General features: G+C 43.9%; 3 protein-coding genes across 4 annotated transcripts in view; 1 reads left to right on the forward strand and 2 right to left on the reverse strand.

Annotated features, from left to right (window-relative positions):
* Nucleotides 1-7,055: 7,055 nt before the first annotated feature.
* On the reverse strand, nt 7,056-40,334 carry SLAMF8 (SLAM family member 8). Of its 2 annotated transcripts, XM_060758123.2 has the most exons (7): nt 39,892-40,328; nt 24,432-24,770; nt 19,485-19,781; nt 17,227-17,343; nt 16,557-16,648; nt 15,616-15,739; nt 7,056-13,631 (listed from the first exon to the last, which is right to left on the reverse strand). In XM_060758123.2, the coding sequence occupies exons 1-6, from the start codon at nt 39,965-39,967 to the stop codon at nt 15,623-15,625; spliced, it is 1,038 nt and encodes a 345-aa protein (XP_060614106.2). In that variant the 5' UTR covers nt 39,968-40,328; the 3' UTR covers nt 7,056-13,631; nt 15,616-15,622. The 2 variants fall into 2 exon arrangements, with proteins under 2 accessions (XP_060614106.2, XP_060614108.2); XM_060758125.2 differs by lacking the exon at nt 7,056-13,631 and having other exon boundaries at nt 15,626-15,739; nt 16,568-16,648; nt 39,892-40,334.
* On the forward strand, nt 17,552-19,350 carry LOC137097740 (dynein heavy chain-like). Its single transcript, XM_067472649.1, is given in 6 exon segments — nt 17,552-17,766; nt 17,768-18,173; nt 18,175-18,612; nt 18,614-18,797; nt 18,897-18,968; nt 19,004-19,350. Coding segments are annotated over 6 exon segments (1,662 nt in total).
* A 25,294-nt stretch (nt 40,335-65,628) lies between the features above and the next one.
* Nucleotides 65,629-72,089, reverse strand: part of KIRREL1 (kirre like nephrin family adhesion molecule 1) — a 164,149-nt gene continuing 157,688 nt past the window's right edge. Inside the window, exons 14-15 of the mRNA XM_067472383.1 lie at nt 69,426-69,503; nt 65,629-66,884 (exon numbers count right to left, since the gene is read on the reverse strand). Of these exons, the coding sequence (XP_067328484.1) occupies nt 66,399-66,884; nt 69,426-69,503 (564 nt within the window). The 3' untranslated portion in view covers nt 65,629-66,398. The remainder of the gene's footprint in view (nt 66,885-69,425; nt 69,504-72,089) is intronic.

Genomic DNA, 72,089 nt, shown 5'->3' on the forward strand with positions numbered 1-72,089 from the left:
TGCCAAGAAGCAGGAATATTGCATTCAAATCACCCCTGACAGATGGCCATCCAGCCTCTGCTTAAAAGCTTCCAAAGAAGGAGACTCCACCACACTCCGGGGCAGAGAGTTCCACTGCTGAACGGCTCTCACAGTCAGGAAGTTCTTCCTCATGTTCAGATGGAATCTCCTCTCTTGTAGTTTGAAGCCATTGTTTTGTGTCCTAGTCTGCAAGGAAGCAGAAAACAAGCTTGCTCCCTCCTCCTCCCTGTGGCTTCCTCTCACATATTTATACATGGCTATCATATCTCCTCTCAGCCTTCTCTTCTTCAGGCTAAACATGCCCAGTTCCCTAAGCCGCTCCTCATAGGGCTTGTTCTCCAGACCCTTGATCATTTTAGTCGCCCTCCTTGGTTGCCATTCGTTGCCATTCATTAACGAAGTTGTCTAATATTTCTCTTCTTAATAATACAGTTATTTTGTCCATTATCAACATATCTATAATATATATTTTCCCATTCTTCTAAAGGAGGTATCTCTGGGGTTTTCCCCAATATCTAGCATATACTATTCTAGCTGCCACTGTTGTGTAAAACAACATTTTTCCAAATTTTCTTTCCAATTCTTCCACGGGCATATTCAAAAGGTACATTTGAGGTGTCATTTTGAAATTTGTGTTTAACATTTTTTCAAGATATACGTGGATCTGTTTCCAGTAATTTTTTACTTTGCTACAAGTCCACCATGTGTGGTAGAATGTACCTTTTTCTTTCCCACATTTCCAACATTTGTTGGAACAGGGTTGTTGTAGGTTTTTTCGGGCTGTATGGCCATGGTCTGGAGGCATTCTCTCCTGACGTTTTGCCTGCATTTTGGCAAGCATCCTCAGAGGTAGTGAGGTCTGTTGGAACTAGGCAAAAGGGTTTATATATCTGTGGAATGACCAGGGTGAGACAAAGGACTCTTGTCTGCTGGAGCTAGGTGTGAATGTTTCAACTGACCACCTTGATTAGCATACAATGGCCTGACTGCGCCTGGGGCAAACTTTTGTTGAGAGGTGATTAGATGTCCCTGCCTGTTTCCTCTCTGTTGTTGAGCTGTTGCAATTTTAGAGTTTTTTAATACTGGTAGCCAGATTTTGTTCATTTTCATGGTTTCCTCCTCTCTGTTGAAATTGTCCACATGCTTGTGGATTTCAATGGCTTCTCTGTGTTGTCTGACATGGTGGTTGTGAGAGTGGTCCAGCATTTCTGTCTTCTCAAATAAAATGCTGTGTCCAGGTTGGTTCATCAGGTGCTCTGCTATGGCTGATTTCTCTGGTTGAAGTAGTCTGCACTGTCACCCCAGCTTCTGCCAACCTAGCAGTTCAAAAACATGCAAATGTGAGTACATCAATAGGTACCACTCCAGCGGGACAGTAACGGCGCTCCTTGCAGTCATGCTGGCCACATGACCTTGGAGGTGTTTATGGATAACGCCAGCTCTTCGGCTTAGAAATGGAGATGAGCACCAATCCCCAGAGTCGGACATGACGGGACTTAATGTCAGGGGAAAATCTTTACATTTACTTATAAATCCCAGCAACTACAATTCCCAAATGTCAAGGTCTATTTCCCCCCAAAACCCATCATCATTCAAGTTTGAATGTATTTGATATTTGTGCCAAATTTGGTCCAGTGAATGAAAATACATCCTGCATATCAGATATTTACATTACAATTCGTAACTGTAACAAAACGACAGTTACGAAGTAGCAACAAAAACAATGTTATGGTTGGGGGTCACCACTCCATGAGGAACTGGATCAAGGGGTCGTGGCATGAGTAAGGTTGAGGACCACTGCCCTACAGTATAAACCAGGGGTCCTCAAACTTTTTAAACAGAGGGCCAGGTCACAGGCTCTCAAGTTGTTGGAGGGCCAGATTATAATTTGAAAAGAAAAAATGAATGAATTCCTATGCACACTACATATATCTTCTTTGCCAGAGCGCAGTCTGTTCAGTGCCTTCCAGGTCGCCCAGTCCTCTGTGTGCCCAGGGGGGAGTCTCTCATTTGGTATCAGCCATTGGCTGAGGTTCTGGGTTTGAGCCTGCCACTTTTGGACTCTCGCTTCCTGAGGTGTTCCAGCGAGTGTTCAACATCTACACAAATGACCAGCCACTGCCAGAAGGGACAGAGAGTTTCATCTATGCTGATGATCGTGCCATTACCGCTCAAGCAGGGAGCTTTGAGACGGTAGAACAGAAGCTCTCCGAAGCTCTAGGTGCTCTTACTGCCTACTACAGGGAAAACCAGCTGATCCCTAATCCATCCAAAACACAGACATGTGCCTTTCATCTCAAGAACAGAGAAGCATCCTAAGCTCTGAAGATCACCTGGGAAGGAATCCCACTGGAGCATTGCAGTGCACCCCAATACCTGGGAGTCACACTGGACCGTGCTCTTACCTACAAGAAGCACTGCCTGAACATCAAGCAAAAAGTGGGTGCCAGAAACAACATCATACGAAAGCTGACTGGCACAACCTGAGGATCACAACCAGACACAGTGAAGACATCTGCCCTTGCGCTGTGCTACTCTGCTGCTGAGTATGCATGCCCAGTGTGGAACACATCTCACCACACTAAAACAGTAGATGTGGCTCTTAATGAGACATGCCGCATTATCACGGGGGGTCTGCGCCCCACACCACTGGAGAAATTACACTGCTTAGCCGGTATCGCACCGCCTGACATCCGCCGGGAAGTAGCAGCCAATAGTGAAAGGACCAAGGCAGAGACATCTCCAGCTCATCCCCTGTTTGGGTATCAGCCAGCATGTCAATGACTTAAATCTAGAAATAGTTTTCTAAGATCTACAGAGACACCCCCTTGTAAACCGGCCTGAGTCCCTCGTTGGAGGTGAGAAGACTGGTATATAAAAGTTTTAAATAAATAAATGAATAAATAAATCTCACCCACTATATTACTTTGTATAGTTCTCTTTAATAATAGTTTACTTTCAAATAAAAAAACACAGTTTTAACTTCCGAACAATAGCTTCTGCACTCTGACAGACTTCGACACTCAAGCTCCCTCAAGGCTCAACTCTCACTTCGAACAGGCTCGAGGCTCAACTGACATTTCCAACTGTCATCCTCTCCCCATTATTACTGGCATAAAAATCACCCGAAATATTATAGGAGTGAAACTGGGAAATAAGTCACTTAAATACTTAGGAGTAGAAATTCCAAAAAATTTAAACATTATCCAATCAAACTTCCACCACTTTTGGAAAACCACAAGTAAATTACTTAACACCTTGGGGGAAGACTTTTCAGGACATCCCTTCTAGACTTAAAATGTATAAAATGAAGATTCTACCCACATTCCTACATTTATTTCAATGTCTGCCAGTAAACATCTCTGCAAAACTCTTTAAGAAGTGGGACAGCGCCATCAAAAAATGGGTCGCAGGAGGGAATAAAAACAGAATCTCTAAAGTTATATTCTGAACATCGAAGATGTTCTATGGCACCCGAAGATGTTCTATGGCACATCGAAGATATTCTATGGCACCCAAGAAATGGAGGGATGGGGAGCCCCATCCTTGGAGTTGTATTATAAGGCATGCCATATTGCTTGAGTTATTTATTGATAGAATCATAGAATCAAAGAGTTGGAAGAGACCTTATGGGCCATCCCGTCACTTCAAGGATGCCATCCATCCATCTTGCCCTTGGTCGGCCCCTCTTCCTTTTGCCTTCCACTTTCCCCAGCATCATTCCCTTCTCTAGGCTTTCCTGTCTCCTCATGATGTGGCCAAAGGACTTCAACTGTGTCTCTAGTCTCCTTCCCTCCATGAGCAGCCGGGCTTTCTTTCCTGGAGGATGGACTGGTTGGATCTTCTCGCAGTCCAAGGCACTCTCAGAACTTTCCTCCAACACCACAGCTCAAAAGCATCGATCTTCCTTCGCTCAGCCTTCCCGAAGGTCCAGCTCTCACATCCGTAGGTGACTACAGGGAATACCATGGCTTTGACTAGGCAATGGATCTTGGTTGCCAGTCTGATGTCTCTGCTCTTTACTATTTTATCGAGATTGGACATTGCTCTCCTCCCAAGAAGGAAGCGTCTTCTGACTTCCTGGCCACAGTCTGCATCTGCACTCATCTTTGCGCATAGAAATACAAAGTCTGTCACGGCCTCCACATTTTCTCCCTCTATTTCCCAGTTGTCAATCATTCTTGTTGCCATAATCTTGGTTTTTTTGATGTTTAGCTGCAACCCAGCTTTTGCGCTTTCTTCTTTCACCTTGATTAGAAGGCTCAGACAATCGATAGGAAGAATATATTATATATAGTTCACAAAAAAAAGTACACAACTGTAGAATGAGGCGAACCACCCTGTGAGAACCTGGAAGCAACCGACTGACCTATCCTATCCCCGTACCCTTTCCCATTCCCCTCCCTACCTCCCCACTTTACCCCACCCTTGGTTGTAGTTCCCCTTCCCCGCCTTGCCATCCCCCCCCCAATATCCCACCACGTCCATCCTGAGATTTTATTGCAACTTTGTAAAACAAAATTAATATATATATATATATATATATATATATATATATATATTTAAAAAAATAATAATCTCAAAGTTTTTAGAGATCAGCATCAAAACTGGCCCTTGAGCCCTTGGACAGAGGCTGCTCCCCCCTTCCATAAATCTCACCCACTATATTACTTTGGATAGCTCTCTTTAATAATAGTTTGCTTTCAAATAAAAAAAGCACAGTTTTAACTTCCTAACAATAGCTTCTGCACTCTGACAGACTTCTGCACTCAAGCTCAAGGCTCGATTCTAACTTCGAGGCTCAACTGACCTTTCCAACTGTCATCCTTCAGACCTGAGCATTCTAAACGGTCACTCCTCTCCCCATTATGATTGGCATTGGCCATTGAACCTTGAGCAAATTTAATTAGACAGGACCATGAGCTAACAATGAGATGTGGCGGCAAAAAAAGCCAATGGGATTTTGGCCTGCATCAAGAGGAGCATAGTGTCTAGTAGGCTTGGGCGGTTTCGTTCGTTAATTTCGTAATTCGTTATTAATTCGTATTTAAATTAGCTTACGATCCAATATTGAGCCATGCAGGAATAGTGTGAGGAGTAATTAAGAATCGAAACAATTTTTCCAATTTTCGTAATTATTTCGTAATTATTTTCGTAATATAATATAACAACATATAATATATAATACAATATATTATAATAATATAATATACAATAATATAATATAATAATATATAATATAATATATATTATATAATATAATAATATATAATATTATATTATAATAATAAAATATATAATAATATATAATACAATATAATATATAATATACAGTAACATAATATAATAATATAAAATATAATATAATATATAATATAATAATATAATAATAATATAATATATAATAATATAATATACAATAATATAATAATATAATATAATATAATATAACACCAACAGTCAACAACAGAGGGAGAGGGAAGCTTCAGAAGTTCCCCCTGTCCCATTTGGAGGTTTTTTTTAGCATATTGCGCAATTGCGTCTGCCATTAACGAATCAATTCGAAATTTACGAAATTTCATAAATTTCGAACTTTTTAAAGAAAAAATTCGGAATTCTTTAAGAAAACGAAACGCAACAGACCCCCTAAAAATGAAACGAGTTTTTTTCGGTTGTTACCCAAGCCTAGTGTCTAGATCTAGGGAAGTAATGCTACCCCTCTATTCCGCTTTGGTTAGACCACACCTGGAATATTGTGTCCAATTCTGGGCACCACAATTCAAGAGAGATATTGACAAGCTGGAATGTGTCCAGAGGAGGGCGACTAAAATGATCAAGGGCCTGGAGAACAAGCCCTATGAGGAGCGGCTTAAGGAGCTTGGCATGTTTAGCCTGAAGAAAAGAAGGCTGAGAGGAGATACGATAGCCATGTATAAATATGTGAGAGGAAGCCACAGGGAGGAGGGAGCAAGCTTGTTAGCAATAAAGATCAAACTTGGCACACTGAGTCTCCATCATGCACTCTACATACTGGTGCAGTTTGGAGGAGGATACACCATGGACGATGGGACTTGCAATACCTGCACTCCCTTCCTACGACCATTACAACTGCCAACAATGATGGGTCAGGACCACAATTTACACAGAGAGCCTGCATGACCCAAGACTGCTGCAACCCTCATGCAATGACTGATCAAGACCAAACTTGAGCCTCCATGACCCACTCTCTATCCTGGTGCAGTTTGGAGGAGGATGGACCACAGATGATGGGACTCGCAGTACATTCACTAACTTCCTGAGACCACTGTGAGCCATATAAATAACTGATAAAGACCAACCTTGATACACAATTCCTTTCTCTAATAACCCGGGCAGCGCCGGGTCCCCAAGCTAGTTAATAATAAAACCCCATTGTTGGAAGATTAGAGGCCCATCTACATTAGTTCTTTGCTCTTCATCCTTCCAAACTGGAGAGTTTGCTTGAAGTTGTTGAAGGACTTACCAAGATGCTAAGGCTTACCATTCAATGCTAAGGCTTCCTGCCAAAATGGAACTGTAGAGGAGAGTCTACTGAAGAAGCCAGTAACTGCCACATACCAGTACTGCCATCTGTTGAGGAGTTACGAAGGTGGAGGCATTACTTTTCATTCAACCCTCGTATAAACAGTATTTAAAAATTCCCAAGGAGATTGAATCCCAACTTCCATGGCTTTTGTGGTGGCTACTGCCCTGTATTTGTTCTAGAAAGAGGACATTAAGGCAACTTTCAGGGACTGATATTTTCAAGGGGCTGGGCTAGATGACCTCTTGGAGTCCCCCCCCCCCCCACTCTATGACACTCGGCTGCATTGAGAGGCTGGAATGCTTTGGAACAGAGATCTGGCCTCTCGTTCTTCCTCTTTCTCCACTTTATATCTTCCGCTTTTCATTCAGCCCTTGTACTTCAATCCCAGGCAGTTTGGGGGCTTTCCTTCTCTCTGTGCAGAACACAACAAACACCAACCAAAGCAAATCAAGAACAAAGAAAGCCGAAATTATTTTGGATTCCCCGGGTTTTCCACAATGTTTATTTTGAATGACGCAAGGAAAAGTTAGCAATAAAGTTAATTCCCATTTCTCAAGGTGTTTTTTTGTGCGTGTGAGGCCGCATTGTTGCTGCCACCTTCCTTTAGTCCTGGTGGGTGGGGATGATGGGAGATGTAGTACAGACACAACGGCTTTCTCCATCTTCTATACACACAATAAAAGTGAAAATATGTATGTGTGGCTATAGTTCCCACTCCTCCACAAGGACCACACTGCCCACCACCCAAGGAATACTTTAATTTCATTCTAGATTTTATGTATTTCCTCCACCAAAGACATCCCAGTGTTCCTTTCTCTCTCCATTGGTGTAAAATTTGCATGACCCCTCCGCCCGCTGCCTCTCCCTTAACCCTTTCCTATTCTTTTCTATGCCACACAGCAGAGAAATTGATCAACAACTGAACATACCAGAGAGGTTTGGGGAGAATTCACCATGATTTAGAGGAGTTGTAGGTCCTGGGATATATAGTTCTCCTGCAATCAATACTCTACCGATAATTGACCTGGAATTAACTTGGCACACAGAACCCCCATGACCAACAAAACATACCGCAGGTCTTGGGAGGTATTTATAGGAGTGTGGGGAAAATGAACCTTGATTTGTGGGAGTTGTAGTTCACCTACATCCAGAGCGCACTATTAATCCAAACAATGATGGATATGGACCAAACTTGGCATGCAGACCCGATATGCCGACATTTGAATACTGGTGGGTTTTAAAGGGAATTGGCCTGGGAATTTTGGAGTTGTAAGTACTGGGATGTATAGTTCACCTGCAATCAATGAGCACTCTGAACTCCATCAAAGATGGAATTGGACCAAACTTGTCACAGAGAGCCCCCACGACTAGGAAAAAATACTGGAGGTCTTTGGGGAAAATTAACCTTGATTTGTGGGAGTTGTAGTTCACCTACATCCAGAGAGCACCGTGAACCTAAACAAGGATGGATCTGGAACAAACTTGGAATGCAGACCCAATATGCTGACATTTGAATACTGGTGGGTTTTGAAGGAAATTGGCCTGGGCATTTTGGAGTTGTAAGTACTGGGATGTATAGTTCACCTGCAATCAATGAGCACTCTGAACTCCACCAAAGATGGAATTGGACCAAACTTGGCACACAGAGCCCTCACGACTTGGAAAAAATACTGGAGGTCTTTGGGGAAAATTCACCTTGATTTGTGGGAGTTGTAGTTCACCTACACCCAAAGCGCATTATGAACCTAAGCAATGATAGATCTGGACCAAACTTGGCCTGCATCCCCGATATGCCCAGATTTGAATACTGGTGGATTTTGAAGGAAATTGATCTGGGCATTTTGGAGTTATAGGTACTTGGATGTATAGTTCATCTGCAATCAATGAGCACTCTGAACTCCACCAAAGATGGAGTTGGACTAAACTTGTCACCCAGAGCCCCCACGACTAGGAAAAAGTACTGGAGGTCTTTGCAGAAAGTTCACCTTGATTTGGTGGAGTTGTAGTTCACCTACATCCAGCGAGCACTGTGAACCCAAACACCGATGGATCTGAACCAAACTTGGTATGCAGACCCGATATGCCAAGATTTGAATACTGGTGGGCCTGGGCATTTTGGAGTTGTAGGTACTGGGATGTATAGTTCACCTGCAATCAATGAGCACTCTGAATTCCACCAACGTTGGAATTGGACCCAACTTGGAACACAGAGCCCCATGACCAGCAAAAAATAATGGAGGTCTTTGGGGGAAATTAACCTTGATTTGTGGGAGTTGTAGTTCACCTACATCCAGAGAGCACTATGAACCCAAACAAGGATGGATCTGGACCAAACTTGGAACGCAGACCCAATATGCTGACATTTGAATACTGGTGGGCCTGGGCATTTTGGAGTTGTAGGTACTGGGATGTATAGTTCACCTGCAATCAATGAATTGATCTTCCTTTTTGGGAGTTGTAGTTCACCCACAACCAGAGAAACATCCTCAGCCAATATACATTTTCAGACTCACATCAGAATGACATACAAGAGATTCTGAAAACATCTCTAATCGAAACACCTTTTGAGTTCGTCCCAGACTGGATCAAAGAAGAAATTCAAAGATTAATCAGAAATATTTGAGAAAAAAATGTGGAAACAAATAAGAAATAGGCATTGCCGGAGAACTTCAGAGTCTTGCATTGTGCTGAGCTCTTGACGCATGAGGAGAAAATCCCTTTCGCAGGAATATGAATCTCTGAAATTGAGTTTCGATCCACTTCTTTGGAATCACAATACACAAGGTGGCGATGCTTGACGTTGTTCAAAACTAAATGCACATATTTAGCATTTAGCTGCCTGCACTCCTTCTATTTTTATCAGTTTTATACTAATTTATGCAATGCTTTTGATATGAAATAAACGAATAAGGTTGCTGTGAGCTTTCCGGGATGTCTGGCCATGCTCCAGTAGCATTCTCTCCTGACGTTTCGCCCACATCTATGGCAGGCACCCTCAGAGGTTGTGAGTTCTGTTGGAAACTAAATGGAGGAGTCCCCGGTGGTGCAGTGGGCTAAAACACTGAGCTGCGGAACTTGTTTCAGGTTCGAATCCAGGGAGAAGGGTGAGCTTCCGTTGTCAGCCCCAGCTTCTGCCAACCTAGCAGTTCAAAAAAATGCAAATGTGAGTAGATCAATGAGTACTGCTCCGGCAGGAAAGTAAGGGCGTTCCATGCAGTCATGCTGGCCACATGACCTTGGAGGTGTCTACGGACAACGCCGGCTCTTCGGCTTAGAAATGGAGATGAGCACCAGAGTCCCCGAGTCGGACACGACTGGACTTAATGTCAAAGGAAAACCTAAGTAAGTGGGGTTTATGTATCTGTAGAATGTCCAGGGTGGGGGAAAGGACTTTTGTCTACTAGAGGAACGTGTGAATGTTGCAATTTTCCAATGGAGATGATGAGAGCAGTCACCACTGTGTCTCTAAGAGCCGCCAAGAAAAAGTTCTAATTCGAAAGACTGTCATAATAATATTGGGAGCCGAGCTCCATCTGCTGGCCCTCTTGGTGAATAGTTCTCGAAGGACTTTACCCCAAAATACATGGAAAATAAGTCTATTTATTTAACAGTGTAGACCCCATCTCAAGGATGGAGATGGTGGTCAGAACATGGTCCAAAGCTGCCTTGAGTTTCATTTGGGGAAAAAGATAGGATGGAAATGAAATGATCACACCTGTAAATAAAGACGAGGGTTGAATGAAAAGTAAAGCCTCCACCTTTGTTACTTGGGTTTGGATGGGAATATTTTAATAAATCAAATGTGGAAATAATCCTTAGAATGTCCTCTTTAACTACCACTAGTCACTTTCCCACATAATCACCAGACAATTGGATACGTTTCTGCCAACAATGAACAAGTTTTCTGAAGCCGTTGTGGAAGAAGTCGACACTCTGTTTCCGCAACCAGCGTCAGCATCCTGGATACCCATCGTGCACAGATCTTCCGATAGCCAAGCAAAGCAATACTATTCACTTTTTCACATAACAACCAGACAATCGGATACGTTTCTGCCAACGATGAACAAGTTTTCTGAAGCCGTCACGGAAGAAGTCGACACTCTGTTTCTGCCACCAGCGTCAGCATCCTGGATACCCATCGTGCACAGATCTTCCAATAGCCAAGCAAAGCAATAATGTGACCCACTATTCACTTTTCCACATAACCACCTGACAATCGGATACATTTCTGCCAACAATGAACAAGTTTTCTGAAGCCTTCACGGAAGAAGTCGACACTCTGTTTCTGCCACCAGCGTCAGCATCCTGGATACCCATCGTGCACAGATCTTCCAATAGCCAAGCAAAGCAATAATGTGACCCACTATTCACTTTTCCGCATAACCACCTGACAATCGGATACATTTCTGCCAACAATGAACAAGTTTTCTGAAGACGTCACGGAAGAAGTCGACACTCAGTTTCCGCAAACAGCGTCTCACAGTTTTCTCAATGTTTTCATCAGATTCATAATGATGTCCCCGCAGATCTTCTTTCAATATCAGGAACAGATGGAAGTCAGACGCTGCTGAATCTGGACTGTATGGAAGATGTTGTACAGTCGTGAGATCCTGTCTCAAGTCTGTGCGATTTAATTTCAAGCATCAGCATCCTGGGTACCCATCGTGCACAGATCTTCTGATAGCCAAGCAAAGCAATAAAGTGACCCACACATAATCACCAGACAATTAGAAACATTTCTGCCAACGATGAACAGGTTTTCTGAAGCTATCATGAAAGAAGTCGACACTCTGTTTCTGCAGCCAGCATCTCACAGTTTTCTCATCCTGGGTACCCATTGTGCACAGATCTTCTGATAGCCAAGCAAAGCAATAATGTGACCCACACATAATCACCAGAAAATTGGATACATTTCTGCCAACGATGAATAGGTTTTCTGAAGCCGTCACGGAAGAAGTCGACACTCTGTTTCCGCAACCAGTGTCTCACAGATTTCTCAACGTCCTCATCAGAAGCATAATGATGTCCCCACATATCTTCTTTCATTATCGGAACAGATGGTAGTCAGACGCTGCTGAATCTGGACTGTATGAAAGATGTTGTATGGTCATGAGATCCTGTCTCAAGTCTGTGCGCTTTCATTTCAGGCATCAACATCCTGGGTACCCAGCGTGCACAGATCTTCCAATAGCCAAGCAAAGCAATAATGTGACCCACACATAATCACCAGACAATTGGATACATTTCTGCCAACGATGAACAAGTTTTTTGAAGCCGTCATGGAAGAAGTCGACACTTTGTTTCAGCAACCAGCGTCTCACAGTTCTCTCAACATCTTCATCATAAGCATAATGATATCCCTGCAGATCTTCTTTAATTATTGGAAACAGATGGAAGTCTGACAGTGCTAAATCTGGACTGAATGGAGGATGTCGTACGGTGGTGAAATCCAGTCTCTGAAGTTTCAAGTCTGTGCGCTTTCATTTCAGGTGTCAGCATCCTGGGTACCCATCGTGCACAGATCTTCCAATAGCCAAGCAATAATGTGACCCACATATAATCACCAGACAATTGGATACATTTCTTCCAACGATGAACAAGTTTTCTGAAGTTGTCACGGAAGAAGTCGACACTTTGTTTCTGCAACAAGCGTCTCACAGTTTTCTCATCCTGGGTACCCAGTGTGCACAGATCTTCTGATAGCCAAGCAAAGTAATAATGTGACCTTCACATAATCACCAGACAACTGGATACATTTCTGCCAACAATAAACAAGTTTTCTGAAGCCGTCACAGAAGAAGTCAACACTCTGTTTCCACAACCAGCGTCTCACAGTTCTCTCAACGTCTTCATAATAAGCCTAATGATGTCCCCGCAGATCCTCTTTCGTTATCGGGAACAGATGGAAGTCAGACGGTGCTAAATCTGGATGGTATGGAAGTTGTACGGTGGTGAGATTCAGTCTTTGAAGGTTCAAGTCTGTGTGCTTTCATTTCAGGTATCAGTATCCTGGGTACCCAACGTGCACAGATTTTCCGATAGCCAAGCAAAGCAATAATGTGACCCACACAGTCTTGTGAAATGCCGATTATGCTTGAAATTACTCTCTGTGTGATACAACGATTGTCCTGAATCAATCTGCCAACCTTTTGCTTGTGAAACTCGGTGGTTGCTGTCACAGGACGTCCAACTCTTTGTTTGTCATGCAAGTCAGATGTTCCCACCTCAACATCTTTAAACTGACTTGCCCAACGATGCACAGTATTCACATCAACACAATCACCATAAACAGCTTGCATTCTCTGATAAATCTCCTTTGGGGTGACACCTTCTGCTGTCAAGAATTCAATGACTGCACGTTGCTTAAGTCACATTGACCGACCGTCTGCTCAGGGTCCCATATTTCGCACTTTAACAACACAACTGTTCAATGCTATGGCTTCCCGTCAAAATGGAACTGTAGAGGAGAGTGTACTGAACAAGCCAGTACCTGTCGCATACCAGTACTGCCATCTGTTGAGTTACTAAGGTGGAGGCATTACTTTTCATTCAACCTTCGTATTTGTTCCTTATTGGTCCTTCTGCTATACACAAATGCCCCCCCCTCTGTCTTTTCTTCCTCTTCTTCCAGGAGAAGTTTCCCATGTATGATGGATCAATCCACAAAGACTCCATTAATGATTGAGAGATCCATTAGAACTCCACCAGTTGTTCTACTCCTTGGAGTTCATGTTTGAAATGTTCTCAAAGGCTGGGTCTTTTGTTTGGAGAGCTCTTTGCTTCCATACTTTATGAAAGCCAACACGTTCTACTTTTCCAAGTGTGGGTCATTGGAGCCAAGACTTGGAAAGAAGTCTTTGAGAAGGAAGTTACGTTCCTCCATGGTTGGTTGGGGTCAAGAGAGAGAAATATGGCCTTTTCCCTTCTGAATGGCTTCATAGGAACATCCAAAGTGATGCAAATTTGGCACATAGTTTGCTTCAGTCCGAGCGATGGAGGACGAGGAGGTGGGACTCATGCTTGGTAAATCCCACTTTGCAGGTTTCTGTTGGGAAACAAAATTATTGCAATTAATAAATAATAATAATAATAATAATAATAATAATAATAATATGTATATTTTGCCCTATCTCCCGATAGGACTCTGAGCAAATTACAGAATATACAAACACAGGTAAACATTCAATGCCTTGATACAATGAAACAGAAATACACAGACAAAGGCAAAGGCTTCCCATTTCATCTCCGGCTTCTGGAGGTGGTACTCATCTCTGGCTCTAGGGAAGGTGCTCATTTCCTTTTCCAAGCCAAGGAGCCTGCATCATCCATAGACACCTCCTGGTTGTGTGGCTGGCATGACTGCATGGAGTGCTTGTTTGCCTTCCCGCAGAAGCGGTATCTATTGATCTATTCATATTTGCATGTTTTCAAACTGCTAGGTTGCTACTGGGCCCCCTGGTTGTGCAGCGGATTAAACTGTTGAGCTGTTGACCTTGCTGACCAAAAGATCAGTGGTTTGAATCCAGGGAGCAGGGTGAGCTCACACCGTTAGCCCCAGCTTCTGCTAACATAGCAGTTCGAAAACATGCAAATGTGAGTAGGTCAATAGGTACCGCTCCGGCAGGAAGGTAACAGCACTCTATGCAGTCATGTAGGCCACATGACCTTGGAGGTGTCTACGGAGTGTTGCAGTTACTTTGAATTCTTCATGCCAAGGAAATCTAATGTTTTGCCTCTCCTCCCTAGATATCATCACCGGGCAGGTCCAAAGCCCTCCTCTACTCATATTTGCATGTTTTCGAACTGCTAGGTTGCTACTGGTGCAGCAGGTTACACCGCTAAGCTGCTGAATTTGCTGACCAAAAGGTTGGTGGTTTGAATCCGGGGAGCAGGGTGACCGCCCTCTGTTAGCCCCAGCTCCTGCCAACCTAGCAGTTTGTGCGTAGATCAACAGGTACTGCTTTGATGGGAACGTAACGGCACTCCATGCAGTCATGCTGACGACATGACCTTGGAGGTGTCTACGGACAACACCGGCTCTTCAGCTTGGAAATGGAGTTGAGCACCAAGTCCCAGAGTTGGACATGACTAGACTTAATGTCAGGGGAAAACCTTTACCTTTACTTAGCATCATAATGAGCTCAAGGTGAATATTTGATTTATTTATCATGTCAGAAGCGAATTGAGAATATTAATTTATCATGTCAGGGGGAACATTTACCTTTACCTAGGTTGGCAGGAGCTGGGGCTAACAGCGGGTGCTCACCCCATTCCATGGATTCAAACTGCCAACCTTCAGGTTAGCAAGTTCAGCAGCTCAACGGTTTAACCCACTGCAGTCAATGTGCTAAATAAGGAATTAAGCCTAGGTGGTAGTTTGCAATTGGATAACTTTTGCTGCAGTGCCAAAGGGTCTTGTCTATGGGTTGTTGTAGGTTTTTTCGGGCTATATGGCCATGGTCTAGAGGCATTCTCTCCTGACGTTTCGCCTGCATCTATGGCAAGCATCCTCAGAGGTAGTGAGGTCTGTTGGAACTAGGAAAAAGGGTTTATATATCTGTGGAATGACCAGGGTGAGACAAAGGACTCTTGTCTGCTGGAGCTAGGTGTGACTGTTTCAACTGACCACCTTGATTAGCATTGGATGGCCTGACAGTGCCTAGAGCAAACGTTTGTTGAGAGGTGATTAGATGTCCTTGTTTGTTTCCTCTCTGTTGTTGTGCTGTAGTAATTTTAGAGGTTTTTTAATACTGGTAGCCAGTATTAGGTCTTGTCCATATAATGTGTGTCTGAGAGACACTGGGAGCAGCAGCCTCTTGAAAGTACCAAGACCTGCGTGTTTGGTATGGCTGACCGTCTCATGATCATGACGAAATAAATCTTGCTTTTGTACTTCCCCTGAGACTGGGTGTTTGTCTTTCTGCCTCCTGCGACCGGACCCAATGCAGGGACCCTGAATAGGGGGTCCCCAACAGAGGAAGTGTGAATCTGGTCACATTTCAACCTCCCCCGTGTCCCACTGTTCTTACCAGGGGTCTATGTGACATCCTCTGTCGGCGTGTCTGGGCTCTTTTGGATCTGGTCATAAATGGTGGTCAGGAGCCGTTCCTTTTGGGGGCTTTTCTCCACGTTACTTTCCTGGAGACCTAGGGGCTGAAAAGAAAGAAGTGAGCAGGGAGGAAGAGAGACCAAAGATGCAAAAAATTGGGGAAGTTTTCACATTCTGCATGGTGAATTAATGAGGCTATCAGTCTCACTGGGATTCTTGATTAGCATTGAATGATGTGGCAGCACCAACAAAGGATTCCCCCAGGCAGACCTTGAAACTGCACTCTCACAGTTAATAATAATAATAATAATAATAATAATAATAATAATAATAATAATAAGGATTTAAAGATCGTACTGCAAAGACTCTGGCACAAGCCAGTCAAGCTAGTCCCTGTGGTGATCAGCACACTGTGTGCAGTGCCTAAAGACCTTGGCCTGCACTTAAACACAATCGGCACTGACAAAATTACCACCTTTCAGCTGCAAAAGGATCTACACGCATTATTCGCCGATACATCACACAGTCCTAGACACTTGGGAAGTGTCCGACGTGTGATCCAATACAAAAGTCAGCATAGTGATCTTGTTCGCTGTGAACTTATCTTGTTGTGTTTCAAACAACAACAACAACAACAACAACAAGGTATGAGCCAGAAACACAAGGCTCCCTGCTCAGACTACACAGAGAAGCCACTGATATCCAAAAGCTTGTGGACAATGTCAACAAAAATAAGAAAACCATGAAAATGAACAAAATCTGGTAACCAGTATTTTAAAAACCTCCAAAATCAGGGCAGTAAATAAAGAGTGACATTAAAAAATAGGAATTCCAGACATGAAACAATCGTGGCCAGCTAACACCCCAAAGAGACATAATCTAGAGCCGAGGCCCACCTTGGAGGCCTCTGGGCCGTCTCACCTTATTGTTACCTTCTGGGGGGCTCCTCCGGAGAATCTCCGCATACTGGGGGTCTGTGGGACTCTCCTCCACTTGGACGGTTGGGATGGTGCCTGAGGACAGAAGAACGGGAATGAGAGCTTGTGGTGCTCATTTCCATTTCTAAGCCGAAGAGCCGGCATTGTCCATAGACACATCCAAGGTCATATGGCTGGCATGACTGCATGGAGCACCGTTACCCTCCCGCCAGAGAAGTACCTATTGATCTACTTGGCAGAAGCTGGAGCTAAGAGTGGGAGCTCACCCCACTCTCCAGAAGCTGGGGCTAAGAGCGGGAGCTCACCCCGTTCCCCAGATTTGAACCGGCAACCTTTTGGTCACCAAGTTTAGCAGTGCAGTGGTTTAACCCACTGCACCACCGGGGGCTCAATAATAATAATAATAATAATAATAATAATAATAATAATAACTCATTAAAATAAAGTTACTACTTAATTCAACGTTTGACTGTGATACACAGAAATCTAAACAGAGAGAAAAGGATTGCAAAACCAAACATTGTGCCGAAAAGAAGACTCAGTGACAGTTGTAAAGCGACAATAAAGGCATCGGTATCTCTCCCTGGACCGTTGTGTTACCTATTATGGTACAAAGCCTGATGTAATTATGGTCTTAAGGGCGTTGGGCTCACCTGCCTCCGCCGACTTCTCATTGTTGATCCGCCAGCACCAAAACGCCGCCCCGAGACTTAGCACTAAGAGGATGAAAGTCAGCACGACGTAGCCGGACTTAGAGAAGGAGGCCTCGGCTGTTGGGATTGGAAAACACAGGGTGAGAGATTAGGGCCGGAAAGAATATCTATTGTGAATGCAAAATCTAGAAATCACTGTTCCTTGGAGGGAACTTAAAAGGTGTGGAGACTGGGATTTGGAGGGAGGGACTTCCTGATGAAGACATGAGTCTCAGGTGGAGACTGCAGAAGACCCTTTGACCTAACAGAAGACCTACTCTGGAAAATGGGTGGAACACTTTTTGGACTCTCATTCCATCTATCCATTTGTCATACTATCCACCTATCCAACTATTCATCTGTTGTAATAGCTTACGATCCATCTATCCATCTATCTTACTATCCATCTATCCATCTATCCATATATCCTACTATCCATCTATCCAACTATCCATCTATCATACTATCCATCTATCCAACTATTCATCTATTCTACTATCCTATTATCCATGTACCCATCTATCAATCTATCATACTATCCTACTATCCACCTATCCAACTACCTATCTGTGCACCTATGCATCTATTCATCAATCATACTATCAATCTATCCTTCTATCATACTATCTTACTATCCTACTATCCAACTATTCTACTATCCATCTATCCAACTATCCATCTATCCTATCATACTTTCCTACTATCCATCTATCCAACTAACCATCTATTCTACTATACTACTATCCACCTATCCTTCTATCATACTATCCTTTTATCCAACTAACCATCTATTCTACTATCCATCTATCCAACTATCCATCTATCCTACTATCCATCTATTCTACTATCGTATTATCCATCTATCCAACTATCCATCTATCATATCATACTATCCTATCCATCTATCCAACTATCTATTCTACTATACTACTATCCATCTATCCTTCTATCATACTATCCTTCTATCCAATTAACCAAGTATCCATCTATCCAACTATCCTACTATCCATCTATCCAACTATCCATCTATTCTACTATCCTACTATCCATCTATCCAACTATCCATCTATCCAACTATCCTACTATCCATCTAACCAACTATCCATCTATTCTCCTCCCCTACTATCCATCTATCCAACCATCCATCTATTCTACTATCTTACTATCCATCTAGCCATCTATCCTACTATCCATCTATCCAACTATCCATCTATTCTACTATCCTACTATCCATCTATCCAACTGTCCATCTATTCTACTATCCATCTATCCATCTATCCAACTGTCCATCTATTCTACTATCCATCTATCCAACTATCCATCTATTCTACTATCCAACTATCCATTCTACTATCTAACTATCCATCTGTCCTACTATCCATCTATACAACTATCCATCTATTCTACTATCCTATTATCAATCTATCCAACCATCCATCTATTCTACTATATTACTATCCATCTAGCCATCTATCCTACTATCCTACTTTCCATCTATCCAACTACCCATCTGTTCTATTACCCAACTATCTAGCTATCCATCTCTCATACTACTATTCATCTATACAACTATCCATCTATTCCTCTCTCATACTATCTATCTATCCAACTGTTAATCTATTCTACTATCATACTATCCATCTATCCAACTACCCATCTATTCTACTAACCATCTATCCATTTGTCATACTATCCTACTATCCATGCATTCAACTACCCATCTATTCTACTATCCTACTATCCATCTATCCTTCTATCATACTATCCAGCTATCCATCTATTCTACTATCCATCCATACATTGATCCATCTATCCATATATCCTACTATACATTGATCCATCTATCCAACTATCCATCTATCATACTATCCATCTATCCATCTGTCATCCTATCCTACTGTCCATGTATCCACCTATCCATCTGTTCTACTATCCTTCTATCCATCTTTCCTACTATCCATCTATCATACTATTCTCCATCTATCATTTGTATCCATTATTTCTCTTGACTCCTCCTTGAACCATATCTGCCAGGATTCCATAGGTTGCAGCCCTGGTCATTCAAATACAACCATAGTGCTATAATTGTGTAGTATGAAAGGGACTTATCAATCTGCCAATGCAATGTATGTGGCTGTGGCAACCTCAGACCCAACTGTGAGCTAGAAGAAGACAGCAACCAGTGATGGGTCCAAACTAGGAAATCTTCTCCCTCTCACCTCCGCTCTGGCAGATCCGTTGGAGGTCGAAGGAGACAATCTTGTGCTCAATGGGGTTGCTGGCGAGGCAGGAGTAAGTGGTGTTGAGGGAGGCCGGGAGCAGCGAGAGGCGGAGGGTCCTGCCGTCAGGGGAGATCTGGTACCGGTCGGTGGCCCCCAAGTCCCGGATGGGGTTGCCTTTCCTCCAGGTGATGTTGACGGGGCCTTTGCTGGGAGACAGACACTGCAGGGTGACGTTACACCATTTCGGGGTGCTAGAGACCAGCTGGCTCTGGATCCGGGGTGTTGAAACTGGTTCTGTCCAAACCAAGAGCAAGAAGAAAAGCTTGAAAACTGTCCATGAGAAAGGATCGAGGAACCTTAGTTGAACATGAGTCAAGAGTGAGATGCGGCAGCGAAAAAGGCCAATGCAATTCTAAGCTGTATCATCTTGACACTAGACCATCTGAACATGAGGAAGAACTTCCTGACTGTGAGAGCCGTTCAGCAGTGGAACTCTCTGCCCCGGAGTGTGGTGGAGGCTCCTTCTTTGGAAACTTTTAAACAGAGGCTGGATGGCCATCTGTCAGGGGTGATTTGAATGCAGTATTCCTGCTTCTTGGCAGAATGGGGTTGGACTGGATGATGGCCCATGAGGTCTCTTCCAACTCTTTGATTCTATGATTCTATGACTGCATCTTTCCTCCATATTGACACTAGACTGTAGTCTAATGTCAAGATGGAGGAAAGTCATAGTCCCATTGTTTCCTGCTTTGGTCAGGTCAAACCCATTCTGCCATACAAGAAGGCACAATTAGAGCTCTCCCAACAGATGGTCATCCAGCCTCTAGATTCCAAAGAAATTAGACTCCAAAGAAACATAGCCCACTGTCGAACAGCTCTGACCAGCAAAAAGTTATTTCTAACATTAAAGTGAAATCTGTTTACCTGCACTTTGGATCCATTGCTCTACTGTGTTTAAGGATAGACTACTGCAATGCACTCTACATTGGATTGCCCTTGAAGACTGTTTGGAAACTTCAAATGGTCCAATGCGCGGCAGCCAGATTTCTAACTGGGGCAGCATACAGGGAACATACAACTCCCTTGTTACGCTAGCTCCACTGGCTGCCATCCGGGGAGAGGCGGATGAGCTCCCTCTATCAGCTCCAGCTCCTCATGCGGGGACATAAGAGAAGCCTCCCACAAGGATGATAAAACATCAAATCATCCGGGCGTCCCCTGGGCAATGTCCTTGCAGACAGCCAATTCTCTCACAACAGGAGTGACTTGCAGTTTCTCAGGTCGCTCCTGACACGACAAAAAAACCCCAAAAAACAACTGGCTGCCAGTCTGCTACCGAGCCCAATTCAAAGTGCTGCCTTTAACCTATAAAGTCCTAAACGGTTCTGGCCCAGCTTACCTGTCCGAACGTATCTCCTTCTATGATCCACCTCAGAGATTAAGATCTTCTGAGGAGGCCCTGCTCTCGGTCCCACCTTCCTCACAAGCATGACTGATGGGGACAAGAGACAGGGCCTTGTCAATGGTGGCCCCTTGTAAAGAACTCCTTACCTTAAACAGCTAGAATGTGGACCTGGGGAAGCCCTGACAGCCATCTTAAGATAGGGAAACAAGGAGACGCCATCTTAGTTAAGGGTTTTCTAGAGGGGGCAGAGATTAGACAGCCAGGATTGGTTAGAAAATAGGGGCGGAGCCTAGCGTTCAAAAAGGAAAAAATGTACCTTTTGAACTGAGGCTTGGGTTAGCAGTTGGAAATTGTCCGTTGTGAGTTTGTCAGTTGGTGATAACAGTTGGTTGGTGTTAGATAGGAGAGCTGGGTTAATCTTTTGTGGTATTCAAGAGCTAGAGAAATTAGCTAGGAATACAGATGGTAGAACAGGACCTTATTTGTGGTCTGTTCTTTGTCCCTGAGGAAGGCTAGGTCAAAGGCTATTGGCTAGGTTCCAAAAAGAGGGAATTCTTGTTTGGAATTATTATCAGCGATTAATTTCCTGAGATAATCTCCTGTTTTGTTAACATCAAGATTTGAACCCAGAACCCATCTAAGAATTGTACATCAAACGTAACCAGAAGCGTATGTACCAGTAACTTACTGAAACCACTACGCATTTGTACCAGAAGAAGTTTAAGCTTGTTAAATAAACATTTTATTATTGTTAACACTTTATAACAGCCACAGTGTGAACCTCATTGTGATATAAACCCTCTAAAGAAAACAAACACTATTGTAACACAAAAGGTTGTTACTAAGTATACTCTCCACATACAACTCAGCCTGATGACCAAACAAAAAGGTGGCAGCAAAAACAATTGAAGAAACCGTTTCAAACCTTCAGGTCAAAATATGTCAAGTTGTCTCTTTCCTGTATTAAAAATCCCCCTGCACCTATATATAATGGTTAGCAACTTGTGGAATTCACTATTTTAAAATCCCCTGTTCCTTTCCCTGCTGAGTTCCTTATAATTAATGGTAATCGGCTGAGGATGCCTGCCATAGATGCAGGCAAAATGTCAGGAGAGAATGCTTCTAGAATATGGCCATACAGCCCGGAAAACTCACAGCAACCCAAGACTGTGATTATTACAATTTGTGCTGGCACGGTAGTGCCAGAAGATTTGAATTTCTTTTTCTTGCACTGCTAGTTTGTATGAATTTATTTAAGTCATACTTTTTGCAATCAGGTAGCTTCCCCAGGTTGCAGTCATAGGGCCAGCCACCTGTCTATCATCATTAGAGTATTTAGACCCTCCCTTTTCCCCAGGGTTTTGGATACAAAGGAGGACCTTTGTTCAGTCTCACTGTTTGAAGCCTAACAGTAGGATGTGTGGGATTCTCTTTCCCACCGGCACAAAAGCACTCGGGCTATCCATAAAGTAGCTTGGTGCTGGGAGTAGGGGCCTCACGCTAGCAAGGTAAAGAAAGATTGCCCAGGGAGGGGTCAGAAGTTTTCCCTAAGGAAGGAAGGAATCTGCCCTTGATAGCAGATTGAGGAAGCTACCGGTTTTCCAAGGTTACAAAGCATTTAATGCATTTGTTTGAAGATTTAAGCCTAAATAAAGAACTTTGTTGAACTTATTTTGAGCCTCAATAGATCTTCGTGCTGGGAAATCTAAGGGGCCCTTCAGCTGAGGCACCCCGGCGTCCTGTTGGGCATACAGAAGGCACATCCTGTAAACAGACATTATTTCAGGCCCAGTGTGCGACAGCACACAAATAGTGGAAGGCCAACTTATCTCCAAAAAGGGTCACACTTCCAAAAGGCTAAGGAGATTCTGGTTTTCCAAAAAGATATGCATTTCCAAAATAAAGTGGGACTGTGACTTCCTTCCATTTAGACCAGTGTTTCTCAACCTGGGGGTCGGGAGTGGTCTGTTCTTTGTCCCTGAGGACAAAGAACCTGGGGGGGTCGCGAGAGGGTGTCCGAGGGTCACCAAAGACCACCAGAAAACAGTATTTTATATTGGTCATCTGGGTTACATGTGGAAAGTTAGGTCCAATTCTGTTGTTATTGGGGTTCAGAATGCTCTTTGATTGTAGGTGAACTATAAATCCCAGCAACTACAACTCCCAAACGTCAAGGTCTATTTTCCCCAAACTCCACCAGTGTTCACATTTGGGCATATTGAGTATTCATGCCAAGTTTGGTCCAGATCCATCATTGTTTGAGTCCACAGTGCTCTCTGGATGTAGGTGAACTACAACTCCAAAACTCAAGGTCAGTGCCTACCAAACCCTTCCAGTATTTTCTGTTAGTTATGGGAGTTCTGTGTGCCATGATTGGTTCAGTTCCATCATTAGTGGAGTTTGGAATGCTCTTTGATTGTAGGTGAACTATAAATCCCAGAAACTACAACTCCCAAATGTCACGATCTATTTACCCCAAACTCCAACTGTGTTCACATTTTGGATTATTGAGTATCCATGCCAAGTTTGGTCCAGATCCATCATTGTTTGAGTCCACAGTGCTCTCTGGAGGTAGGTGAACTACAACTCCCAAACTCAAGGTCAATGCCCACCAAGCCCTTCCAGTATTTTCTCTTGGTCGTGGGAGTTCTGTGTGCCATGATATATTCAGTTCCATCCTTGGTGGAGTTCAGAATGCTCTTTCATTCCATCAGACAGGAAGACATAATCAAATCCCTCCTGACAGATGGCCATTCAGCCTAGAGCTGGAAGAGACCCCTAAAGGCCATCCGGTCCAACCTCATTCCATCGGACAGGGAGACATAATGAAAGCCCTCCTGACAGATGGCCATTCAGCCTAGAGCTGGAGGAGACCTAAAGGCCATCCAGTCCAACCTCATTCCATCAGACAGGGAGACATAATGAAAGCCCTCCTGACAGATGGCCATCCAGCCTCTGAATCATAGACCCCTGAAGGCCATCCCACTTAACCCCATTCTGGCAGGCAAGACGACATCATCAAAGCACTCCCGACAGATGTCCATCCAGCTTCTGAGTCACAGAATCCTAGATTTGGAAGAGACCCCTAAAGGCCATCCAGTCCAACCTCATTCCATCAGACAATCAAAGCCCTCCTGACAGATGGCCATTCAGCCTGTGAATCATAGAAACCTAGAGACAGAGCAGAAACAGTACCTATTGTTTTCGAACTGCTAGGTTGGCAGAAGCTGGGGCTAACAGCGGGAGCTCACCCCGCTCCTTGGATTCGAACCGCCAACCGTTCGGTCAGGAAGTTCAGCAGCTCAGCAGTTTAACCTGCTGCGCCACCAGGAGGCCCTACTTTACAAAAAGATTGTGATTATTACAAATAGTGTGAATACCAACTGATCTTCAGATCAAAAAGTTGTGCCGAAGCAGAATAGAGTGGGACTGTGACTTTTTAGACACTATACTAGACTGGAATCGCATTGGCCTTTTGAGCTGCTGCATCACACCGTTGGCTCATTCCCTTTCCCCCATATTTCAAAACAAAGACTCACCGTAGACCGCAAGTTGGAAAATCTGGTCTTCCACAATGGCCGGAAGCAGCTTGATCCGGGCCCCGAAGATACCACTGTCGTTCACCTCCAAGGCTCGGATCCTCAGGGTCTCGTTGAACATGTCCACCCGCTGCTTGAACCTGTCGCCAGGATCAGGCCGCTCGAATTTCCCATCCCGAAAGACGGCTACCAAGAGGGCAGGTCCGGGTCCAGCTCGGTAGCTCCACTCGATCTCCCTGACTTTGGCCCGGGGTGCAAGACTCACCGAGAGGACGGCTGAACCCCCTAGGACCGCATTCACTCGTCGAGGAGGGCTTTGGACCTGCCCGGCGATGATATCTAGGGAGAAGAGGCAAAACATTAGATTTCCATGGCATGAAGAAGGCAAAGTACCTGCAACACTCCATAGACACCTCCTGGTTGATTGGCTGGCATGACTGCATGGAGTGCTTGTTTACCTTCCCGGAGTGCTTTTTTGCCTTCCCGGAGTGCTTGTTTGCCTTCCCGGAGTGCTTGTTTGCCTTCCCGGAGTGCTTGTTTACCTTCCCGGAGTGCTTTTTTGCCTTCCCGGAGTGCTTGTTTGCCTTCCCGGAGTGCTTGTTTGCCTTCCCGGAGTGCTTGTTTGCCTTCCCGGAGTGCTTGTTTACCTTCCCGGAGTGCTTTTTTGCCTTCCCGGAGTGCTTGTTTGCCTTCCCGGAGTGCTTGTTTGCCTTCCCGGAGTGCTTGTTTACCTTCCCAGAGTGCTTGTTTGCCTTCCCGGAGTGCTTGTTTGCCCTCCCGGAGTGCTTATTTACCTTCCTATTGATCTACTCATATTTGCGTGTTTTCGAACTGCTAGGTTGGCGGAAGCTGGGGCTAACAGCAGGAGCTCACCCTGCTCCCTGGATTCGAAGCACCAATCTTTCGGTCAGCAAGTTCAACAGCTCTGCAGTTTAATCCGCTGCACCACCAGGGAGCTCAGTAGCAACCTAGCACTTCGAAATCTTGCAAATACTCTGGGACTCGGTGCTCATCTCCATTTCTAAGCTGAAGAGCCGGTGTTGTCCGTAGACACCTCCAAGGTCATGTGGTCAGCATGACTGCATGGAGTGCCGTTACGTTCCCATCAAATCAGTACCTGTTGATCTACGCACATTTGCATGTTTTCAAACTGCTAGGTTGGCGGGAGCTGGGGCTAACAGTGGGAGCTCACCCTGCTCCCTGGATTCGAAGTACCGATCTTTCGGTCAGCAAGTTCAACAGCTCTGCAGTTTAATCCACCTCACCACCCAATAGGAGGCCCAATAGCAACCTAGCAGTTCGAAAACTTGCAAATACTCTGGGACTCGGTGCTCATCTCCATTTCTAAGCTGAAGAGCCGGTGTTGTCCGTAGACACCTCCAAGGTCATGTGGTCAGCATGACTGCATGGTGTGCCGTTACGTTCCCATCAAAGCAGGACCTGTTGATCTACGCACATTTGCATGTTTTCAAACTGCTAGGTTGGCAGGAGCTGGGGCTAACAGCAGGAGCTCACCCTGCTCCCCGTATTCAAACCACCAACCTTTTGGTCAGCAAATTCAGCGGTTTAACCTGCTGCACCACCAGGGGGCCCAGTAACAACTTAGCAGTTCGAAAACATGCAAATATGAGTAGATCAATAGGTACTGCTGCGATGGGATCATCTGTGGGCAGGCAAACAAGCACTCCATGCAGTCATGCCAGCCACACGACCAGGAGGTGTCTATGGACAATGCAGGCTCCTTGGCCTGGAAATGGAAATGAGCCCCTTCCCTAGAGCCAGAGATGAGTCCTGCCTCCAGAAGCCGGAGATGAAAGGGGAAGCCTTTGCCTTTGTCTGTGTGTTTCTGTTTTGTTGTATCAAGGCATTGAATGTTTACCTGTGTTTGTGTTTGGATATGCTGTAATCTACTCACATTTGCATGTTTTCGAATTGCTAGGTTGGCAGAAGCTGGGGCTCACAACGGAAGCTCACTGGATTGGACCACCGACAAGTTCAGCAGCTCAGCGGTTTAACCCGCTGTGCCACCGGGGTCTCCTAGAGTGCATGCATGTGTTCCCTCGCTGTTTCGCAGTTCGCTATTTGCAGACTCGCTGTTTTGCGGTTTTTCAATAAATATTAATATAACAATTCAGAACTGATGGTGTTATCATAAAGGGGCACCCAAAGGCCATCTAGTCCAACCCCCTTTGGGGGCTTGTAGTTGCTGGGATGTATAGTTCACCTACAATCAAAGAGTATTCTGAACCCCACCAATGATGGAATTGAACCAAACTTGGCACACAGTTGTCCCATGACCAACAGAAAATACTGGAAGGGTTTGGTGAGCAGTGTCCTTTGGTTTTGGAGTTGTAGTTCACCTACATCCAGAGATCACTGTGGACTCAAACAATGATTGATCTGGACCAAACTTGGCACAAATACTCAATATGCCCAAATGTGAACACTGGTGGAGTTTGGGGAAAATAGAATCTTGACATTTGGGAGTGTTAGTTGCTGGGATTTATAGTTCACCTACAGTCAAAGAGCATTCTGAACCCCACCGACGATAGAATTGGGCCAAACCTCCCACACAGAACCCCCATGTGGGCCACAGCAATGCGTGGCAGGGGACGGCTAGTATATAATAATAATAATAATAATAATAATAATAATAATAATAATAATAATGTGATATGACATAAGGGCTAATCAATAAAATTACTTACATAATAATAATAATAATAATAATAATAATAGTTATGTGTTGTCAAAGGCTTTCATATCCAGAATCACTGGGTTGCTGTGAGTTTTCCAGGCTGTCTGGCCATGCTCTAGAAGCATTCTCTCCTGACATTTCACCCACATCTATGAAAGGCATCCTCAGAAGTTGTGAGGTCTGTTGGAAACTAGGCAAGTGGGGTTTATATATCTGTGGAATGATGTCCAGGGTGGGAGGAAGAACTCAGGCACTCCCACAGGTAGGAAACAGCCAGGCTTTGAAGCTGCAAGGTCATTCAACTAATCAAGGTGGCCAATTGCAACATTCGCACTTGCCTCAAGCAGACAAGAGTTCTTTCTCCCAATCTGGATATTATTCTACAGATATAGAAACCCCACTTGCCTAGTTTCCTACAGACCTCGCAACCTCTGAGGATGCCTGCCATAGATGGGGGAGAAATGTCAGGAGAGAATACTTCTGGAACATGGCAGCTTCATGTCTGGGGGAATCCTTTGTTGGGAGGTGTATTGAAAAACTCTAAAATTGGGACAGTAAATTAAGAACAACACTCAGAAGTCAGAAGAATTCCAGACATGAAACAATCAGGGTAATCAATTAGCGCTCTGAACTCCACCAAAGATGGAATTGGACTAAACTTGGCACACAGAGCCCCCATGACTAGCAAAAAAATACTGGAGGTCTTTGGAGGGCTTTATAGGAGTTGTAGTTCACCTACATCCAGAGCGTACTATGAACCCAAACAATGATGGGTCAGGACCAAGGCTGGCATGCATCCCCGATATGCTCAAATATGAATACTGGTGGGTTTTGAGGAGAATTGGCCTGGACATTTTGGAATTGTAGGTACTGGGATTTATAGTTCACCTTCAGTCAACGAGCACTCTGAACTCCACCAAAGATGGAACTGGACCAAACTTGGCACACAGAGACCAGCAAAAAATACTAGAGGTATTTTGGGGAAATTCATCTTGATTTGTGGGAGTTGTAGTTCACCTACATCCAGAGAGTACTGTGACCCCAAAGACCGATGCATCTGGACCAAACTTGGCACACAGACCTGATATGCCGAAATTTGATTACTGGAAGGGATTGGGGAAAACTGACCTTTCTTTTTGGGAGTTGTAGTTCACCCACAACCAGAGCAACTGTGACCTTCACCGATGATGGACCTGGACCAAACTTGGCACACAGAACCTCCTTGACTAACTCAACCTACTGGTGGGGTTTGAGGGGACTGACTCACCATAGTGGGAGTTGTAGTTCACCCACAACCAGAGAAACTGTGACCTCTACCGATGATGGACCTGGGCCAAACTTGGCACACAGAACCCCCATGACTAACTCAACATACTGGAGAGGTTTGAGGGGACTGACTCACCATAGTGGGAGTTGTAGTTCACCCTACAGCCAGAGAGTACACTGAACCCCACCGAGGATGCATCTAGACCAAACTTGCCCAACATAACAAACTTTGAGTACTGATGGGAGTTTCAGGGAGTTAACCTGGCATGATGGGAGTTGTAGTTCACCCACAACCAGAGAAACTGTGACCTCCACTGATGATGTACTTGGACCAAACTTGGCACACAGAACCCCCTTGACTAAATCAACATACTGGAGAGGTTTGGGGGGACTGACTCACCATAGTGAGAGTTGTAGTTCACTCTACAGCCAGAGAGCACACTGAACCCCAACAAGGATGCATCTAGAGCAAACTTTCCCAACATAACAAACTTTGAGTACTGATGGAGTTTCAGGGAGTTAACCTGGCATGATGGGAGTTGTAGTTCACCCACAACTGTATGCATTTTGTACAATTTTAAAATGGATGTGGAGTGTCCACAAGATTAGCCTATGCAAAGTACCATGTCAATGGCATAGAAAGTAAAATGCATTCACCTGCACACCAACTAGGGTCAAGCAGGCCTTCGTCGGCTAGCTGTGCCCTTGGCTCATCAGTCTGGCCAAACAAGCCAACTGCACAAGAGAGAGAGAGAGAGAGAGAGAGAGAAAGGAGGGACGGACATTCAGACCCGGAAGGCTCTGTCTCCATTGTAGATCGGAGCAAGCGTCCAGAAGAAGGCACGGACGGGACTGCAAGACACGAGCAACACTTGGTTTGGTCACCGGGATCTGGTTCTGGAAATGGGGGTCGCTTGAGAGCTTGGAAAAGTTCCTTCCCTTTTTGTTTGGAGGCGACAACTTACATCTGAGAGCCGCCACCCCCCAAAAGAGAATTTGACTAAGCTCTTGGCTTATTATTATTATTATTATTATTATTATTATTATTATTATTACAAAGATTAAATGGCCATCTGTTGGGGTGCCTTGATTCTGCTATTATTATTATTATTATTATTATTATTATTACAACAAAGGCTGGATGGCCATCTGTTGGGGGTGCTTTGATTGTGTTTTTTCTGCATGGCAGAAAGAGGTTGGACTGGATGACCTCTGGGGTTGCTCCTATTATTATTATTATTATTATTATTATTATGAAGATTAAATGGCCATCTGTTAGGGGTGCTTTGATTGTGTTTTTACTGCATGGCAGAAAGAGGTTGGACTGGATGGCCTCTGGGGTTGCTCCTATTATTATTATTATTATTATTATTATTATTATTATGAAGATTAAATGGCCATCTGTTAGGGGTGCTTTGATTGTGTTTTTACTGCATGGCAGAAAGGGGTTGGACTGGATGGCCTCTGGGGTTGCTCCTATTATTATTATCATCATCATCATCATCATTATTATTATTACGAAGGTTAAATGGCCATCTGTTGGAAGTGCCTTGATTCTGCTGCTATTACTACTACTACTACTACTACTACTACTACTAAGACTGGATGGTCATCCGTTGGGGGTGCTTTGACTGTGCTTTTCCTGCATGTCAGAAAGGGATTAGACTGGATGACCTCTGGGGTTGCTCCTATTATTATTATTGTTATTATTATCATTATTATTATTACGAATATTGAATGGACATCTGTTGGGGGTGCCTTGATTGTGCTTTTCCTGCATGTCAGAAAGGGGTTGGACTGGATGGCCTCTGGGGTTGCTCCTATTATTGTTATTATTATTATTATGATTATTATTATTATTATTAAATGGCCATCTGTTGGGGGTGCCTTGCTGCTATTATTATTATTATTATTATTATTATTATTATTATTATTATGACAACAAAGGCTGGATGGCCATTTGTTGGGAGTGCTTTGATTGTGCTTTTCCTGCATGGCAGAAGGGAGTGATCCTGGATGGATCCCTGTTGCTGCTATTATTATTATTATTATTATTATTATTACAAAAGCTGGATGGCCATCTGTTGGGGGTGTTTTGATTGTGTTTCTCCTGCATGGCAGAAGGGAGTTGAACTGGATGGCCCCTGGGGTTTTTGCTATTATTATTATTATTATTATTATTATTATTATTATTATTATGACAACGACTGGCCATCTGTTGGGGATGCTTTGATTATGTTTTTGTTGCATGGCGGAAGATAGTTGGACTGGTTGGCTCCTGGGGTTTCTGCTATTATTATTATTATTATTATTATTATTATTATTATTATGACAAAGGCTGGATGTCCATCTGTTGGGGGTGTTTTGATTGTGTTTCTCCTGCATGGCAGAAAGAAGTTGAACTGGATGACCCCTGGGGTTTTTGCTATTATTATTATTATTATTATTATTATTATTATTATGACAATGACTGGCCATCTGTTGGGGGTGCTTTATGTTTTTGTTGCATGGCAGAAGATAGTTGGACTGGCTGGCTCCTGGGGTTTCTGCTATTATTATTATTATTATTATTATTATTATTATTATGACAAAGGCTGGATGTCCATCTCTTGGGGGGTGTTTTGATTGTGTTTCTCCTGCATGGCAGAAGGGAGTTGAACTGGATGGCCCTTGGGGTTTCTATTATTATTATTATTATTATTATTATTATTATTATTATTATTATTATTATGACAAAGACTCTGCAGATCCCAGTAAGGTGGTCTTTTGCAGCTGGCAAATGCGTGCCATAGATGTGGGTGAAATGTCAGAAAAGAATGCTTCTTGGACATGGCCAGACAGCCTGGAAAACTCACAGCAACTCAGTGATTCCGGCCGTGAAAGCCTTCGACAACACATTGAACAAGAGTATCCAAACACTCCAAAAGGAACTTTTCCAAGCTGTGGTTTGGCCTCCTCATTATCCAGGATCGTCAGTGGTGAAACCAAGTGGAGACAAAGAAAGTTAAGAACATGACAACGTACAGCTTTGAACATAAAACGCAGACTGAGAAGACACGGGGAAGGCATCCCTCCCAAAGTTACTCTGGCCCTCTGAAATAACCAACATGGAAACAGGGAAGGACAAACATGCAATGATATGAAAAATGGATGTCACGGGATCCTATGTTCCTATAGTGGAGGTCTTTAGGCATAGTTTGGATGGATTCCTTGGATTCCTTCCTGGAGGTTGGACTAGATGACCCTTGGAGAACCTTTCTACGCTATGAAGCTAAAGGGCCTCCTTTTGTATAGAACTGTAGAGTTGGAAGGGCCCTTAAAGGCTATCTAGTCCACCCTTCAATGCAGGATCTTTATCTAAAGCATCCCCAGAAGGGGCCAGATTCTTTTGGAAGATGTCTAGTGAAGGAAAAAAGGGGTGGAAGGGAGGGAAAGAAAGAAAGAAGGAAGGAAGGAAGGAAGGAAATAGGCAAGGAAGGAAGGATGAAAGGGTGGAAGGAAGGAAGGGAAGGAAGGAGGGAAGAGGGAAGGATGAAAGGGTGGAAGGGAAGAAAGGAAAGAAGGAAGGAAGGAGAAAGGGAGAGCAGGAAGGAGGAAGGAAAGAGGGAAGGAAGGAAGGATGAAAGAGTGGAAGGATGGATGGATGGAAGGTAAGGAAGGAAGGAGGAAAGAGGGAAGGAAGGATGAAAGGGTGGAATGGAAGGGAGGAAGGAAGGAAGCAGAAAGGGAGAGCAGGAAGGAGGGAGGAAAGAGGGAAGGAAGGAGGAAGGGGTGGAAGGATGGATGGAAGGAAGGGAAGGAAGAAAGGAGGAAAGAGGGATGGAAGGACGAAAGGGTGGAATGGAATGGAATGGAATGGAAGGGAAGGGAAGGGAAGGGAAGGGAAGAAGGAAGGAAGGAAGGAAGGGAGAGCGGGAAGGAGGGAGGAGAGAGGGGAGAAAGGACAAAAAGAAATGACAAAAGGGTGGAAGGGAAGGATGGATGGAGGGAAGGAAGGATGGAAGGAGAAAGAGAGAGAGAAGGAGTGAGGAAAGAGGAAAGGAAGGAAGGACGAAAGGGTGGAAGAGAAAGATGGATGGGTGGAAGGAAAGAAGGAAGGAAGGGAGAGCGGGAAAGAGGGAGGAAAGAGGAAGGGGAGGGGAGGGGAGGGGAGGGGAGGGAAGGGAAGGAAGGAAGGAAGGAAGGAAGGAGAAAGAGAGGGAAGGAGAGGGGAGGAAAGAGGGAAGGAAGTAAAGACAAAAGGGTGGAAGGGAAAGATGGATGGGTGGATGGAAGGAAGGAAGGAAGGAAGGAAGGAAGGAAGGAAGGAAGGAAGAAAGGAAGGAAGGAAGGAAGGAAGGAGGGAGGGAGGGAGGGAGGGAGGGAGGAAAGAGGGAAGGAAGAAAAAAGGGTGGAAGGGAAAGATGGATAGGTGGATGGAAGGAAGGAAGGAAGGAAGGAAGGAGAAAGAGAGAGGGGGAAATAGGGAGGAAAGAGGGAAGGAAGTAAGGGCAAAAGAGTGGAAGGGAAGGGGAGGGAAGGGAAGGGAAGGGAAGGGAAGGGATGGAAGGAAGGAAGGAAGGAAGGAAGGAAGGAAGGAAGGAAGGAGAAAGTAAGAGAGGGAAGGGGGGAGGAAAGAGGAAAGGAAGGAAAGACAAAAGGGTGGAAGGGAAAGATGGATGGAAGGAAGGAAGGAATGAAGGAAGGAAAAAAGGAAGGAAGGAAGGAAGGAGGAAAGAAGGAAGGAAGGAAGAAAAAAGGGTGGAAGGGAAAGATGGATAGGTGGATAGAAGGAAGGAAGGAAGGAAGGAAGGAGAAAGAGAGAGGGGGAAATAGGGAGGAAAGAGGGAAGGAAGGAAGGGCAAAAGAGTGGAAGGGAAGGGAAGGAGAAAAAAGGAGAGGAAGGAAGGACAAAAGGTTGGAAAGGAAGACTAGATGGAAGGAAGGGAAAGGAGGAAGGAAGGAGGAAGAAAGAGGGGAAGAAGGGAGGAAAGACGGAAGGAAGGACAAAAGGGTAGAAGGGAAGGAGAAGGAGGGAGTGTAGGAAAGAAGTTAGGGAGGGAAGGAGGAAGGAAAGAAAGAGAGAAGGAAGGAAGGATAGGATGGTGAGAGAGAGGAGGGCCTGAGAAAAGAGTCCAAGGGGATTGTGTGCAGACTTTTCTCACAAAGGGGGTCAAGGCCTCCCAGCTGGACTGGGGGGGGGGGGTGTCTTTCTTGCTGTCTTCCTTAATCTGTGCTGCCCCATCTGCCACTTCCTTGGGCCCCTCTCCGCCTAGACCCCCGGCCTCGTGTCAAATCCCTGGGGATGGCGTGGCACCCGCTGCCACCTCCTCTGCCAGCCGTGGTGCCCGGAGGTGCCCCCGCCGTCTCCTCGCTTGCGCCATCCTCGCTCGGTGGCAGAGCTGAACAGATGTGTCTGCGCATTAGGAGAAGATTAAATACCCTCCTCCTCTTGGAAGGGGGGTGGCCTCTCTATTTTTGAAAAAAAGAAGAAAGAAAAAAAAAACCCTTCAGTTGCCAGCTGCCAAAATTATGACCAGCTGGGCGCGTGTTCTGGATTTGTGTCCGTAGGGCTCCCCATGTGTCATGCCACAGTGGGGATTTACATGCATCTGGGGGGTCACACGATGGTGGCATGTCTTGGGCTGGTTGCATCTCTTGACCTTCCTCCTGACTTAAAAAACAAGCATCCTAACAGTTTGGTACTTGAACCTGCTGCTTTGGAGTCCAATTGAGTCTCTTTCTCTCGGGTTTCTTGGCTATCTGTCAGGAGGGCTTGGATTGTGTCTTCCTGCATGTCAGAAAGGGCTTGGGTTTGTCCTTGGGATCTTTTCTAACTCTACGATTCTATGATTCTGAGGCTGGATGAACATCTATTGGGAAGGCTTTGATGATGTTATCCCACCTGGCAGAATGGGGTTGGGCTGGACAGCCTTTAGGGGTCTCTTCCAACTCTAGGATTCTATGATTCCGATGCTGGATGACCATCTGTTGGGAGGGCTTTGATGGTGCCTTCTTGCTTGGCAGAAGAGGATTTGGCTGGGTGACCTTTAGGGGTCTCTTTCAAGTCTAGGATTCTATGATTCCAAAGCTAGATGGCCATCTGTTGGGAGGGCTTTGATGGTGTCTTCCTGCCTGGCAGAATGAGGTTGGACTGGATGGCCTTTAGGGGTGTCTTCCAAATCTAGGATTCTATTATTCACAAGCTGGATGGCCATCTGTCGAGAGGGCTTTGTTGGTGTCTTCTTCCCTGGCAGAATGGGGTTGGACTGGATGGCCTTCAGGGGTCTCTTCCAAATCTAAGATTCTATGATTCAGAAGCTGAATGTCCATCTGTCAGGAGGGCTTTGATGGTGTCTTCTTCCCTGGCAGAAGAGGGTTTGGCTGGGTGACCTTTATCTTTCAAGTCTAGGAGTCTATGATTCAGAGGCTGGATGGCCGTCTGTTGGGTAGGCTTTGATGGTGTCTTCCTGCCTGGTGAAATGGGGTTAGACTGGATGACCTTCAGGGGTTTCTTCCAACTCTAGCATTCTATGATTCAAAAGCTGGATGGTCATCTGTTGGGAGGGCTTTGATGGTGTCTTCCTGCCTGATAGAATGAGGTTGGACTGGATGGATATTTGTCGGGAGGGCTTTGATTGTGTCTTCCAGCCTGGCAGAGTGGAGTTGGACTGGATCGTCTTTAGGGGTCTCTTCCAAATCTAGAATTCTATGATTCAGAAACTGGATGGCCCTCTGTTGGAACTGCTTTGATGGTGTCTTCTTGCCTGGCAGAATGAGTTTGGACTGGATGGCCTTCAGGGGTCTCTTCCAACTGTAGGCTTCTATGATTCAGAGGCTGAATTGCCATCTGTCAGGAGGGCTTTAATGGTGTCTTCCTGCCTGGCAGAATGGGGTTGGACTGGGCGGTGTTTAGGGGTCTCTTCCAAATCTAAGATTCTATATTTAAGAGGCTGGATGGACATCTGTTGGGAGGGCTTTGATGATATCTTCCTGCTTGATAGAATGAGCTTGGACTGGATGGCCTTTTAGGGGATTCTCCCAACTCTAGGATGCTATGATTCAGAAGCTGGGTGAACATTTGTCAGGAGGGCTTTGATTGTGTCTTCCTGCCTGGCAGAATGGGGTTGGACTGGATGGCCTTTAGGGATCTCTTCCAACTCTAGGATTCTATGATTCAGAAACTGGATGGACATCTGTTGGGAGGGTCAATCTCAAGCAAGCTATCCAACTGAAGCCAAATCCAAGGCAACCAGGGGCTGCCCTTGGGCGAAGGGAGAGGGGGAGACTCTTCCTCGGACGAAGATTATTCCTCCCGGCAATTTTATCACAGCTTTATCCCGTTTTATCCCGAAGTTGGTTAGAGAACATTGTAATCTCCGCAAATCTCTTGTCCTCATATAGAAAGACATGGCTTTGAGGGGGGGGGGGGGGAGGAAAGGAGGGGGAGAAACCCTATGGATTATATCACGAGCAAGCAAGGCCGAGGAGGGATTTGGGGGACTGGGAGTGCATCTACATGGTTGAATTAACGCAGTTCGAAGCTAGATGGCCATCTGTCGGAAGAGCTTTGATGGTGTCTTCTTGCCTGGCAGAAGAAGGTTTGGCTAAGTGACCCCCTTTAGGGTTCTCTTTCATGTCTTGGATATAATGGTTCCAAATCTAGATGGCCATCTGTTGGGAGGGCTTTGATGGTGTCTTCTTACCTGGCAGAATGAGGTTGGACTGGATGGCTTTTAGGGTTCCCATCCAACTCTAGGAGTCTATACAGGCCAGATGGACATCTGTCAGGAGGGCTTTAATTGTGTCTTCCTGTGTGGTGGAATGAGTTTGGACTGGATGGACATTTGTCGGGAGGGCTTTGATGGTGTCTTCTTACATGGCGGATTGAGGTTGGACTGGATGGCTTTTAGAGGTCCCATCCAACTGTAGGATTCTATTATTCAGAAGCTGGATGGACATCTGTTGGGACGGCTTTGATGGTGTCTTCCTGCATGATGGAATGAGTTTGGACTGGATGGACATTTGTTGGGAGGGCTTTGATGGTGTCTTCTTACATGACAGAATGAGGTTGGACAGGATGGCTTTTAGGGGTCTCTTCCAACTCTAGGATTCTATGTTTCAGAAGTTGGATGGACATCTTTAGGGAGGGCTTTGATGGTGTCTTCCTGCATGGTGGACCGAGTTTGGACTGGATGGACATTTGTCAAGAGGGCTGTGATGGTGTCTTTCTGCCCGGCATAATGGGGTTGGACTGGATGGCCTTTAGGGGTCTCTTCCAACTCTAGGATGCTAGGATTCTATGATTCAGAAGCTGGATGGACATCTGTTGGGAGGGATTTGATGGTGTCTTCTTACCTGGTAGAATGAGATTGGACTGGATGGCTTTTAGGGGTCTCATCCAACTCTAGGATTTTATGGAGGCCAGATGGACATCTGTCAGGAGGGCTTTAAAGGTTTCTTCCTGCATGATGGAATGAGTTTGTACTGGATGGACATTTTTCAGGAGGGCTTTGATTGTGTCTTCCTGCCTGATGGAATATGGTTGGACTAGATGGCCTTTAGGAGTGTCATCTAACTCTAGGATTCTATGGAGGCAAGATGGACATCTGTCAGGGGAGCTTTAATGGTGTCTTCCTGTGTGGTGGATTGTTTGGACTGGATGGACATTTGTTGAGAGGGCTTTAATGGCGTCTTACTACCTGGCAGAATGAGGTTGGACTGGATGGCCTTTAGGGGTCTCATCCAACTCTAGGATTCTGATTCAGAAACTGAATGGACATCTGTCAGGAGGGCTTTGATGGTGTCTTCCCGCATGGTGGAATGAGATTGGACTGGATGGACGAGCAAGCAAGGCGAGGAGGGATTTGGGGGGCTAGGAGTGCATCTACATGGTCGAATTAGCGTAGTTTGACACCACTTTGATAGCTATGGAATCGTAAGAGTTGCAGATTGGCGAGCCCTACGTTTGGCACTGAAAGACCTTGTAAAACTACAGCTCCCAGGGGTCCCATGGCTTCTTGCTTGCGGTTGTGTAACAGAAACCAAAATTCCCAAATGCACCATAGGAGGGACACCAAATCCCATCACAAGGATTGGGATCGGGACCTTTGGAGCTTTCTATGATTTCAAACCAGAAGGCAGTCTGGGAGGCAAGTGTCTTCCCTTTCCAAGGGCTGGACTAGATGACCTTTGGGGCGCCCCTTTCCCCTATTGGATCCCAGCATTTTAAACTGATCACTCTTGTTTTTTCAAGGCACGGAGGGCTAGAAAGCAAATGGTTATTGAATTTTCATTTTTATATCATTGGATTGGTATAGAAATACTACAACTCATTTAAATATTAACATCATTATAATAGTAATAATGCAATAATAATACTTTCTAGGCATTGAATGTTTGCCTTTGTGTTTGTGTATATTGGAATCCCTCAGGGACATAGGGCGGAATACAAAGAAAGCATATTATTATTATTATTATTATTATTACTATTTTACCGACACAAAATCACAGTATGTCACAGCAAACAAGATCTATATGCTGGATTTCGTATCACACAATCACAAGTCGAACACTTCCCAAGTGTCTAGGACTATGTGATTATTATTATTATTATTACTATTATTATTATATAATACATTAAATCAAAATGCATTGTGTTAATAGTAATGATAGTTTAATGATAATAATCAATAATAAATGAAGTATAAATATAACGTAATACTAATAGTAATAATTAACAATATGTTAAAATACAAATTATTAATATTATTAGTAAGCATATAGTTTCACTATCCATATATATAATTTGAATGTCCACAGGCACAAGAGCACATGGTATTAATATCCATGTGCATAGGTGTATATATAATATCCACTGCAAAGGAGCACATTGTATTATATTATTATAATACTATAATACTAATATAATATAATTAGTATATTATAATATATAATAATATTATTACACACATATAAATATAATATATTCTAACATATATAATTATAATAATATAATATAGTAATACCATAATAATTATTATATTATATTATAATGTATAGTAATATTATAACACAGAGATATGAATATATATTTTGTTATAATATAATAAGTATTATATTACATATAATATTATATAATATCATGTTATATGTGATATTATATATAATATATAATTATATTATAATATAGTAAATATTATAATATAATATTATTTTATTATATATTAATATACTGTTATAATATATAGTAATATTATAACACATATATAAATATAATATATTCTATTATAACATATAATATAATAATATAATAATAACATATATCATAATATAATAATATATAATAATATAACACACACACATATAATATATTCTAACATATATAATATAATAATATAATAATATAATATTATAATATATAGTAATATTATAACACAGAGATATAAATATATATTTTATTATAATATATAGTCATATAATAATATAATATCATAAGTATTATTATATAATTATATAATAATAAATATTATTATATAATATAATAAGTATCATTATAACATATATTAATATAATATTATAATATGTAATAATATTACAACACACACATATAAATATAATATAACATATAACATATATAATAATATAATATATTATAATAATATTATTATAACATATATAATAATGTAATTTAATAAGTATTATTATTATATAATATTATATTATTATATCATATATTGATATAATATTATAATATAACAAATATATAAATATAATATAACATATAACATATATAATAATATAATATAATAATATTATTATGTAATTTAATAAGTATTATTATTATATAATATTATATTATTATATCAAATATTAATATAATATTATAATAAATTATAATATAACACAAATATATAAATATAATATATTATATTATAACATATATAATATAATATTATAATATATTACATATTACTATAGACTATGATTTTGGGACGATGTGCTTTGTAAATTGTAAACTGGGAAGAATTGGGAGATTAAATTGTTATCATTATCATTATTATTATTATTATTATTATTATCATCATTATTATTATTACAACCTGTTTACACCTCTTGATTGATCCGTAAAGTGTCTGACACCATTAAAAAAATAGTATAAATTATAATCCACGTCCAAAAGAGACTTTCCTAGCCACTCATTGCTCCCTGTGGCTGGAAAAATATGTTTATTTTTACCTATTTTTAATAGATGCTTGTTAAAAAACAATGCGATTGCAAATCCACAACGTACGAATCTGAAAATTGACTTTACCAGTCTATGCTCAATGTGCCTGGAAACAAAAATCCTTCAATATTCCAGATTTATTCACATCTGCTTACTCTTTACAGAAGCCTTCCCAAAGGAATTTAGTTCCCTTTGCCCAGCAATGTGAGCATAGGAGACTATATTCCTCTTAAGTGATGCTCACACCTATATAGGGGACGTCTCAACAGGTGTATAAGTAGTTCGCTTACCTGTCAAGAAGCCGAAAACGGTCAAGAGCAACAATCCGACGGTGCCGCTTGTCCCGGCCACTGGATTCCTCTCCATCACCTTCTCCCCGGCTTCGGATGCTGCCTTGCTTTGGGGGTCTCAAAGAGGTCTCTCGTGGGCCGGGTGGGGACCCCGAAAGGGCATGTCATCCCGGCACAAAGGGGGTCCCCTTCTCGGCCACGTTATTCCCCCGCCAGCCTTAATTGGTACCCGTTAAGGGACCATAATTAAGACTTTGTGCCGTCAGCGGCTCCTACGCTCTGCAGAGAGCGGGTGCTTGTGACAGCATATTGTGAGTGTGTGTGTGTGTATCTGTGTGTGTGTGTTTTTCAGCTCTGGGCGGGTGCGGATTACCAACAGATTTAATCGGACCGGGTGCACCGTGTACCCAGGCCTGATGTCTCGGCTCATCAGGAAATCCTTCGTCAGGGCAATTAAATGATGGCTTGCCCCAGAGAGAAGCGGAAAAAGGGGCCCCCAACATCATCAAAGCCCTCCCGATAGATGTCCAACCAGCTTCTGAATCCTAGAATCCTAGAGTTGGAAGACATCATCAAAGCCCTCCCAACAGATGTCCATCCAGCTTCTGAATCCTAGAATCCTAGTGGGAAGAGACCCCCAAGGGCCATCCAGTCCAACCTCATTCCACCACGAAGGAAAACGTCATCAAAGCCCTCCCGACAGATGTCCATCCAGCTTCTGAATCCTAGAATCCTAGAATTGGAAGAAACCCCCAAGGGTCATCCAGTCCAACCTCATTCCACCACGAAGGAAGACACCATTAAAGCCCTCCTGACAGATGTCCATCTGGCCTCCATAGGATCCTAGAGTTGGATGGGACCCCTAAAAGCCATCCAGTCCAACCTCATTCCACCACGAAGGAAGACATCATCAAAGCCCTCCTGACAGATGTCCATCCAGCTTCTGAATAATAGAATCCTAGAATCCTGGAGTTGGAAGAGACCCCCAGGGACCATCCAGTCCAGCCCCATTCTGCCATGCAGGGAGACACAATCAAAGCCCTCTCAATAGATGTCCTCCCTGTGTTGTCACAGGCTTTCTTGGCTTGCTGTGAGTTTTTTGAGCTGTATGGCCATGTTCCAAAACATTCTCTCCTGACGTTTCACCTGCATCTGCGGCTGGCGTCTTAAGAAGTTCAGGCGAAATGTCCAGAGAGAATGCTACTGGAACATGGCCACACAGCCTGAATAATTCACACCACCCAGATGGCCATCCTGCCTCTGGATCATAGAATCATAGAGTTAGAAGAGATCCAAAGGCAAATCCAAGACACACTCCAAGCTCTCCCGACAGATGGCCATCCTGTGTTGTCGAAGGCTTTCATACCCAGAACCACTGGGTTGGTGTCAATTTTTCGGGCTGTATGGTTATGTTCCAGTAGCATTTTCTCCTGATATTTTGCCTGCATCTGTGACTGGCATCTTCAGAGGTTCAGGCGAAACGTCAGGAGAGAATGCTACTGGAACGTAGCCATACAGTTTGAAAAATTTACACCAACCCAGTGATTCCAGGTATGAAAGCCTTCGACAACACAGGATGGCCATCTGTCGGGAGGGCTTGGATTATGACTTTCTGCATGGCAGACACAATCTATTTTCCAGTAGCATTTTCTCCTGATGCTTTGCCTTGCATCTGTGACTGGCATCTTCAGAGGATCAGGCGAAACATCAGGAGAGAATGCTACTGGAACGGAACCATACAGCCCGAAGGTTCATGTGGCCAGCACAACTGGATGGAGCACCGTTACCTTCCTGCTAGAGCGGTACCTATTGATCTTCTCACATTTGCATGCTAGGTTGGCAGAAGCTGGGGCTAACAGTGGGAGCTCACCCTCCTCCCCAGACCTTTCAGTTAGCAAGTTCAGCAGCTCAGCGGTTTAACCCGCTGCGGCACCAGGAGCACCTTCATTGTGATGCTCATTGGCCATATCTATCCTGTGAAGTATTATAGGGAGAGGAGCCTCAGTTTCCCCAACGTAGATGTTGTTTCGCCCAGTTCTCTTATCCTTCAAACACCCTCCTTCCACACAAATATATTTGGCAGTGGCCGATGGATGGGAAGGAAGGGAAGTGTTGCCGAAAAGTGTGAAAGCAGCTTCTATTTTCGTATGAGACGGAGAGGAGTAATTGGCTTTCGATGGGGCGGAGGAAGAGAGCGATGGAACAGAAGGGGTGGATGGAGTTTCAGAAAAGCACACACACAAATAAACACAAAGACACATTGCGATGGAGAGGGCCGCTGGATTCGGCTTTGCCCTGGAGAGAAGAAAAAGATGATTCATGACGATGTGACCTTTTTAAAATGTGTGCTTATGAGCAGAGGACGGGGCGGGAGGAAGGAAATATCGGGGAAGAAAAAATATTATTAGTACTATTATTGCTATTATTAATAATAATCATGAAGTCAAACATGACCCCCCCCCCCCCCATAAGAGATAGTAACATAGTTTTACTAAGGACTAATCTCCCTGTTGTGCCACCTCTACAAAGTCCTGGAGAGACTTATTTTGCATAGAATTTGGCATGGAGCTGATGAACAACTGCACTGCATCCTGTCAGATCCCCAAAATCTGGAGGAAAGCAAGAGTCATCACCATCTTGAAGCCAGGCAAAGACTGCAATGACCCAAAAAGCTACAGGCCAATCTCCCTGTTGTGCCACCTCTACAAAGTCCTGGAGAGACTTATTTTGCATAGAATTACGGAAAAAAATAGACTCTTGTCTGATTCCACAGCAAGCTGGCTTCAGGAAAGGCAAAAGCTGCACATCGCAAGTGCTGAACCTGACTCAGCCCATAGAAGATGGCTTTGAAAGGCAGCAGATCACAGGAGCTGTCTTCATAGACCTGTCAGCGGCTTATGAGACCGTAAACCACAGCCTCCTCCTGAGAAAAATGTATAATATCACAAAGGACGACCACCTCACCCGCCTCATAGGAAACCTGCTACAGAACAGGAGCTTTTTTGTTGAGTTCCAGGGTCAGAGAAGCAGATGGCGGAAACAGAAGAACGGCCTGCCTCAGGGGAGCGTGCTTGCTCCATCCATGTTCAACATCTACACAAATGACCAGCCACTGCCAGAAGGAAACCATTTTTTTTTGGATCGACCAAGCCTAGTAGTTACCTGTAACAACTAGATACAGGTAACTACTAGGCTTGGTCGATCCAAAAAAAATGAACAACTGCACTGCATCCTGTCAGATCCCCAAAATCTGGAGGAAAGCAAGAGTCATTGCCATCTTGAAGCCAGGCAAAGACCGCAATGACCCAAAAAGCGACAGGCCAATCTCCCTGTTGTTCATCATCAGGTAGTCCTTTGTGTTAATATCACAAAGGACGACCATCTCACCTGTCTCATAGGAAACCTGCTACAAAACAGGAGCTTGTTTGTTGAGTTCCAGGGTCAGAGAAGCAGATGGCGGAAACAGAAGAATGGCCTGCCTCAGCGGAGCATGCTCGCTCCATCCATGTTCAACATCTACACAAATGACCAGCCACTCCCAGAAGGGACAGAGAGCTTCATCTATGCTGATGATCGTGCCATCACTGCCCAAGCAGGTAGCTTTGAGATGGTGGAACAGAAGCTCTCCGAAGCTCTAGGTGCTCTAACTGCCTATTACAGGGAAAACCAACTGATCCTTAACCCATCTAAAACACAGACATGTGCTTTTCATCTCAAGAACAGACAAGCATCCCAAGCTCCGAGGATGACCTGGGAAGGATTCCCACTGGAGCATTGCAGCGCAGATGGCCATCCTGTGTTGTCCAATGCTTGAACTCTGACCTATAAGAAGCACTATCTGAACATCAAGCAAAAAGTGGGCGCTAGAAAGAATATCATACAAAAGCGAACTGGCACAACCTGGGGATCACAACCAGACACAGTGAAGACATCTACCCTTGCGCTATGCTACTCTGCTGCTGACTATGTGGAAGACATCTCCCAGTGTGGAAGACACCTCACCACACTAAAACAGTGGATGTGGCTCTTAATGAGACATGCCGCATTATCATGGGGTGTCTGTGCCCTACACCACTGGAGAAATTACACTGCTTAGCCGGTATTGCACCACCTGACATCCACCGGGAAGAAGCGAATAGTGAAAGGACCAAGGCAGTGACATCTCCAGCTCATCCCTTGTTTGGGTATCAGCCAGCACGTCAATGACTTCAAGAAATAGTTTCCTAAGATCTACAGAGACACTCGCTGGAACACCTCGGCAAGCGTGAGTCCAAAAGTGGCAGGCTCAAACCCAGAACCTCAATCAATGGCTGATACCAAATGAGAGACTCCCCCCTGGGCACACAGAAGACGGGGCGACTTGGAAGGCGCTGAACAGACTCTGCTCTGGCACCACGAGATGCAGAGCCAACCTCAAGAAATGGGGCCACGAAGTGGAATCCACGACATGTGAGTGCGGAGAGGAGCAAACCACTGACCACCTGCTGCAATGCAACCTGAGCCCTGCTACATGCACAATGGAGGATGTGACGGCGCGAGTGGTGCCACCTATGTGTAGAACTGTTAGTTGCAAGATTTAAACTGTTGTATCATGCTTAATCCTGCCTTTTTACCCTGCTTATGTATAGTTGGATTGATTGTTTATTTATAGCTGTCAATCAGTGTTGTTTGCACCAGTTGAATTGCTTTCTCAAGCTCAATTGTTTGGCTCTACCTCTTCCTGGAAGAGGGGAGTGCTTCCCTTTTTCATTCTGCTATCAGAGTTTCTATCAGATGGACGTGAGTAAGAGACTTGGCTCTAAAAGCCCCTGCTTAAATTACCTCTCAGCACCAATTCTAAGGTTTTTTACCCTTGGGACTCATGCTTTATGTCCAGATTGTCCTGGACAACATTGAGGAGACCCAAGCGCCTTCAAACTGGTTCTTTTGGCACCAGAGGAAGGCCTTGTCCCTTCAACATAGGCCACTGGACTGGGGTTGTGTTTATTCCGATATTCACAGCCATTGAGGAAAGAGGGAACAGGAAAAGTTTCTCAGTTGCAAACTCCTTGGACTTCAGAGATTGTAAAGAGATAAATCCTTTATCCCTGTTGAAACATCAAGCTTATGCCCGAGAAAGATAACTCATTGTGAACAATAAATACCATTTCGAGTTATCTGTTGTGTTTTGGTCTTTGGGAGTTCCAGTTTCCTATAGGAGGGCAAGAAGCAATCCCCTGGGGAAAGATGCCACGTCCATGCGACGGCACAGAGGACCTCCTTGCGGCAACACCAGAGGCACTCCAAGTGGCCAGATACTGCTCAAAGGACATTTAATCCACTACCAAGCTTGCAAACGTTGTGTTTTGTCTGTTTGTTTGCTTGTTTGCTTTGTTAAAAATGTAATACAAATGTCTGGTTGCTCCTGACACGATATATAATAATAATAATAATAATAATAATAATAATAATAATAATAGTAATAATAATAGTAATAATAATAATAATAATAATAATCTGTTGTCTAGTTTGTTGATGGGAGATCAATCAAGTTACCCGAACATTTCCTTGCAGCAGTTGGCTTTTGCACGGAAACACATTTGCTGCTGCATTTGCGGATATTTTGCTCGCTCAGCCTAATGACAATGCCTTGATATTTCAGCATCGGAGACATCAAACTGCAACTCATTCCTCCTTTCTTGCACTGGATTGATGGCTCTGACCCATCTTTCTCCCTTGGCTAAAAAGGATCAGGCAGAGGCCAGTAGAAGCCGGGCAAATGCTCCCGATCTTGGCTGAACTGTGCTTTCATCTTGTGACCCCAAAACTCTTGGTTTTTTGTGACTGTTGACACTTTTGCTCTTGTTCTCGATCTCTATAGGATTGGAAATATTGAAGCAACAATTCATTAGACATCAGAAGACTAAAAACAAGGGATGAAGCCGGAAATGGATGAACGACAGAGGGATGACCAGGGAGAAAGATTCGAATACTAGAGTTGGACGAGACTTTGTGAACCATCCAGTCCAACCCCATTGTGTCACGAAGCAGGAAAACTGCATTCAAAGCACCCCTGGAAGATAGCCATCCAGCCTCTGCTTAAAAAGCCCCCAAAGAAGGAACCTCCTTCACTTTCAGCAGAGAGTTCCACTGCTGAACAGCTCCCGTTACAGTCAAGAAGTTCTTCCCCATATTCAGGTGGAATCTCCTTTCTTTCCTGTAGTTCAGTGGTTCTCAACCCCTTAATACAGTTCCTCATGTTGTGGTGACCGCCAACCATAATATTATTTTCGTTGCTACTTCATAAATTTTGTAATTTTGCTATTGTTATGAATCACAATGTGAAAACACATCTGATACGCAGTGTGCATTTTCATTCACTGGAACAAAGTTGGCAAAAATATCCACATTTGAATACTAGCGGGGTTGATTTTGTCATTTGGGAGTTGTAGTTGCTGGGATTTATAGTTTACCTACAACCATAGAGCATTCTGAACTCCACCAATGATGGAATCGAACCAATCTTGGCACAAAGAACTCCCACGACCAACAGAAAATACTGGAAGGGTCTGGTGAACATTGACCTTGAGTTTTGGAGTTGTAGTTCACCTACATCCAGAGCACACTTTGGACACAAACAATGATGGATCTAGACCAAACTTGGCACGAATACTCAATATGCCCAAATGTGAACACTGGTGAAGTTTTGAGGGAAATAGGCCTTGACATTTGAGAGTTATAGTTGCTGGGATTTATAATTTACCTACATTGAGTTTTGGAGTTGTAGTTCACCTACATCCAGAGAACACTGTTGACACAAACAATGATGGATCTGGACCAAACTTGGCACTAATACTCAATATGTCCAAATATGAACACTGGTGACGTTTTGTGGGAAATAGGCCTTGACATTTGAGAGTTATAGTTGATGGGATTTATAGTTTACCTACAATCAAAGAGCATGTTGAACTCCACCAATGATGCAATCGAACCAAGCTTGGCACACAGAACTCCCACGACCAACAGAAAATACTGGAAGGGTTTGGTGGGCATTGGCCTTGAGTTTTGGAGTTGTAGTTCACCTACATCCAGAGAGCACTGCGAATACAAACAATGATGGATCTAGACAAAACTTGGCACGAATACTCAATATGCCCAAATGTGAACACTGGTGAAGTTTTGAGGGAAATAGGCCTTGACATTTGAGAGTTGTAGTTGCTGGGAGTTATAGTTCACCTACATTGAGTTTTGGAGTTGTAGTTCACCTACAATATCAAAGAGCATTCTGAGCTCCACCAATGATGGAATTGAACCAAACTTGGCACACAGAACTCCCATGACCAGCAGATAATACTGGAAGGCCTTGGTGGGCACTTGACCTTGAGTTTTCGAGTTGTAGTTCACCTACATCTAGAGAACACTGTGTACTCAGAGATGGATCTGGACCAAACTTGATATGGATACTCAATATGCGCAAATGTGAACACTGGTGATGTTTTGGGGGAAATAGGCCTTGACATTTGGGAGTTGTAGTTGCTGGGATTTATAGTTCACCTACTTTGAGTTTTGAAGTTGTAGTTCACCTACATCCAGAGAGCACTGTGAACACAAACAATGATAGATCTGGACCAAACTTGGCACGAATACTCAATATGCCCAAATGTGAACACTGGTGACATTTTGGGGGAAATAGACCATGACAATTGGGAGTTGTACTTGCTGAGATTTATAGTTCACCTACAATCAAATAACATTTGAACCCCACCAATGAGAGAATTGAGCTAAATTTTCCACACAGAACCCCCATGACCAACAGAAAATACAATGTTTTCCGATGTTCTTTGGCGACCCCTCTGATATCCCCTCACGACCCCTCCAGGGGTCCCGACCCCCAGGTTGAGAAACACTATGTGGAAAAGTGAATAGTGGTAGTTAAAGAGCACATTCTAAGGATTATTTATGTGTTTGATTTATTAAAATGCCCACATCCAAACCTAAGTAACAAAGGGGGAGGCATTACTTTTCATTCAACCCTCGTACATTGTGACGCTCTCCATTGTACCTCGAATCCTCCAGTTTCTTGAAGGAATTGCTGCTTTCTGCACCGGGTAGCAAACATTATTCTGGGAAGCAGAGATGTATTCTAATTTATTCCACAATGAAAAAGGAAGGCAGGGAGGAGCGAGTTCTCCTTGCGGCTGTTGGGGAATGGCTTGCTGTGTTCCTGCTCGTCTCCTCGCTTTTGGTTCTCTGATCTTCCCCTGCAGACTCCGACAAGGCTACAGCCATTAAAGACAAGGAAAAAGAGAGGCTGCTTGCTTTTGATCCTCCTGTCTTGCTTTCAAATAAAATGAAATTCTTCTTAAAATGCTTTCCATTTTAATGTGCTTTTTGTCCTGTCTTGATTCGACAGGCTGCCTGAGGAGGGGGTGAAATCCATTTTCCCCCTCCAAACAAGCTGTGAAGGCCTAGTGTATCTTCGGAGAAGTTGGCGTGCTGTTTGATAGGATTCAGAGACTTCATCTTGTTATTGGGAAGCTTCCCACCGGAGTGGAAATCATCTATGGGATAGATGGCAAGCTATTATTTAACCACAGCAGACTGAAAGCCAAAACCAAGGTCACGACAACATCTGTTTTAGTACTCCAATATGCCAATGATAATGTAGTCTATGCGCATTCAGAAGAAGAAGCAAAATTACAAAATGTATGAAATAGCAACGGAAATAATTTTATGGTTGGGGGTCACCACAGCATGTGGAACTATAATAATAATAATAATAATAATAATAATAATAATACTTTATTTTTACCCCGCTACCATCTCCCCATGGGACTCAAACACAACAAAACAAGCAATAATAACAACAATACAAGCAAATAAAATATTAAGGGGTCACAGTATTAGGAAGGTTGAGAACCGCTGCACTAGACAATTGGATACATTTCTGCCAACGATTAACACATTTTCTGAAGCTGTCACAGAAGAAGTCGAAATTCTATTTCCACAACCAGCGTCAGCATCCTGTATACCCATCGTGCACAGATCTTCTGATAGCCAAGCAAAGCAATAATGTGACCCACTATTCACTTTTCCACATAATCACCAGACAATCGGATACGTTTCTCCCAACAATTAACAAGTTTTCTGAAGCCGTAACAGAAGAAGTCGACACTCCGTTTCCGCAACCAGCGTCAGCATCCTGGGTATTCATCGTGCACAGATCTTCCGATAGCCAAGCAAAGCAATAATGTAACCCACTATTCACTTTTCCATATAATCACCAGACAATTGGATACGTTTCTGCCAACGATTAACACGTTTTCTGAAGCTGTCACAGAAGAAGTCGACACTCCGTTTCCACAACCAGTGTCAGCATCCTGGGTACCCATTGTGCACAGATCTTCCGATAGCCAAGCAAAGCAATAATGTAACCCAATATTCACTTTTCCATATAATCACCAGACAATTGGATACGTTTCTGCCAACGATTAACACGTTTTCTGAAGCTGTCACAGAAGAAGTCGACACTCCGTTTCCACAACCAGTGTCAGCATCCTGGGTACCCATTGTGCACAGATCTTCCGATAGCCAAGCAAAGCAATAATGTAACCCAATATTCACTTTTCCATATAATCACCAGACAATTGGATACGTTTCTGCCAACGATTAACACGTTTTCTGAAGCTGTCACAGAAGAAGTCGACACTCCGTTTCCGCAACCAGTGTCAGCATCCTGGGTACCCATTGTGCACAGATCTTCCGATAGCCAAGCAAAGCAATAATGTAACCCAATATTCACTTTTCCACATAATCACCACACAATTGGATACGTTTCTGCCAACAATGAACAAATTTTCTGAAGCCGTCGCAGAAGAAGTCGACACTCTTTTTCCGCAACCAGTGCCAGCATCCTGGGTATCCATCATGCACAGATCTTTTGATAGCCAAGCAAAGCAACAATGTGACCCACACGTTCTTGCGAAATGCCAATTATGCTTTAAATTTCTGAGTGATACGATGTTCATCTTTAATCAATCTGTCAACCTTTTGCTTGTGAAACTCAATGGTTGCTGTCACAGGACGTCCAACTCTTTGTTTTTCACGCAAGTCAGATGTTCCCACCTCAACATCTTTAAATTACTCGCCCAATGACGCACAGTCTCATATCAACACAATCACCATAAACAGCTTGCATTCTCTGATGAATCTCCTTTGGTGGTTTCGAATCCGAGGAGCAGGGTGAGCTCCTCCTGTTAGGCCCAGCTTCTGCCAACCTAGCAGTTTGAAAACATGTTTCCCAATGGAAGTGAAACAACAATGAGGTTTGTTGTTCACTTGCCCAGGGTCTGTGGAAAGCTTTCGGCCTCAGTGGTTCCTCTCCAGCGGAAATGAAACAACCTGAAACACAATTGGCTCTTCCGCTGCCCACTTTGTCATCACCCACCCACTCCATCTTCCTGCCCAGGCGATTAATTTCCTCCCTTCGTCCCTTTTGTTGCAAAAGTTGTGCGGTCCATTTATCTTCATGGGCCTGATATTAATCCAGGATTCGCTTTCCTCGCTTGCCGTCCGCCCCATGCGTGGCTCGCTCATCCATCTTGCTGGCTGCCGCAAAAACAATTTCCTCTCCTTTTCCGACACCCTTTTGTTTCCTTTTTCTCTCTCTCCATCTTTTTGTACTGATTGCAGTTTCCTTCCCTCACCCTCTTTTCTCATCTTCCACCTTGGATGCATCTACACCAGGCTCGGGACTGGCTGCTAGGTGTTGGAAGGAAGAGAAGGAAGGAGGAAGGAAAGAGAGAATGAGGAAGGATGAAAGGGAGGGAAGGACGGAAGGAGAAAGAGGGAGAGAGGGAAGGAGGGAGGAAACAGAAGGAAGGAAGGATGAAAGGGAGGACAGGAAGGATGGATGGAGAAAGAAGGAGAGAGGGAAGAGAGAAGGAAGGAAAGACCAAAGGGAAGGAAGGACAAATAGGTGGAAAGGAAGGATAGAAGGAAGGGAAGGAGGGAGGGAGGAAAGAGAGAAGGAAGGAAGGATGAAAGGGAGAGAGGGAAGGATGGAAGGAGAAAGAGAGAGGGAAGGAGGGAGGAAAGAGAGAAGGAAGGAAGGACGAAAGGGAGGACAGGAAGGGTGGATGGAGAAAGAAGGAGAGAGGGAAGAGAGAATGAAGGAAGGATGAAAGGGAGGACGGGAAGGTTGGAAGAAGAAAAAGAGAGAGAGGGAGGGAGGGAGGTAAGGAGGAAGGAAAGAAAAAAGGAAGGAAAGACCAAAGGGAAGGAAGGACAAATAGGTGGGAAGGGAAGGATAGAAGGGAAGGAGGAAGGAAGGAAAGAGAGAAGGAAGGAAGGATGAAAGGGAGCATGGGAAGGATGGATGGAGAAAGAAGGAAAGAGGGAAGAGAGAAAGAAGGACAAAAGGGAGGACAGGAAGGATGGAAGGAGAAAAAGGGAGAGAGGAAGGGAGGGAGGTAAGGAGGAAGGAAAGAGAGAGGATAGGAAGGGAGGACAGGAAGGATGGATGGAGAAAGAAGGAGAGAGGGAAGAGAGAAGTAAGGAAGGACGCAAGGGAGGACCGGAAGGATGGAAGGAGAAAAAGGGAGAGAGAGAGGAAAGGAAGGTGGTAAGGAGGAAGGAAAGAGAGAAGGAAGGAAAGACCAAAGCAAAGGACGGACAAATAGGTGGAAGGGAAGGATAGAAGGAAGGGAAGGAGGAAGGAAGGAAAGGGTAAGGAAGGAAGGACGAAAGGAGGATAGGAGGGATGGATGGAGAAAGAAGGAGAGAGGGAAGAGAGAAGGAAGGACGAAAGTGAGGATAGGAAGGATGGAAGGAGAAAAAGGTAGAGAGGAAGGGAGGGCAGTAAGGAGGAAGGAAAGAGAGAAGGAAGGAAAGACCAAAAGGGAAAGAAGGACAAATAGGTGGAAGGGAAGGATAGAAAGAAGGGAGGATGGGAGGGATGGAAGGAGGAAGAGGGAGAGAGGGAAGGAGGGAAGAAAGAGGGAGGGAAGGAAAGACAAAAAGGAAGGAAGGAAGGAAGGAAGGAAGGAAGGAAGGAAGGAAGGAAGGGAAGGGAATGATGTATGGATGGAAGGAAGGAAGGAGGGAGGAAGAAAGGGAAGGAGGAAGGACAAAGAGAAGGAAAGAAGGACAAAAGGGAGGGAGGGAAGGATGGAAGGAGAAAAAGAGAGAAAGGAAGGGAGGGAGGTATAGAGGAAGGAAAGAGAGAAGGAAGGAAAGACCAAAGGGAAGGAAGGACAAATAGGTGGAAGGGAAGGATAGAAGGAAAGAGAGAAGGAAGGAAGGATGAATGGGAGGATGGGAAGGATGGAAGGAGAAAGAGGGAAGGAGGGAGGAAAGATGGAGGGAAGGAAAGACAAAAGGGTAAGAAGGAAGGATGAAAGGGTGGAAGGAAATGATGTATAGATGGATGGGTGGATGGATGGAAGGAAGGAAGGAAGGAAGGAAGGAAGGAAGGAAGGAAGGGGGGAGGAAGAAAGGGAAGGAGGAAGGACAAAGAGAAGGAAAGGACAAAAGGGAGGGAGGGAAGGATGGAAGGAGAAAAAGAGAGAGAGGAAGGGAGGGAGGTATAGAGGAAGGAAAGAGAGAAGGAAGGAAAGACCAAAGGGAAGGAAGGACAAAAGGGTGGAAGGGAAGGGGAAAGGAAGGAAAGAGAGAAAGAAGGACAAAAGGGAGGAAGGGAATGGAGGAAGGAAGGAAGAGGGAGGGGAGAAAGGGAAGGACAAAAGAGGAAGAAGGAAAGACAAAAGGGAGGGAAGGAAGGAGAAAGAGGGAAGGAAGGATAAATAGTGGAAGGGAAAGATGGAAGGAAGGAGAAAGAGGGAGGGAGGAGAGAAGGCAGAAGGAAAAAGAGAAGGAAGGAAAGACAAAAGGCAAGGCAGGAAGGACAAAAGGAAGGAAAGGAAAAAGAAGGAAGGGAGGGAGTAAGGGTGGAAGGGAAGGATGGAAGGAGAAAGAGGGAGAGAGGGAAGGAGAGAGGAAAGAGGGAAGGAAGAAAGGAAGAAAGGGAGGAAGGGAAGGATAGAAGAAAGAAGGAGAAAGAGAGGAAGGGAGGGAAGTAAGGAGGAAGGAAAGAGAGAAGGAAGAGAAGACCAAAGGGAAGGAAGGGCAAAAGGGTGGAAGGGAAGAAGGAAGGAAGGGAGGGAGGGAGGAAGGAAGGAAGGAGAGATGAAAGGAAGGATGAAAGGGTGGAAGGGAATGGAGGGAAGGAAAAGAGGGTGGGGAGAAAGGGAGGGAGGAAAGAGGAGGAAGGAAAGACAAAAGGGAAGGAGGGAAGGAAGGAAGGAACAGAAGGAGGAAAGAAAAAGAGAAGGAAGAAAGGGAGGAAGAGTGGATGGAAGGAAGAAGGAACGAGAGGAAGGGAATGGAGGGAGAAAGAGAGAGGGAAGAGATAAGAAAGGAAAGACAAAATGGAAGGGAGGAAGAAGAAAGAGGGAAGGAGAGAAGAAAGAGTGAAGGAAGGGTGAAAGGGTGAAAGGGAAGGATGGAGGGAGAAAGAGGGAGGTAAGGAAGGAAGGGAGAAGGAGGAAGGAAAGAGAAAAGGAAGAAATGATAGGATGTTGAGAGAGAGGAGAGCATGGGAAAAGAGCCTAGTGAGCCACATCCAGGCCTGGGTTGATCTACACTGTAGAATTAATGCAGTGTGGCACCACTTTAACTGCTGCAAAATCCTCGTGGTTACAATTTGGAGAGGCACCATTTCTCTTTGGCAGAGAAGCCGAAAGATCTTGACAAACTACAACTCCTGCGATTCTATAGAATGGAATTAAATGATATCAAACTGCAGTGTAGATGCACCCCGTGTTTTCTGGTTCCATTTCTTCTCTGTGGCTAATGCCCATCAATGAAAGCTATTCAAAACCAGCAAACGTTCCTTTTCTTTTCCCTTCCCATTTTTGTGTTGTTTTCCTGAAGGGTCTCAAGAGCGAGCAGCAAATTGCCGAGCCTCATGCATAATAAACCAGGCGTGCCAACACAAGGCGCTAAGGCACGGCACACAATTTGTATGCCGGCAGAAATCATTCAATGTGTTGCCAAGTTGGTGCGATTACCCCTGTGCTAAAGACCTCGGTGCGGAGCAATGCACATCGCTCCTCTTTGCGAATGTACCTGCGCTATTGCTGCCACCGTCTCTCTTTCTCATTCGCTTGCCTGCTTTCATGTCCCCCGTTGGCATCATCCAATTGTTGAAAGCTTTCACGAACTGGGTCAGTGGAGCAAGGCACCCGAGATGGCGCACAGCATTGCGCTAAGTCACCCTTGGATGGAGGCAGAGATCAGGGCGTACCTGTATTAAAGTTTTCCAATTGAGGGGCTTGCAAAGAGAGAGGTGGTTAGAGTATCTTGACTAAGATACTTGGACACCTGGGTTCGAATCCTCGCTCGGCTGTGGAAACCGATGAGGAGCAAGGAACAGGATGTTTAGACAGTTGTACAGTTGTCTATCTTGTCAGAGTATAATGGCACCTGACCTAACAACATTGGTCTTTTGGAACAGATACCAATGCATTTGGAAATGTTTATAAGGTTCCTTACGTTAAGAAGGAAGTCAACACAAGGCTCCTTACGTTTACCAACACCAATTAAGGAGAGTCAACATCTGCTAGGAACTGGGAAGTCAGGATGTTTAGACAGTTGTACAGTTGTCTATCTTGTCAGAGTATAATGGCACCTGACCTAACAACACTGGTCTTTTGGAACAGATAGCAATGCAGAGGGTGCTCACCAATGCTTCCTCTTCATCTTGGAAAGAAGTGACGAGTGGAGTGCCGCAGGTTTCCGTCCTGGGCCCGGTCCTGTTCAACATCTTTATTGACTTAGATGAAGGGTTAGAAGGCAGGATCATCAAGTTTGCAGATGACACCAAATTGGGAGGGATAGCCAATACTCCAGAGGACAGGAGCAGGATTCAGAACGATCTTGACAGATTAGAGAGATGATTGGCCAAAACTAACAAAATGAAGTTCAACAGGGACAAATGCAAGATACTCCACTTTGGCAGGAAAAACGAAATGCAAAGATACAGAATGGGGGACAATGCCTGGCTCGAGAGCAGTACGTGTGAAAAAGATCTTGGAGTCCTCGTGGACAACAAGTTAAACATGAGCCAACAATGGGATGTGGCAGCAAAAAAAGCCAATGGGATTTTGGCCTGCGTCAAGAGGAGCATAGTGTCTAGATCTAGGGAAGTCATACTCCCCATGCTCTATTCCGCTTTGGTTAGACCACACCTGGAATATTGTGTCCAATTCTGGGCACCACAATTCAAGAGAGATATTGACAAGCTGGAATGTGTCCAGAGGAGGGCGACTAAAATGATCAAGGGTCTGGAGAACAAGCCCTATGAGGAGTGGCTTAAGGAGCTGAGCATGTTTAGCCTGAAGAAGATAAGGCTGAGAGGAGATATGATAGCCATGTATAAATATGTGAGAGGAAGCCACAGGGAGGAGGGAGCAAGCTTGTTTTCTGCTTCCTTGGAGACTAGGACGTGGAACAATGGCTTCAAACTACAAGAGAGGAGATTCCATCTGAACATTAGGAAGAACTTCCTGACTGTGTGAGCCATTCAGCAGTGGAACTCTCTACCCCGGAGTGTGGTGGAGGCTCCTTCTTTGGAAGCTTTTAAACAGAGGCTGGATGGCCATCTGTCAGGGGTGATTTGAATACAACATTCCTGCTTCTTGGCAGGGGGTTGGACTGGATGGTCCATGAGGTCTCTTCCAACTCTTTGATTCTATGATTCAACACAAGGCTCCTTACGTTTACCAACACCAATTAAGGAGAGTCAACATCTGCTAGGAACTGGGAAGCCAGGATGTTTAGACAGTTGTACAGTTGTATGTTTGCCATATATGTGTTCTGTGATTCGTTCTGAGTCCCCTTCGGGGTGAAAATAAATATTGTAAATAATATAAATACAAACTGGTTGCCAAAATGCACCTTTTGTTCAGGAGGAGGAAAAAATATATTTTTAATTTACTCCACACGTCAGCTCTGTAATTTGGACCTGACAACATTGGTCTCTTGGAACAGATACCAATGCATTGGGAAATGTTTATAAGGTTCCTTACATTAAGAAGGAAGTCAACACAAGGCTCCTCACGTTTACCAACACCAATTAAGGAGAGTCAACATCTATTAGGAACTGGGAAGCCAGGATGTTTAGACAGTTGTACAGTTGTATGTTTGCTGTATATGTGTTCAGTGATTCGCTCTCAGTCCCCTTCGGGGTGAGAAGGCGTGAAAATACATATTGTAAATAATATAAATATGAACTGGTTGCCAAAATGCACCTTTTGTTCAGGAGGAGGAAAAAATAATTATTTTTAATTTACACCTGAGAATGAAATAAGTCAAAGTCGTCCTGATGTCAGCTCTGTAATTTGGACATGACAACATTGGTCTTTTGGAACAGATATCAATGCACTTGGAAATGTTTATAAGGTTCCTTATGTTAAGAAGGAAGTCAACACAAGGCTCCTTATGTTTACCAACACCAATTAAGGAGGTCAACATCTGCTAGGAACTGGGAAGCCAGGATGTTTAGACAGTTGTACAGTTATATGTTTGCCATATATGTGTTCTGTGATTCGCATTTGGAAATGTTTATAAGGTTCCTTACGTTAAGAAGGAAGTCAACACAAGGCTCATCACGTTTACCAACACCAATTAAGTAGAGTCAACATCTGCTAGGAACTGGGAATGAAATAAGTCAAATTCTGCCTCCTGACATCAGTTCTGTAATTTGAACCTGACAATATTGGTCTTTTGGAACAGACACCAATGCATTTGGAAATGTTTATAAGGTTCCTTACGTTAAGAAGGAATTCAACACAAGGCTTCTTACATTTACCAACACCAATGTAATTTGGACCTGACAACATTGGTCTTTTGGAACAGATACCAATGCAGTTGGAAATGTTTATAAGGTTCCTTACGTTAAGAAGGAAGTCAACACAAGGCTCCTTACGTTTACCAACACCAATTAAGGAGGTCAACATCTGCTAGGAACTGGGAAGCCAGGATGTTTAGACAGTTGTACAGTTATATGTTTGCCATATATGTGTTCTGTGATTCGCATTTGGAAATGTTTATAAGGTTCCTTACGTTAAGAAGGAAGTCAACACAAGGCTCATCACGTTTACCAACACCAATTAAGTAGAGTCAACATCTGCTAGGAACTGGGAATGAAATAAGTCAAATTCTGCCTCCTGACATCAGTTCTGTAATTTGAACCTGACAACATTGGTCTTTTGGAACAGATACCAATGCATTTGGAAATGTTTATAAGGTTCCTTACGTTAAGAAGGAAGTCAAAACAAGGCTCCTTACGTTTACCAACACCAATTAAGGAGAGTCAACATCTGCTAGGAACTGGGAATGAAATTTCCTCCTGACGTCAGCTCTGTAATTTGGACCTGACAACATTGGTCTTTTGGAACAGATACCAATGCATTTGGAAATGTTTATAAGGTTCCTTATATTAAGAAGGAAGTCAACACAAGGCTCCTTACGTTTACCAACACCAATTATGGAGAGTCAACATCTGCTAGGAACTGGGAATGAAATAAGTCAAAGTCTGCCTCCTGACGTCAGCTCTGTAATTTGGACCTGACAACATTGGTCTTTTGGAACAGATACCAACGCATTTGGAAATGTTTATAAGGTTCCTTAGGTTAAGAAGGAAGTCAACACAAGGGTCGTTACGTTTACCAACACCAATTAAGTAGAGTCAATATCTGGTTGGAACTGGGAATGAAATAAGTCAAAGTTGTCCTCCTGACATCAGCTCTGTAATTTGGACCTGACAACATTGGTCTTTTGGAACAGATACCAACGCATTTGGAAATGTTTATAAGGTTCCTTAGGTTAAGAAGGAAGTCAACACAAGGGTCATTATGTTTACCAACACCAATTAAGTAGAGTCAACATCTGGTTGGAACTGGGAATGAAATAAGTCAAAGTCGTCCTCCTGACCTCAGCTCTGTAATTTGGACCTGACAACATTGGTCTTTTGGAACAGATCCCAATGCATTTGGAAATGTTTATAAGGTTCCTTACGTTAAGAAGGAAGGCAACACAAGGCTCCTTACGCTTACCAACACCAATTAAGGAGAATCAACAACTGCTAGGAACTGGGAATGAAATAAGTCAAAGTCTTCCTCCTGATGTCAGCTCTGTAATTTGGACCTGACAACATTGGTCTTTTGGAAATGTTTACAAGGTTCCTTACGTTAACAAGGAAGTCAACACAGATACCAATGCATTTCACCGAATTCCACTCCAAACCCAATATCCCCAAAAGAAAGACAAGTTGAGACCTTTCTTCTTTTCTTTCTTTTTTTTACATTTAGCTTTATATATATAAAAAATTAAATATATATAATATATCGTGTTTAAGACTAAAAATATAGTACATAATATTTTTTTTGAAAAGAATGAAGAAAAAAAATCATTTAAAAAACAAACCAAAGAATAAGAAACCAGGAAAGTGAGGGAAGGAGGGTTCACAGATATATGTCTCCGAGGGAAGGGTCAAAGCAGAAATTAAAAATACAGAAACGAGGCCGGGCTTTTGGGAAGTTGTGAACACTCCGCCATTCTCGCCCGTTCGGAACAAGGAATGCTTTTTTCGGGGGGGGGGGGGGGTCGGGATCACATTTCAAAAGTGTTATTGCTTAAGTTCTGGATTCGGGGCAAGGTCCAACCAAGGATGCTGTGCTTCGACCCATTGCAAACGGGACCAAGATGGTTGCTATGGACACAAATCTGGGAGACAACTCAGGCAAGGACCTGCTGCGTTCAGAAAGGAAACCCATCGGCAATACAGAAATAAATGTCATCAATAGGGCTTGCTTTTGATATGGCGTCCGAGATCAGAACTTGGAAAAGTTTACTCCGGTTCGGATCAAGAGTTTGTCTACACAGTCAAATGAGTGAAGTTTGGCACTGCTTTAACGACCCTGGCTCAATGGCATGAATAATGTGATATGTATAATATCACAAAGGATTATTACCTCATCTGCCTCATAGGAAATCTGCTACGAAACAGGAGCTTTTTTGTTGAGTTCCAGGGCCAGAGAAGCAGATGGCAGAAACAGAAGAACGGCCTGCCTCAGGGGAGTGTGCTTGCTCCATCCATGTTTAACATTAACACAAATGACCAGCCACTGCCAGAAGGGACAGAGAGCTTCATCCACACTGACGATCATGTCATCACCACCCAAACAGGGAGCTTTGAAATGGTTGAACAGAAGCTCTCCAAAGCTTGAGGTGCTCTTACTGCATATTACTGGGAAAACCAGATGATTCCTAATGTTTAACATTGACACAAATGACCAGCCACTGTCAGAAGGGACAGAGAGTTTCATCTATGCTGACGATCATGTCATCACCACCCAAGTAGGGAGCTGTGAGATGGTTGAACAGAAGCTCTCTGAAGCTTTACATCCACTGACCATCCACTGCCAGAAAGGAAAGAGAGTTTCATCTATGCTGACAATCGTGCCATCACCACTCAAGCTTTGAAATGGTTGAACAGAAGGTCTCCGAAGCTTTAGGTGCTTTTACTACCTATTATTGTGAAAACCAGCTGATTCTTCATGTTTAACATTCACATAAATGACCAGCCACTTCCAGAAGGGACAGAGAGTTTCATCTATGCTGATGATCGTGCCATCACCACCCAAGCTTTGAAATGCTTGAACAGAAGCTCTCCGAAGCTTTAGGTGCTCTTACTGCCTTACAGGGGAAACCAGCTGATTCCTAATATTTAACATTGACACAAATGATCAGCTACTGCCAGAAGGGACAGAGAGTTTCATCTACGTTGACGATCACACCATCACCACCCAAGCTTTGAAATGGTTGAACAGAAGCTCTCTGAAGCTTTAGGTGCTCTTACTGCCTATTACAGGGAAAGGCAGCTGATTCCTCATGTTTAACATTTACACAAATGACCAGACATTGCCAGAAGGGACAGAGAGTTGCAGCTATGCTGACGATCGTGCCATCACCACCCAAACAGGGAGCTTTGAAATGGTTGAACAGAAGGTCTCTGAAGCTTTAGGTGCTCTTACTGCCTATTACGGGGGGACACAGAAGATTGGTTAGCTTGGAAGGTGCTGAACAGTCTGCATTTTACCAGCAACCTTAAAAAATGGGGCCACAAAGTGGAGTCCACGACACGCGAGTGCGGAAAAGAGCAAACCACGGACCACTGACTACGATGTAGTCTGGACCCCGCCACATGCGCAATGGAGGACCTTCTTACAGCGACACCAGTGGTCAGCTTCTGGTCAAGGGACATTTAGTATAATGTCGTTTCATGCAAGCGTCTTGCCCTCCCAAGTAGTTTGGTGAGAGAAAATGAAAGACCTTGTCAAACTACAAATCCCATATTTGTTTATCATGTCAGAAGCAAATTGAGAAACCAGTTATACTGTATAGAAAAACAGTTAGCTATATTCTCAATTTGTTTCTGACATGATAAATAAATATGGGATTTGTAGTTTGACAAGGTTTTTTAGTTTTCTCTCACCAAACTACTTGGGAAGGCAAGACGCTTGCATGAAACTCAACCTAGGCATCGAACCAATGAATTTCCCCTTTTCAATGATGGGTGACTTTCCCATATACTCTGAGCAGGCTTTATAGTTCACCTTGGCTTTGAATCAACCAATTGATAATCAAGAGGCGATCAATGGGACAGCCCTTGAGTGGAAGGAGATTGAATGCAAGAGGACTTATCAGATCTGTCTCGACATGGCATCTTATATTCCTAATTGCAGGAATGGTAAGAACAGCAGGGATATAAGATCCAAAATAGCATGAATATAACATGCCACAAACACTGCGGACTTCATCCATCTCAAACGCAGCACCAGGGACCTGTTCACACTACAGAATTATATATATGACAATTCCACTTTTATGCCCATGGTACCATCCAATTGGATCCCAGGACCAGCATTTGTATTATTATTATTATTATTATTATTATTATTACTAATATTGTATTGCCGAAGGCTTTCATGGCTGGAATCACTAGGTTCTTGTGGGTTTTTTCGGGCTATAGAGTCATGTTCTAGAGGCATTTCTCCTGACGTTTCGCCTGCATCTATGGCAAGCATCCTCAGAGGTGTGGATGCCTCTGAGGATGCTTGCCATAGATGCAGGGAAACGTCAGGAGAAATGCCTCTAGAACATGGCTCTATAGCCCGAAAAAACCCACAAGAACCTATTACTAATATTATTTGTCGTGTCAGGAGTGACTTGAGAAACTGCAAGTCGCTTCTGGTGTGAGAGAATTGGCCGTCTGCAAGGATGTTGCCCAGGGGATGCCCGGATGATTTGATTTTTTTATCATCCTTGTGGGAGGCTTCTCTCATGTCCCCGCATGAGGAGCTGGAGCTGATAGAGGGAGCTCATCCGTCTCTCCCCGGATTTGAACCTGCAACCTGTCGATTTTCAGTCCTGCCGGCACAAGGGTTTAACCCACTGCGCCACCGGAGGCTCCATTATTATTATTATTATTATTATTATTATTATTATTATTATTATTATTATTGTCTTCACCCAGGACTAGGACCCAAGGCTTAGGGAATAGCACTTAAGAGTTCTCAGTAAACATAGCACCAGGGACCTGTTCACATTATGGAATTATATACTACGATTCCATTTTTATTGCTATGGTTCCAACAATTGGATCCTAGGACCAGAATTATTATTATTAATAATAATAATAATTAATTATTATTATTAATTATTAATAATTAATAGGAGCCCCCGGTGGCGCAGTGGGTTAAAGCCCTGTGCCAGCAGGACTGAAGACCGACAGGTCGCAGGTTCAAATCTGGGGAGAGGCGGTTGAGCTCCCTCTATCAGCTCCAGCTCCTCATGTGGGAACATGAGAGAAGCCTCCCACAAGGATGATAAAACATCAAAATCATCCAGGCGTCCCCTGGGCAATGTTCTTGCAGACGGCCAGTTCTCTCACAACAGGATGCTCCTGACACGACACAAAAAATTAATAATAATAATTATTATTTATTTATTTATTATTATTATTAATAATCAAATAATTAATAATAATAATCAAAGCCAACCTTAAAAACTCTGGCATAGACACTGAGAACTGGGAAGCCCTGGCCCTTGAGCGCTCCAGCTGGAGGTCAGCTGTGACCACCAGTGCTGTGGAATCTGAAGAGGCACGAATGGAGGGTGAAAGAGGGAAACGTGCCAAGAGGAAGATGCGTCAAGCCAACCCCGACCAGGACCGACTTCCACCTGGGAACCGATGTCCTCACTTTGGGAGAAGATTCAGATCAAGAATAGGGCTCCACAGTCACCTACGGACCCACCGCCAGGATATTACACTTGGAGGACCATCATCCTTGCACTACGAGGGGTCGCCTAAGTAAGTAAGTATTATTATTATTATTGTCTTCACCAGGACTGGGAACTAAGGCTTAGGGAATAGCACTTGGAGTTCTCAGTTAGGGAACTGTAGTGCCTCCCCAAATTAGAAACCCAGGATTCCTTAGATGTCACTGAAAGCTTAATAATAAGTATTGTCGAAGGGTTTCATGGCTGGAATTACTAGGTTGTTGTAGGCTTTTTCAGGCTATATGGCCATGTTCTAGAGGCATTCTCTCCTGACATTTCGCCTGCATCTATGGCAACCATCCTCAGAGGTAGTGAGGTCTGTTGGAACTAGGAAAATGGGTTTATATATCTGTGGGATGACCAGGATGAGACAAAGGACTCTTGTCTGCTGGAGCTAGGTGTGAATGTTTCAACCGACCACCTTGATTAGCATTCACACCTAGCTCCAGCAGACAAGAGTCCTTTCTCCCACCCTGGTCATTCCACAGATATATAAACTCATTTTCCTAGTTCCAACAGACCTCACTACCTCTGAGGATGCGTGCCATAGATGCAGGCGAAACGTCAGGAGAGAATGCCTCTAGAACATGGCCATATAGCCCGAAAAAACCTACAACAACCCACTTAATAATAAGTGATCTCATTCTGCAGTGGGCATGGCTGCAGTAGCCTGAAATGGCCATTAGGGGGAGCTGAAGTGACATGGAAAGAAGGCATGTCAACAAAGGGAGAGTCCTGTTCTTAATATTGGTGGATCCAAGGCTCTTTCTACACTTGATCCTTAGCAAGGGGGACAAAGGCAAAGACCAAGGAAATATCAGATGAAGAAAATAGATAAAACTAGAACCATCTATTGTGTTTCAAAAGTCGAAGAGAACTACTTTAAGCCAATCCTTTGCGTCTCAAGCGCAAAAGTTTGGCGGTCAAAGAACGAGACAGAGGATCGGCTGACCCTTTGGGAAGAAAAGAACGGTTTGGAGTGATGGGACATGCGATAGGAACAAGTCAAGATTTCTAAAGATGTGGAGGAAGATGCTCTGAAATTGTAACAGTACTACAATTCACAAAATCCCTGTATTGATGAGGTCTATACCATTTTCTAAGTCCTCCGGCATGACATGGTGTTCGTGGGCTGGAAGTCATTCATTTTGATTGACAGCTGTTCCCTCCCTGGATAAACAGTTTGAAACTGCATTATATGGCAAGTTCAGACTCATATAATCCAGTTCAATAGCCTGGCACCACTATAACTGCAACGAGATGCTGGGAAGAGAAAGCATTGGTGAGTTGTCGGCGACCCCTGTGAAAGGTTGTTAGACCCCCAAAGTGGTCGCGACCCACAGGTTGAGAACCGTTGCGCTACAGCATATTACAAAACTAGTATTAGTTTATTGCCGAAAGCTTTCATGGCCGGAATCACTGGGTTGTGAATTTTCTGGACTGTATGGCCAAGTTGCCGAAGCATTCTCTTCTGACATTTTGCCTGCATTTATGGTGAAACGTCTGTATCCATAGTTGCAGGTGAAATGTCAGGAGAGAATGCTTTGGCAACATGGCCATAACTTTGATAGACAGCGGTTACCTCCATGGATAAAGAGTTTGAAACTGCATTATATAGCTAGTGCAGACTCATATAATCCAGTTCAATCGCCTGGATCCACTATAACTGCCAGAGGATGTTGGGAGTTGTAGGAGACCCCTGTGAAAGGGTTGTTAGACCCCCAAAGGGGCTGCGACCCACAGGTTGAGAACCGCTGTGCTAAAGCATATCACAAAACTAGAAAGTCAAAGGCTTTCATGGCCAGAATCATTGGGTTGTTGTGAGTTTTCTGGGCTGTATTGCCATGTTCCAGAAGCATTCCCTCCTGACGTTTTGCCTGCATCTACGGCAGGCATCCTCAGAGGTTGTGAGGTCACCCATTTGGTGTTGTCATTATTATTATAATTATTTTGTCGTGTCAGGAGCGACTTGAGAAACTGCAAGTCACTTCTGGTGTGAGAGAATGGGCCGCCTGCAAGGACGTCGCCCAGGGGACGCCTGGATGATTTGATGTTTTTATCATCCTTGTTTTATATAATCCTTGTTATATTGTTATTGGTGGTATTATTATCATCATCATTATGTCTGTATTATGTCTGTATCCATAGATGCAGGCCAAATGTCAGGAGAGAATGCTACGGCAACATGGCCATACAGCCCGGAAAACTCGTAACAACCTAGTATTGGTTGTTTTGGTGATGGTGATGATGATGCCCAAAAATTCCAGTAACTAATATGAGCAATCTTGATGGACAATCTGAGTGAACTATCTCTCATGGCAACTTGGGCAGAGAAGTTGCAAAACTACAACTCCCAGGAAACCATAGCATTGAGCCGGGGCAGTTAAAGCAGTCTCAAACTGCATTAACTCTGCAGTGTAGATGCAGCTCCTCATCTTCTCTCAAAAGCTTCTCCTTATCCAGAATAGACTCCCAATTTCCTTGCTTGGTCAGAAAAGTCAGGAATGCAAAAATACAAAAATACAAAATGCAAAGCTTTTGCATCTAATGTTTGTGTGTGCATTTCCGCAAGGAAAGCAGCACGGTTAGAAATTGGCAGACAACCGAGGCGTTTAGTTTCTGCAAAGCCATTTGGTTATGGATTCAAGGTCCTAGTCCACATGGTGCATTGCAAGAGAAGGGAAATTCTTGCAAATGGAAGGGCGTTTTGTTTCCCTTGCAAAGGCAAATTTTAGGGGCAAAGACATTTCAGTATCTCTTAGCTCTGATTTCCCACAAACTAACCTTGGGAGCATTCCATCCCCAACCAAGCAATGCCTATGAAAGGAGACGCCGCTCCGGGTTTTAGTCCGAACTTTAAAGATTCTATCCATTTTTTAAAAAGGAGCTGAATTTTTTTTTGTGTGCGGGGGAAACAAAGATCAGCACACTTCTTTGAGAGTTTGGATTGTTTTCTGAAAGTTTGGACCAAAATCCAGAGCGGACAAACCAACATGGGCACTATCGTAGCCTATCCTTTCTATTGAAAGTATAGTTACAATTAGATGCACATTCCCATTCATAGACGCATAAGAAAGGAGATGCCGCTGTGTTTTAGTCCGAACTTTAGCTATTCTATCCATTTTTTTAGTCCAAACTTTAAAGGCTCCATCCATTCTTTTTTTTAAAGGAGCCAAAGATTTTTTTGTGTGCAGGGGAAGCAGAGATCAGCATACTTCTTGGAGAGTTTTCTGAAAGTTCGGACCAAAATCCGGAGCGGACACACCAACATGGGCATAACCTTGCCATTGTAGGTATAGTTATAGATAGATGCTTATTTCCAGTCATGGATGCATATGAAAGGAGACACCGCTCTGTGTTTTAGTCCGAACTTTAACTATTCTATCCATAAGGAACTGAAGATATTATTTTTGTGCAGGGGAAGAAGAGATCAGCACACTCCTTGGACAGTTTTTTGAAAGTTCAGACCAAAATACGGAGCGGACACACCAACATAGGCCTAACTTTTCCATTGAAGGTATAGTTATAATTGGATGCACATTCCCATTCATAGATGCATATGAAAGGAGACGCCGCTCTGTGTTTTAGTCCGAACTTTAGCTATTCTATCCATAAGGAGCCGAAGATATTATTTTTGTGCAGGGGAAGCAGAGATCAGCACACTTATTGAGTTTTCTGAAAGTTCGGACCAAAATCCGGAGCGGACACACCAACATAGGCCTAACTTTTCCATTGAAGGTATAGTTAGAATCAGATGCACGTTCCCATTCGTGGATGCATATTTTGGGAAGAGTTTGGAGTTGATGAAGGAGAAGAAGTGAGACTATGAAAGGATTATGGCAGCACTTTGCATCCCTATAAAGAGGGAAAATAGGGTCCGCGCCCTCTTCTTTTCCTCCCGACTTCCCGAAAACAGGATTTGGAAAATAAGGAATAGAAGAAAAAAGCTGTGCCGGATGGCGGCAAAAGGGAGAGGGATTTTGGTGACCGTGGGTCCAGGAAAGTGGGGTGAAGGTGGGGAAGAAAAAAACAAAACATGCCCCTGAATATCAGGGAACAGTCATGAGGTACCTGCAAGTCCCCTCCCGCCCGCCCACCCCCTTTCCCGAACCCCCAACTCGGCTTCAGACATGCGTCTGCATCCGTTGCTGGAACCGCTGCCCGTAGTCCGAAGAGTACGAGAAACGGGTGGCGGTGGTGTACTTCCCCAGCGGGTCGTACGTGTCGTAGGGGCCTCGGCCATCCAGGGTGGGGTTGGGCGGCTGCGGGTAGGCCATGCGGTACGTGGCGTAGCCAGCGCCGGTGGGGAAGCCTGCGTGCCCGCCGTAGTTCTCGTAGGAAAGCTGGCTGGCCGTGTCGGCGGCGCCGGGAGCGGACGTGGTGGCCGACATGCCACCCGGAGTGGGACCGGGGTCCGGGTTGTACTCCGTGGCGGCTCCCCGGCCAAAGGTGTTGAGTTGGGCGTACCCGCTGGAGTGGGAAAGGCGGGAGGAAGGCCGGCCGTCAAAGCGAGTGGTGGTGTTCGGGTTGCGGTAGTCGGCGTAGAGCACCGTGCGGGAAGAAGGCCGGTCCTCATGGGCACGGACGTTGTAGTAGCCGTTGGTAGGGTCCTGGAAAGGAGGACAGAGAGAAGGATGAGTTTTGGTATCTCAAAAGAAGAGAAACATAGAATAATAGCGCTGAGCTGCTGATCTTGCTGACCGAAAGGTCACAGATTCGAATCTGGGGAGCCGCGTGAGCTCCCGCTGTTACTCCCAGCTTCTGTCAACCTAGCAGTTCGAAAACATGGAAATATGAGTAGATCAATAGGGAAGGTAATGGCGCTCCATGTAGTCACGCCGGCCACATGACCTTACATAGCATTACGTTTGCATACTGTATCCATTCAACGGTGTAGCTTCACCCAAAGAAAGCTGAAGACCTTATAGAACTACAACTCCCAGAATTCCATTCCCAACCTAGCAGTTCGAAAACATGCAAATGTAGGTAGATCAATATGTGGGAAGGTAAGGGTGCTCCATGCAGTCATGCTGGCCACATGACCTTGGAGGTGTCTATGGACAACACCAGCTCTTCGACTTAAGATATAGAGATGAGCACCAACCCCCAGAATCGGTCACGACTGGACTTAATGTCAAGGGAAAACCCTTTACCTTTACCTATGTCCACCTAAAAGTCCAAGCCAAATTCACATCAATCACAAAAAATGACTATTATTATTATTGACTATTATTATTATTATTAAATGACTATTATTATTATTATTATTATTATTGGAAGGAGCCCCCAGTGGATCAGTGAGTTAAGCCACTGAGCTGCTGAACTTGCTGACCAAAAGCTCATAGGTTCGAATCCGGGGAGCGTTGTGAGCTCCTGCTGTCAGCCTCAGCTTCTGCCAACCTACCAGTTAAAAAACATGCAAATGTGAGTAGATCAATAGGCGAGAAGGTAAGGGCGCTCCATGCAGTGATGCTGACCACATGACCTTGGAGGTGTCTACGGACTTAAGAGATGAGCAACAACCCCCAAGCCAAATTCACATCAATCACACAAAATGACTATTATTATTATTATTATTATTATTATTATTATTATTATTAAATGACCATTATTATTATTATTATTATTATTATTATTATTATTATTATTATTGAAGGAGCCCCCGGTGGATCAGTGAGTTAAGCCACTAAGCTGCTCAACTTGCTGACCGAAAAGTCATAGGTTCAAATCTGGGGAGCGGCGTGAGCTCCTGCTGTTAGTCCCAGCTTCTGCCAACCTAGCAGTTCAAAAACATGCAAATGTGTGTAGATCAATAGGTACCGCTCCGGTGGGAAGGTAACAGCGCTACATGAAGTCATGCTGGCCACATGACCTTGGAGGTGACTATGGACAACGCCGACTCTTTGGCTTAGAAATGAAGATGAGCACCAGAGTCCCAGAGTTGGACACGACTGGACTTAATGTCAGGGTAATAATAATAATAATAATAATAATAATAATAATAATAATAATAGGGTAAAAGGTAAACGTTTCCCCTGACATTAAGTCCAGTCGTGTCCGACTCTGTGGGTTGGTGCTCATCTCCATTTCTAAGCCAAAGAACCGGCATTGTCCATAGACACCTCCAAGGTCATGTGGCTGTCATGACTGCATGGAACGCCGTTACCTTCCCACCGGAGTGGTACCTATTGATATACTCACATTTGCATGTTTTCAAATTGCTAGGTTGGCAGAAGCTGGGGCTGACAGCAGAAGCTCATGCCACTCCCTGGATTTGAACCTGCAACCTTTTGGTCAACAAGCTCAGAAGCTCCCCTAATAATAATAATAATAATAATAATAATAATAATATTACAATCCTAGATGCTTGGGAAGTGTTCGACCTGTGATTTTTGTGATACGAAATCCAGCATATAGATCTCGTTTGCTGTGACATACTGTGCTTTTGTGTCAGTGAAATAATAATAATAATAATAATAATAATAATACATCACACAATCCTAGACACTTGGGAAGTGTTCGACTTGTGATTTTGTGATACGAAATCCAGCATATAGATCTCATTTGCTGTGACATACTGTGCTTTTGTGTCAGTAAAATAATAATAATAATAGTAATAGTAATAATAATAATAATAATAATAATAATAATAATAATAATCTTTATTTGTACCCTGCCACCACCTCCCCAAAGGGGACTCAGGGCAGTTAACATGAGGCCAAGCCCAAAATTACAGTACAACAAAATAAAATTCAAAGAAACCAAAATAACATCAAAATAAATACACGAAAATAACAAAATAAAATAAATAGTTACTAAATAGCATGACAAAGAAAAGTTTTACATTTACTTAAGAGTTGGAAGAGATTTCTTAGGCCATCCACAACCCCATTCTGCCAAGAAGCAGGCAAAGCACATTTAGGTGGCAGATGGCCCTCCAGCCTCTGCTTCAAAGCTTCCAAAGAAGGAGCCTCCAACACACTCCGGGGCAGAGAGTTCCACTGTTGAACGGCTCTTGTAATCAGGAAGTTCTTCCTAATGTTCAGATGGAATCTCCTTTCTTGTAGTTTGAAGCCATTGCTCCATTGCGTCCTAGTCTCCACGGAAGCAGAAAGGAAACCTGCTCCCTCCTCCTTAAGTCCCCTTCTTACCTTCAGCTCATATTCGTCCCGGGTGTCGATGGTGTCGCAGCGAAGGTCTTGCTTCAAATCCACGTCATCTTTGAATGACTTGAGGAAAGATTGGGGGGAGAAATTGCAAAATAAACAAAAAAAAATATATAATCAGGGCCTGTTCCAATACAATGTCTTTTCAACACTTTGGATCGCAATTTCGTTTATCCACACACATCAATGTTGTGGAAGCCTATCCAAAGACTATCCGATGGCTGACTATTTACTCCCCAAAAGAGATCTAACTTTGTATTTTCGAAGGCTTTCATGGCCGGAATCACTGGGTTGTTGTAGGTTTTTCGGGCTGTATCGCCATGCTTGAGAAGCATTCTCTCCTGACGTTTCTCCTGCATCTATGGCAGGCATTCTCAGGGGTTGTGAGGTTCCCAACAAAGGATTCCCCCAGGTAGTAAGAAGCCAAACATTGAGACTACTAGGCCATTAAATGCTAATCAATGTTGCCCTGTTGCAACATTCGCACTTGCCTCCAACAGACAAGAGTTCTTTTTCCCACCCATTCCCAACAAAGGATACCCCCAGGCAGTAAGAAGCCAAACATTGAGACTACTAGGCCATCAAATGCTAATCAAGGTGCCCTGTTGCAACATTCGCACTTGCCTCCAACAGACAAGAGTTCTTTCTCCCACCCATTCCCAACAAAGGATGCCCCCAGGCAGGAAGAAGCCAGGCTTTGAAGCTGAAAGGCCATTCAACATCAGGAGAGAATGATTCTAGAACATGGCCATACAGCCCAAAAAACAAACAACAACCCAACAGAAACATGGCTTGGTTTCTTGAAAATATAATTATAGAATCACAGAGTTGGAAGAGGCCTTACAACCTCTGAGGATGCCTGTCATAGATGCAGGCTAAATGTCAGGAGGGAATGCTTCTGGAACATGGCCAGACAAACCCAAAAACTCAAAGCAACCCAGTGATTCTGGCCATGAAAGCCTTTGATAATACATATAATATAATAATATTATAATATAATATTTTAATATATAATAATATTATAGCACACACATATCTAACTATAATATATTCTATTATAACACATATAATATAATCATACAACATAATACTTTTAATAATATTATAACACTAGCTGTGCCCGCCATACATTGCTGTGGCCAACCTCCCTCTTTCTTTCCCTTTTTTCCTTCCTTTGCTCCCTCTTTCCTTCCTTCCCTTTTTTCTTTCCTTCTCTCCTTCCTTCACTATCTCTTTCCTTCCTTCCGTTGCTCTTTGCTTCCATCTTTCCTTCTCTCTTTCCTTCTTTCCTTCCTTCTTTTTCTCTCCTTCCTTCCTTCCCTCCCTCTTTCCTTCCTTCCTTTTTCTTTCTCTCCTTCCTTCCTTCTCTACCTCTTTACTTCCTTCCTCCTCTCTTTCCTTCTTTCCTTCTCACCCTCTTTCTCTCATTCTTCCCCTCCTTCCTTTGCTCCCTCTTTCCTTCCTTCCCTTTTTTCTTTCCTTCTCTCCTTCCTTCACTATCTCTTTCCTTCCTTCTGTTGCTCTTTGCTTCCATCCTTCCTTCTCTCTTTCCTTCTTTCCTTCCCTCTTTTTCTCTCCTTCCTTCCTTCCCTCTTTCCTTCCTTTCTTTTTCTTTCTCTCCTTCCTTCCTTCTCTACCTCTTTACTTCCTTCCTCCTCTCTTTCCTTCTTTCCTTCCTTCTTTTTCTCTCCTTCCTTCCTTCCCTCCCTCTTTCCTTCCTTCCTTTTTCTTTCTCTCCTTTCTTCCTTCTCTACCTCTTTACTTCCTTCCTCCTCTCTTTCCTTCTTTCCTTCTCACCCTCTTTCTCTCATTCTTCCCCTCCTTCCTTTGCTCCCTCTTTCCTTCCTTCCCTTTTCTTCTTTCCTTCTCTCCTTCCTTCACTATCTCTTTCCTTCCTTCTGTTGCTCTTTGCTTCCATCCTTCCTTCTCTCTTTCCTTCTTTCCTTCCCTCTTTTTCTCTCCTTCCTTCCTTCCTTCCCTCTTTCCTTCCTTCCTTTTTCTTTCTCTCCTTCCTTCCTTCTCTACCTCTTTACTTCCTTCCTCCTCTCTTTCCTTCTTTCCTTCTCACCCTCTTTCTCTCATTCTTCCCCTCCTTCCTTTGCTCCCTCTTTCCTCCTTCCCTTTTCTTCTTTCCTTCTCTCCTTCCTTCTCTACATCTTTTCTTCCTTCGCTTCCATCCTTCCTTCTCTCTTTCCTTCTTTCCTTCCTTCTTTTTCTCTCCTTCCCTCCTTCCCTCCCTCTTTCCTTCCTTCCTTTTTCTTTCTCTCCTTCCTTCCTTCTCTACCTCTTTACTTCCTTCCTCCTCTCTTTCCTTCTTTCCTTCTCACCCTCTTTCTCTCATTCTTCCCCTCCTTCCTTTGCTCCCTTTCCTTCCTTCCCTTTTCTTCTTTCCTTCTCTACATCTTTTCTTCCTTCCTTTGCTTTTATCCTTCCTTCTCTTTTTCCTTCTTTCCTTCCTTTCTTTTCTCTCCTTCCTTCCCTCCCTCATCCCTTCCGTCCTTTTTTCTTTCTTTCTCTCCTTCCTTCCTTTGGCTTTGGAGTTGTAGTTCACCTACATTCAGAGATCACTGTGGAGTCAAACAATGATGGATCTGGACCAAACTCTGCAGGAATACCCAATATGCCCAAATGTGAACACTGGTGGAGTTT

This window comes from Anolis sagrei, chromosome 12, assembly GCF_037176765.1.
Source record: "Anolis sagrei isolate rAnoSag1 chromosome 12, rAnoSag1.mat, whole genome shotgun sequence".
NCBI lineage: Eukaryota > Metazoa > Chordata > Lepidosauria > Squamata > Dactyloidae > Anolis > Anolis sagrei.

Bases quoted from the DNA above. Each gene is read 5' to 3' on its own strand.
- SLAMF8 (XM_060758123.2), bottom strand. From the start codon at position 39,967: ATGGAGAGGAATCCAGTGGCCGGGACAAGCGGCACCGTCGGATTGTTG. The intron at 17,344-19,484 runs GTGAGAGGGAGA...CAATCCCAACAG, and splicing joins ACGGATCTGCCAGAGCGGAG to CCGAGGCCTCCTTCTCTAAG. The intron at 16,649-17,226 runs GTGAGCCCAACG...TTCTGTCCTCAG, and splicing joins TGAGAAGTCGGCGGAGGCAG to GCACCATCCCAACCGTCCAA.